This window comes from Lathyrus oleraceus, chromosome 4 (genome assembly GCF_024323335.1).
Source record: "Lathyrus oleraceus cultivar Zhongwan6 chromosome 4, CAAS_Psat_ZW6_1.0, whole genome shotgun sequence".
In the NCBI taxonomy this organism is placed as follows: domain Eukaryota; kingdom Viridiplantae; phylum Streptophyta; class Magnoliopsida; order Fabales; family Fabaceae; genus Lathyrus; species Lathyrus oleraceus.
This window is the reverse complement of record NC_066582.1, coordinates 114,475,593-114,547,681: the sequence shown is the minus strand read 5'-3', so window position 1 is coordinate 114,547,681 and position 72,089 is coordinate 114,475,593. Positions and strand designations below refer to the sequence as shown.

The 72,089-nt window shown below is 34.9% G+C and overlaps 2 protein-coding genes across 4 annotated transcripts; one reads left to right on the top strand and one right to left on the bottom strand.

Moving 5' to 3' along the window:
- The first annotated feature begins 31,771 nt into the window (after positions 1-31,771).
- Positions 31,772-35,016, top strand: LOC127073866 (serine/threonine-protein kinase AtPK2/AtPK19). Of its 2 annotated transcripts, XM_051015111.1 has the most exons (7): positions 31,772-32,527; positions 32,614-32,696; positions 32,795-32,915; positions 33,066-33,239; positions 33,699-33,806; positions 34,056-34,284; positions 34,771-35,016. In XM_051015111.1, the coding sequence occupies exons 1-7, from the start codon at positions 32,027-32,029 to the stop codon at positions 34,791-34,793; spliced, it is 1,239 nt and encodes a 412-aa protein (XP_050871068.1). In that variant the 5' UTR covers positions 31,772-32,026; the 3' UTR covers positions 34,794-35,016. The 2 variants fall into 2 exon arrangements, with proteins under 2 accessions (XP_050871068.1, XP_050871067.1); XM_051015110.1 differs by lacking the exon at positions 34,771-35,016 and having other exon boundaries at positions 34,056-34,769.
- Positions 35,017-48,992: 13,976 nt separating this feature from the next.
- LOC127073865 (transportin MOS14) lies at positions 48,993-65,767 on the bottom strand. Of its 2 annotated transcripts, XM_051015109.1 has the most exons (27): positions 65,375-65,767; positions 64,920-64,997; positions 64,130-64,192; positions 63,863-63,910; positions 63,606-63,752; positions 63,191-63,322; positions 63,032-63,072; positions 62,313-62,404; positions 60,768-60,895; positions 58,332-58,407; positions 58,079-58,199; positions 57,894-57,993; positions 57,411-57,492; positions 55,493-55,575; positions 55,081-55,200; positions 54,480-54,531; positions 54,161-54,316; positions 53,246-53,369; positions 53,070-53,151; positions 52,906-52,994; positions 52,727-52,801; positions 52,550-52,604; positions 51,769-51,888; positions 50,741-50,833; positions 50,511-50,656; positions 49,737-49,914; positions 48,993-49,632 (listed from the first exon to the last, which is right to left on the bottom strand). In XM_051015109.1, exons 1-27 carry the CDS (start codon positions 65,495-65,497, stop codon positions 49,354-49,356), a joined length of 2,883 nt encoding a protein of 960 aa, XP_050871066.1. In that variant the 5' UTR covers positions 65,498-65,767; the 3' UTR covers positions 48,993-49,353. The 2 variants fall into 2 exon arrangements, with proteins under 2 accessions (XP_050871066.1, XP_050871065.1); XM_051015108.1 differs by having other exon boundaries at positions 52,906-53,151.
- Between the last annotated feature and the right edge of the window lie 6,322 nt (positions 65,768-72,089).

The following is a 72,089-nucleotide window of genomic DNA, read 5'->3' as shown; positions in this document are numbered from 1 at the left end:
GCACATTAATATTAAGAAACCTAAGTCTTTCTTTTCTTTCTTTCTTTTTCTCGCCCGATAAGTAGAAGATAATAATTAACATTAGCTAACACTCTATCATAAATTTAACTAAGTGGTTCCCGTTGAGTACAACGGACGTGAGAGGTGCTAATATCTTCCCCTTACGTAACCGACTCCCGAACCCGAATTTGGTTGTGACGACCGTTTTCTTTTTATTGTTTTTCGTGGGTTGTATCGATATTTTCCCTTTCCTTTGTTGGAATAAATAAAGTTCGGTGGCGACTCTGTTCGAACATCTTTTCCGTGAGCGTGCGAGCGTCTCACGAAGGATCGCGTTTTTCGAGATGCGACACCAGCCCAATAATTTCACGTCTGCTTCAATAGAGTTCTCGACGATCTCCCTCAACCAGGGTCATAATCGTCGGATTGGCTCTTGCATCGTGCTTCCTTAGCCAAAATAAGAACATTTAGTTTTTGGGGGTAACATTCTGGTTTTTATTTGATTCTTTTTCTCGCACTGCAGTATACAAGGCGTTGTTATGTTTGTGTTGATGTTGAATATTGTGTATCAGTAGAATGCCCCAAAGTTTAGTCTTATTTTGTTATAGAACCAATAATCATTGTTCATGTTTTGAACCTGTTTTGGACTCTGACTAGTGCGTATTAGCAAAGTTCATTTGGATGGTATCCACTTAATTATTTTCAAATATAAGCCTTCCTCTTTTGTTTGTTTCTCTTTGATAAATTTTACTTGGATTCAGAGCGTTTTGTTCAGGCCTGCCTATAGCCTTTCGTTGAGGATCTTCTTATGCTGGGGCTTGTATTTTGATTTTCCTTTTTTCCATCTGTGCTTATGACCTGCTGTTACAAATTGAGGATGTGAAGTTTTTATTTCGAAAATTTTATGGTATTGTGATATGGTGAAGCTTTGAGAAAGTGGATGTAATCATTCGAGCTGATAGTTTTATATGCTGTTTATGATGTTGGGACATTTCCTTAAGGGTTGGAAAAGCTACTTTCTCATTTACCCATCTAAGCTATGTTAATTCATTTTGATGTGTTCTTTCAGAAGTAAATTTTGGGCTTTTAGAGTAAATAATTAGGCCCATTAATTTATGAAGATATTTTTGCACCTCTTGTATGGTAAATAATTTTCAAGCTATATTGATGTCTCTATTTGTTCAAATTCATCGCGTTTTTTAATTGAATTGAAAGATGTGGATTCGATAATCTCATGTCGATTTACCGCCAAACTTCCAATACATTAATGGATCAATTTCACCGCGTTATGACCTCGCGTATGACATCGACTATATTGTCATTTCGCCCTAACAGGTTCTCGAGCACATTTCGTGACTATGATTCAATTTTGCAAATCAATATTATCACACATTTCCATTTTCTTTAATTAATCAATTAATTTAAATGTTGTTTAATTAATTACCATTAATTAATTTTAATTAACATGATTATTTGGTTTAAATAAATAATTTTGATAATTAATTTTAATTAAGTTAATTAATCGATCCATTCAAGTCTTAATTAATTAATTTGGTTAATTAGAAATTTATTTATTCACCATCAATTAAAACCAATTTCAAAAAGCACATCATAACAATTCTCGATTCAATATCGAGCTCATTTTAAAACACCCTTGTAAGTCGATTGCTCTTAGCATCGCCATCAACCTCACATAGCTTACTCTTGGGCTTCCTTACAATGAAACCTACTTGGTTATTGATTAATCGAGTAGATGAAATAATACACTAAATAAATTCATTTATTCAACTTACAAATTCAAATCACTTTTCAAATCATTTAACTTCAAAAGGATTTTCTCTCTTAAACATAAATTTTGGGATGAAAAAGATATAGGAGGCGTTCGCCTCACTATTTCTCAATTACTCGAATAATTGGCGTACGCCATATTGCTCGAGTTCTTGTCACCCGATTAAATCTTAAATCACACAATTTCAAATCAATTTTTCAAATCAAACATAGGTTCTAAATTCAAATCATTTCTAAACTTCAACCATGACACTTCAAATCATAATATTTCAAATCATTTCTACAAATTCCAAATCCTTTAATCCCATATTTTAGATGAAAAGAAGATGGGAGGTGTTCGCCTCATTATCTTCCGATTATTCGAATAATTGGCGTACGCCACATTGCTCGAATCTTCATCATCAAATCAAAACCACAATCGAATAAATTCAAATTACCCCTTATGTCAAATCTAATTTTACAAAATAAACAACTTAAACCTCAATTAGAGAATGGGAGGCGTACGCCTCACCACTCCTTGATTATTTGAATAATTGGCGTACGCCATATTACTCAAATCATCGACAAATCCAAACCTACCAATTCAAAATTCAAACTATTTCACAAATCCTATACGACATCTAAAAACATATCTTTTACAATTTAAACTTCGGATGACAAGAGATGGGAGGCGTTCGCCTCGCCATCTCTCGATTATTTGAATAATTGGCGTACGCCATATTGCACAAATTATCGACTTCCGACTAAAACATTTTAATTAAACTTGGATAAGGGAATAGGTGGCGTACGCCTCATTATTCCTTGAATAAGCAAGTAGGGGGCGTACGCCTCACTACCATGCATATTCAACATCCGCAAACCAACTTTCAAAATAATCCGAACGAAAAGGGGGTAGAAGGCGGTCGCCTTATTATTCCTCGAAAGAATTGGACGATTGGTGTACACCATATTGCTCAATCTTTTGTCGTTCTTCAAAATATCTCAACAAATCAAACCTAATTTCTCGCCCCCGAGCGATCGAAACCAATCAAACACCCAAACACATCAACTCAACTCGTCACCCCCGCGTGACCAAAACCCTTTCAAAAAGAACACTGTCAATCCTTTCTAATGCGCACAACAAACCAGTGTTAGAGCCTCCACCGAGAGTAGACAACGCCAGCGTTTAGCCGTTAGAACGCCGACCTACACAGTCGTTCATCAAAACAAAACACACCAAATATTCGTAGTAGCCCGAACTACGAATGCTCTGATTTCCTTATTGCACCATAAGGATACGTAGGCAGGAGATTGTTATATCTTCGCGAGCACACTAGTAAAAAACCTCCCACTTCCCCCTTCTGAGGTCTTCATCCATATCTATCATCAATTCTAATCACTCGAAGCAAGCAGATAAACAGTCAATTAACAGTCAAATAGCAAAATCAGACTAAGAGGTTCCCGTTGAGTACAACGGACGTGAGGGGTGCTAATACCTTCCCCTTGCGTAATCGACTCCCGAACCCGAATATGGTTGCGACGACCATTATTCTTATCTATAAAGGTTTTCTCGATATTTTCCTATTCCTCCATTGGAATGAATAAAGTTCGGTGGCGACTCTGTTTCGAATATTTTTTCCGCGTCCTATCGTGAGGGATCGCATTATCATCATTTTTGAGGTGCGACACAAACAATATCACCATTAGTGATAGACATGAGTCTCTAAGACCACCGTAGACATTGTTTGTTCTCCATAAAAGCAGGCGTCTGAGGCAAGTGAGAAATAAACCACTTGTACAGAAGAGGAACACAACACACAATAGTCTCACCACCTTAAGAATTCCTCAAATGCAAAGAGAAATACATATCACCCAATAGAGTAGGCACAGGATTCCCAATCAAGAAGATTCTAATGGCGTTAACATCAACAAAACTGTCAATGTTAAGGAACAAAGTCAAACCATAGATGAGCAACACAAAGATGGCTTCAAAAGCGTCCACATTACCGGCTTGAGCAAAGACAATAGCTTTCCCTATGAGAAACTCAGAAGTCAATCCAAACATTCCTCCTTTCTTCACCCAATGAGCCTCAATCTCAGACTTCTTTAGATGAAGAGCTTTAGCTATGATATGAGATCTGGGGATCTCCTCCAATCCACTAAAAGGCACCTTGTCAGAAACATGTATTCCCAAGAAATGGGCATACTCCTCTAACGTAGGCATAAGCTGATAATCGGGAAAAGTGAAGCACCGGTAGAGAGGGTCATAAAACTGAACCAAAACACTCAAGAGTCCTTCAACCACATCAGTAGATAATACAGACAAAAGCTTCCCATGACGTTGCTTGAAGTACAAGGGATCTAATACAAAGGATGATAGCTTCCTTAACTCCTTCAAATCAGGACATCTGAAACTGTACTTCTTAGTGTTCCTTCGTTCACAATCCATGGTCTGAAAATATTTGCAAATAAGACCTCAGTTCCTTGGAGTTTGTCATACCCCAATTTTGACCCTGAATCGCTGATTCAATACACTCATCATAGCTATTGCATGTCTATGTAGTATACCATGCATTCCATACTGCATAATGCCTAGAATATCAGTCGAAATAATTTTTTTCGGATCTACAGACAAACCGGTTGAATTAATTATTAGATGTCTGTCAAAATAGCGGGTGAAAAAGTTTCAAAATCGAACTTGAAGACATCAGTTTTATTAATCTATGTTTCACGTAGTTTAACCTGCTGTGCTCGATTTATTTTTTTAGGCTAATTTTTCGGCCACTTTCTGATCAGCTCAAGCCTGTTTAACCGGTCAAATTTATTTCAAAATTAAAAGAAACATTGTATTTTTCCAATAAGTTTATTTTGCACTGATCATTTTGGTGCATTCACTTTATTTTTTCGGGCACTTTTTCGTCCAACTTTTTATTTTTGAATCCTGTTATTTTTATTCTGTTGTCAAAAAAAAATCAAAAAATTAAATAGGTATAATCATGCTCTCATTTTAATTTTATCATGTTTATATAAAAAAGGTGAAATTTATTTAATTTAATTGATTTAAATTGATTAAAACTTCTAAGCTAGGCAATTTAAATTAGTTAATAATTTGTGTTTCTTTAGTTTGATCTTAACCGTCGGTCTCAGTTAATCAAAAGCCTAGAATTTGTATCCATGTTTTCCTCTCTTAGCCAATAGAAATTAAGGAAGTAAAGAAAAATAAAAAATAAAATAAATAAAATGGGTGGGAAAACTCCCCCCATTTTTTGCTTGGACCGACAACCCACGTGAGTGGCTAAAACAACTTTTCCTCCCTCTCTCTCCTCCTCACACGCATCCCCCTATATCTTCCACAATACCCTCTCAACGTCTCTCTGAACCCAACCGTGACCCTCTCCCTATTCACTCCTCCTTCACCTCACACTCTCAGCATTCACTCACACCACTCCAACCCTAAATCACTTCACCTCACCACCGTCGAAACCACCACGACTCCGATCTTCCATCTCCACTACCATCAAAACCCCCAAATCCACCACAAAAACTCACCTTCTTCAACATTTTTACGCTACTTCAATTTTTCACCTAGCTAAATCTTTTACTACAAGTTCAACAATTCTTCAATTCATTCAAAAATCAATCTCAGAAGACTCAATTTCCAAGTAAGGTATTTATCATCCGAAAAGCCTCGATTGCACGCGACATGATGATGGAATTAGTAACCACCACTGATCTTCAACCGCCGTTTCTCCATCAAAATCCAATTGCCGCTGATGACAACCCCTTAACAACCGCGAAACTTCCTCTGTTTTCGTCTGTCAACCACCTTCATCGTCCTCACTCACGACCACAACAACGCCGGGAATTTGTTTTCGCAAAACCACATACCTACCGTCACTAACCCTTCATCATCCGCCACACCTCCGTTCGTGATCCGCCGCCGCTACTGTTGAAGCTAACCGTCAACAACAACATAACCTGCTGCTCGGATGTAAACAATGAGATACTTAAATTGGGAACAGGGTTGTCGACAGAAATGGTTGAGGTTGAAGCTCAAAGGTTGGAGGTTTGTTTTGTTAAGAGGAAGGAAGTGGTGTTTGGATGGTTGGTGTTTCTGTTGTTTCTTAGTCCTGTTGTTGGTCTCAGACCCTTGAGGGATAAAACTGGTTCTGGGGGCGATGAGGTTTGTTTATCAACTCTAATTTGATGGAGTTGTTTTATTTACTTTATTTTCATGGATGTGAGAAGAACACTGATTGCAAATCAAATCGAAAGAAGCAAAAGCCGATCTAAAAGATTAGCAGGAAGTTTTTGAACAAGCAGCTAACCGTCAACAACAACATAACCTGCTGCTCGGATGTAAACAATGGTAACCTCAACATTTTTAAACTTATATTCAATCCGATCCATTTTCGGTTCAAATTCCGTCACACCTCAAAAACAGTGGTTATCGTCATTTATGTTGGGTGTTTGTAAATGGTTTTTCATAGTTTTTTTTAGCAGGGTTCTGTGGAGTTGTTATTGCAGGTTCAACAGTTCTGCAACCAGTTCCTTGCTGCAGGTTCTGGTTTAGTAAGTTGATTTGGTTTTGATTTGTGGTGATGCCGTTAATTTGTACTTCTATCATGTTAATCCTATGTTAAGTTGTTGTACCAAGCATTGGTTAGTGAATGTTGGTTAGTTAGATGATGCAAATGTTAATTGGGATTGTTAGATTTATTGAATAGGACTGTTAGATTAACATGCTGATTGATATGCCTAATGGTGATTTTACTGAAAAATCCAACCTTTTAAACCATTCCAATTTATAAACAAATTTAATTAGGTTATTTAATTCATATAACTAATTATTAATCGCCTAGATGAGTAATTAAGATCATTGTTTCATTTTGATCATAAATTAAATTATTTTTTCAATTTTAATTTATTTTAAAATTCAATTCATTTTAAAACCACTTATCATAAATTAAATTATTTTTTCAATTTTAATTTATTTTAAAATTCAATTCATTTAAAAACCACTTATCATAAATTAAATTATTTTTTTCAATTTTAATTTATTTTAAAATTCAATTCATTTTAAAACCACTTATCATAAATTAAATTATTTTTTCAATTTTAATTTATTTTAAAATTCAATTCATTTTAAAACCACTTCAATTTCAATTTAAATCATGTCTAAATTCAATTCATTTTAAACCATTTCAATTTCAATTTAAATCTTGTCTCAATTTATTTGAATTAAAACCTTGACCAGGTATCAATTGACCTCTCTTAAACCAAGTGCAATATTAAATTGTCTTTTCTCCATTTGTTTTATTTTTTATAATTGCTGTTCTATTTATATCTTTTATAATTTCTTAACATAACTTACAAAAATATTTTCTTAAACAAACTCGAAAGAAAAGGACCGTTGGAATCTAGCATTCCAGTGTAACCCTTGAACAATTGAGTCCAAAAACACATGTCTTGTTCTTATTGAGTTTTCATTTTCCATTAAACCATTTCAATTTCGACTTCAAATAATTTTTGTAACCAAGTTAAACTGTCTCAAATCATTTATGTGATTCCATTCTCGATCACATATTGAGAGATATTTCTTAAAATCAAATACAATATTCAAACCTTTTTCTAAATAAACACGAAAGAAGAGGATCATTCGAATCTTGTATTCCGGTGGGAACCCTCGAATAATCCGTTCCGAGCCACGCATTTTGGGTTAACCATTCATTCTTTTCCTTCATTCTTAAAACACTCAATAATTAACTTTGACAAAATAAGGGCCGTTGGGATCAAGCATTCTGGCGTAACCCTTTGAACATTTGATTCTCACCAAGTGTTCGTTGTCCATTAATTAATTTTCTTAAATAATTCGAATGAAAAAGGACCCTTGGAATCTAGCATTCCAATGGAACCCTGAACTATCAATCTCAAGGCTTATGTCTTGTTCTTAAATATCCGTCTTCCAAACTCAAAAATACTTAACTCCTACCTTAACACTTTTTTAATAAAGATGGAAGTGGAACATGGTGTATACCGTGCACTCCTGAGATTAAGATTCAAGGTGGATGCGTTGCCTATCTTAGCTCTCGTCATCGACTAAAATTGTCAATGCGGTTTCTCCAAACCTTTTCTCAATCAAACCTAAAAAATACTTAATCTTTATTAAACACTTTTTCAATAAAGATGGAAATGGAACATGGTGTATACCGTGCACTCCTGAGACTAGGATTCGAGATGGATATCTCGTTCATCCAAGTTCTCGCCATTACTCAAAAATAAATCCAACCAATCAAACTCTTTCTCGCCGCCGTGCGACTAATCAAAAACCTTTTTCATAAACGAAAGATATATTGTCTTAAGGTGATGCAAAACAATGTTTCGGCCACGATTGTTGAGTCGAAATAAGTGACGCTTTTCCGAATGTAGATTTGTAAATCCATTCGATGTGTGGTATATGTCCACTCCTCATCTGTTTTGGGTAAAACAATGTTTTCGTCGATTAATACAGTATAGCTTTCGCTAAAATCAACCAACAAACAAACATTTTTCTACCCAGAACTACGTAAGCCTTGATTTCTCTGTTGAGATACGTAGGAGAAGGATTTATAAATCTTGTCAGGCCCACTAATAAAAAAAACTTGGGTTTAGTCCCCTTTATTGCAAAAAATCCAAAAAAACATCTTCTCTTTTCTTTTGAGTCTATTTATTCTCTCCCTTCTAATAACTTGAGAAAACTAACATAAGCTAACATTCAAAACGAAACTAACTAAATGGTTCACGTTGAATACAACGGACGTAAGGGGTGCTAATACCTTCCCCTTGCGTAACCGACTCTTGAACCCTGATATTGGTTGCGACGACCATAATCATTGTCGTTTTGTCTTGGGTTTTATCGATATTTCCCCTTTCCTTTTTAGGAATAAATAAAGTTCGGTGGCGACTCTGTTCAGTCCATCATTGCGAGCGTGCGATTGCGCTTCGCTTAAAGTCGTATCCCCATTTTTCGAGGTGCGACAGATGGCGACTCTGCTGGGGACAGGAACATCCCTAAGTGAGTCAACCCTAGTTTAGTTAGGTTTTTGTATGTGTGTTAGATTTGTTTGTTTCTTTTTTCCTTTGTTATATGCTTTCTTTATCTCTGTTTTATCGCATTTTTATATCTGTATATATATCTATGCGTGGGTGTTGGGATTTTGATATCATGAATAAAGCTCTACACCCGAGCTTTGGAAAAAGAAGAGAGAACACATAAGTTTAGAATTGGAAGTTGTGTAGTGTTAGTCCCCAAGGGCCACTCCTTGTGTGTCTAGCATGAAGACTCCCCTAGAGTAGACATGTTTGTAGATCTCGTTATAAGACAGCTAGCCTGTCGCATGACGTTGATTCATGAAGGGTCCATGACTCTAGGATCCCCTCTTAGAACCAGTTATTACTTTGGTGGTTGCGTAATGATGGACTCCAAGGGCCTCCCCTTTTTGCACCCAACATGAAAACCCCGCTCATAAGAGACCTTTCGTCACTCTTGTCGTAAAACGGTCAGCCTGTTGCATGATGTTGATACGATTATGGTTCATGACTCTGGGAACCTTATCAAAAATGTAGAAACTATCCCGTGAGTGGGTTTATGGGTAGAAATCCTAGAACTATCTGTTAAGGAGCCTACCTAGTAAGATGTTCTGAGTTACTCATATTATCCCAGATCCTAACTACCTGGATTGCATTTTATTTGCATACCAAAACATGAAAAAAAAAATACATTGCATCCATTCATATACCATTGCATCTGCATTCGCATATCATTTTCCAAAATTACCAAAAAAAACTCATCCATCCTTTGTCCATGATTTGCAAAGTGATTCCTGACACGCGTTTAGAACAAAGAACCATGTCTAAGGAAAATTCAAGAAGCATTGGAGGAGGAAGGCTCAAGTACATATATCTTGATTTCTGGGCCAAGTAATGTGAAAGGGAAAGGACCCCTGAAACTCCTCAAGGTTTTGTACCACAAGGAAGAGGTCAAGGATGTGGCTAGTGAGAGCATTGAGATATCACCTTGGATTTCCAATCCTCATGACATATAGCCAACTTCTACAACCTCTAATTCAAAACTCGTTGGTGGTTCCCAAGTCTCTCAAGCCGGTTCCATAACCTTACCCACCCGGGTATGACCCAAATGTGCAATGTGGATATCATACTGGATCAAGAGGGCATTCAACCGAAGACTGCAACGCTTTCAAAGCCAAAGTACAACAGTTGATTGACAACGGGTACATAGCCTTTCGAGAAGGAAGCTTGTTGGTAAACGTTAACCCATCGGTCGGATAAGTGCGAAGATCTCAAGGGGTGTCCCCCTAAGTTAATGGGTCAAGTTGAAGAAGTCAATTCCCTAAAACTGGCAATCATTTGGCTGTTTCAGCATCTCTTTTGGAGTTTCCTCGCATGTTGACTGTTATTTGCTTTTAAGCATTGTTGTTTTCTTTGAATTGGTAAGATTAATGAAATGTTTATGCATCTTTTGAATTAATCCATTCGTATTCACTCGTTTCTCATTTATGTTAAAAACAAAAATACTCCTCTCATTCACTTTTGTTTATCAAACCGTTGTGTTAACAAAGATTGGAAGGAAGGTGATGAAAACGAAACACCTGAAATTGTTGTGGTATGCTTTTGAGTAAAACCTTGTCGATGATGTAAGGCATTGTTTCAAATCCCCAAACACTGAAGAGATAAGGAGTTAATCCCTAGTCAACCACTTTTAGCCTAGAAATTGGTGTTTATTTAGGATCTAAAACCCTTAATCTTAACCTGGGGCAGGATAGTTATGTTCAGATAGTTTGATCTTGCATTCGATCTTTCAAAAAAAATCGTCCATATGTACGCCTTCCAATTAGGTTCAACCACATGTTATCCTTCGCGCACATGTTGAAGTGTCGAAGAAGTTGAGAAAAGCTAAAATTAGTGTTGGTTGATCCTCATCCACCAATAATGTGGCAGTCAACACATTAAAAAAAACAGAAAAGAACCCGCTAAGTCAAATACCACAAAATGACTTAGGCAAAAGTTAGGGCATCCCGATGGACCTAAAGCTTCAAAGAAGTGGTCCAGGAAAAATAAGGGATAAAGAAAAACAAAAAAAAAAGAGGTCCTCAAATCCTCAACAAAACAAAGAAAAATAAGGTGACTGCCATTTCAAGAAAATCTCACATTGAACCCTCATTTTCACTCTCGCACCTTCGAAGTCGAATGCGTGTGTCGAATTAACTGAACGTAGGAACTGGAGATCATCAAGAAGAAGGGGTGGGTAAAAATAAATTTTGAGCCTTATACCCTTTTGTTTCAAGAACCATGAACCAGACCACATTACAACCCTTAAAAGACCTAATTGAGGCAGGGTTTATTCTGAAAGCATACTACAACAAGGTTGTGTTAACCTGACTCTAAAATTTTTTGTTAATCATTTGATGGCACCAACTTGCATACTATGAATGACTTGATCACCATTGTGTTCTTATCAGCGACTCGTTCACTGTATTTCGCCCATTCATATCAATAAACTTTGATTTCAAATTTTTGCATAGGCATTGAATTAAAATTACCATTTTTGAATGAACAAACTTATTTGCGAGTCAACACTTAGCATCAAAGAAATTCCAAATACAGTTGAGGAACTTGATAAAGTGAAATAAGTCTAGTCAGGGGCAAATCACTGTGAGCATCAGTTAATTCGAGCTAATCACCCTAAGGATCATCTAGCCAAGAGTAATCTGCTTCAAGAATCAGACTGGGGCAAGCCACCTCAAAAGCTCATTGAGTCCAACTATCCAAAGACAGTCAATCAGAAGTCTACCATTCCAGGTTTTGGTGAATTAGGGTCAGGTCATTGCAAGTTTCAAACACTTGGGGGCAAGCCATCTCGAGGTAGTCTCATGGCAAGTTGTTTCAAAACCCACTTTCAAGGTGAACATTTTCAAAGACCCAACAGACTAGGGCAAGATGAGCCACAAAGGGGCAAAACCTCTTTCTTCATGCTTTCAAACTGCTCAAACAAATTCTACCATACGTCAACAATTGAGTTTAAGACGAGTGCCTGAAAGTTATGCTAGCACGATTCATTAATCCTCCGAAAGGATCCATTTGGCTAAGTTGTGGCCGTCAAGATTGATAGAACTCTCCTTTGACAATATCTATCACATAATATTTGGTTGAGTTCTCGGTGTTAAGGAATCATGAGCTTCCATAAAAAGCCTTTACAAACTCCCAGTCCACTCAGGTGTCAGCATTTTCATATCATGATCATTCATATATCATGCATAAAAGAAATTCAAATCATGCATAGCCAAAATGTACTTCGTGCTCATTTTGCATTGACCCAAGTCTTGTTGTTGATCCTATATCCTTCGACCTCTAACTCCAGTTTGTCTTTGGTGCCCTTAAACCATCATCCGGTTTTCGCAGTCATCTTCGAGTCCGACTCAGTTGGCAATTTTGTCCAGGAGGTTCATTTCCTTTTTGGATTATCCGATGAATTTCCGGATTACTCCTTGGTGTATTGATGTATTTCCATGTCTTGTCTGATGAATTTCCAGATGTTTCCTCACCTGTCGGATGTATTCTCAAATATGTTTGTTTTGAATTCTGATGTATTTCCAGAATTTCCTTGATGTATTACCGGATGTGTCTGTATTCTGATGTATTTCCAGAATATCACTTATAATTCTGATGCATTTCCAGAATTCGTTTCTTTTACTCTCTGATGAATTCCCAGACATGTCATTTTTGTTTTGACGCACTTCCAGAACCCCTATGCCACTCCCTAGAATTATCTCAAGACTCATTGGTGTCTCCTAAAACTCAGTTGTTACTGGCAAGCTGGTTGTAACCCATTGCTTTCGGTCAAAGTCCAGTTGTTGCTGGCAAGATGGTTGTAACCCATTGATTTTGCTCAAAGTCCAATTGTTGTTGGCAAAATCTGTTAAAAGCTAGTTGTAATCCATTGCTTACAATCAAAGTCCAATTGTTGTTGGCACGTACAGAGAGTTTAATTACCCTGTCTTTCCTGATGGTTCCGTGAAAGTCATGTATGACTTATCATCTTGAGGAATTTCCAGAAGCTTGGAGGTTTTTCCTGTTAGAAAACTCCAATGATGTTGGTTTTGTTTGATTTCTTTGTAAAGAATCATCATAGCCTTTTGCACGGATGATCTACTTATAAGAAGACTCCCGTTTTGCATAAATTCATTGTTAGGAATCTCCAAAATATGTGATTGGATGAATTTCTTGTGAGAAATCTCCAGAACTATCAGATGTATTCTAAAGTGTCAGGTCATGTATGAACCTGTTAATTGAGCACTCTTTGAATATTTCAGTGTCATCAGGTCATGTATGAACCTGCTGTTGAAAATTCTTTGAATAGTCAAGTGTTGTCAGGTCATGTATGAACCTGTTGTTGAAAATTCTCTGAATGTTCCTGTTTTGTCAGGTCATGTATGAACCTGCTGTTGAGCGTTAATTCCAGTATTATCGGGTCATGTCTGAACCTGTTTTGAAGAATCTTTCTCTTTGATTATTCCAGTGTCGTCAAGTCATGTATGAACTTGTCGTGGAAATTTTCTCAAAATGATCAAGTTTGTCATCAGGTCATGTATGAACTTGTTTGATACACTCTTTTTGATTTTTCTATTTGTTGTCAAGTCATGATTGAACTTGTTGTCAGAACTTCTTGATATCCCCCAGCATTGTCAGGTCATGTATGAACCTGCTGTCGAGCTTTCATTCCAGTATTACCAGGTCATGTATGAACCTGTTTTGAAGAATCTTTCTCTATGATTGTTTCAGTGTTATCAGGTCATGTATGAACCTGTTGTAGGAATTTTTCTTATTCAGATTTAGTAAGTCATGTGTGAACTTACTGCCGAAATCTCTTGTATTCTAAGTGTCGTTTATCAACTTTCACTTCGATTACTCCCTAGTGTGTGTCTGGTTCTCCAGCAGGATTGCTTGCCCCAATGAGTTGGTTTTTACCATTTGTCTGTCTCCCTGTGGACCATCAGCATCCCCCATGGATCTTTTTTTCATTTTATATCCATCATAAAGCATCATGCTAGGGTTTATCTTATGTCTGATCATATACCTAGCCAATCAAATAAAAAGAGTCATTCATTCCGGCATTCATCTCATATCATATCCTATCATTTGCATTTCAGGATCAAAATCCGGGTCTTCTTAGTATTTAACTATCTCCCACTATGATCATATGAAGAGTGTCCTGCTTCATATTCTCTAGTTGAAGATACTTAAATAGGGGCAACTGTCATACCCCAATTTTGACCCTGAATCGCTGATTCAATACATTCATCATAGCTATTGCATGTCTATGTAGTATACCATGCATTCCATACTGCATAATGCCTAGAATATCAGTCGAAATAATTTTTTTCGGATCTACAGACAAACCGGTTGAATTAATTATCAGATGTCTGTCAAAATAGCGGGTGAAAAAGTTTCAAAATCGAACTTGAAGACATCAGTTTTATTAATCTATGTTTCACGTAGTTTAACCTGGTGTGCTCGATTTTTTTTAGGCTAATTTTTCGACCACTTTTTGATCAGCTTAAGCCTGTTTAACCGGTCAAATTTATTTCAAAGTTAAAAGAAACGTTGTATTTTCCCAATAAGTTTATTTTGCACTAATCATTTTGGTGCATTCATTTTATTTTTTTGGGCACTTTTGCGTCCAACTTTTTATTTTTGAATCCTGTTATTTTTATTCTGTTGTCAAAAAAAATCAAAAAAATTAAATAGGTATATTCATGCTCTCATTTTAATTTTATCATGTTTATATAAAAAAGGTGAAATTTTTTTAATTTAATTGATTTAAATTGATTAAAACTTCTAAGCTAGGCAATTTAAATTAGTTAATAATTTGTGTTTCTTTAGTTTGATCTTGACCGTCGGTCTCAGTTAATCAAAAGCCTAGAATTTCTATCCATGTTTTCCTCTCTTATAGCGAATAGAAATTAAGGAAGTAAAGAAAAATAAAAAAGGAATTAAATAAAATGGGTGGGAAAACTCCCCACATTTTTTGCTTGGACCGACAGCCCACGTGAGTGGCTAAAACAACTTTTCCTCCCTCTCTCTCCTCCTCACATGCGTACCCCTATATCTTCCACGATACCCTCTCAACGTCTCTCTGAACCCAACCGCCACCCTCTCCCTATTCACTCCTTCTTCACCTCACACTCTCAGCATTCACTCACACCACTCCAACCCTAAATCACTTCACCTCACCACCGTCGAAACCACCACGACTCCGATCTTCCATCTCCACTACCATCAAAACCCCCAATTCCACCACCAAAACTCACCTTCTTCAACATTTTTTCGCTACTTCAATTTTTCACCTAGCTAAATCTTTTACTACAAGTTCAATGATTCTTCAATTCATTCAAAAAACAATCTCAGAAGAATCAATTTCCAAGTAAGGTATTTATCATCCGAAAAGCCTCGATTGCACGCGATATGATGATGGAAGTAGTAACCACCACCGATCTTCAACCGCCGTTTCTCCATCAAAATCCAATCGCCGCCGATGACAACCCCTCAACAACCGCGAAACCTCCTCTGTTTTCTTCCGTCGACCACCTTCATCGTCCTCACTCGCGACCACAACAACGTCGGGAATTTGTTTTCGCGAAACCACATACCTACCGTCACTAACCCTTCATCATCTGCCACACCTCCGTTCGCGATCCGCCGCCGCTACTGTTGAAGCTAACCGTCAACAACAACATAACCTGCTGCTCGGATGTAAACAATGAGATACTTGAATTGGGAACAGGGTTGTTGACAGAAATGGTTGAGGTTGAAGCTCAAAGGTTGGAGGTTTGTTTTGTTAAGAGGAAGGAAGTGGTGTTTGGATGGTTGGTGTTTCTGTTGTTTCTTAGTCCTGTTGTTGGTCTCAGACCCTTGAGGGATAAAACTGGTTCTGGGGGCTATGAGATTTGTTTATCAACTCTTATTTGATGAAGTTGTTTTATTTACTTTATTTTCATGGATGCGAGAAGAACACTGATTGCAAATCAAATCGAAAGAAGCAGAAGCCGATCTAAAAGATTAGCAGGAAGTTTTTGAACAAGCAGCTAACCGTCAACAACAACATAACCTGCTGTTCGGATGTAAACAATGGTAACCTCAACATATTTAAACTTATATTCAATCCGATCCATTTTCGGTTCAAATTCCGTCACACCTCAAAAACAGTGGTTATCGTCATTTATGTTGGGTGTTTGTAAATGGTTTTTCATAGTTTTTTTTAGCAGGGTTCTGTGGAGTTGTTATTGCAGGTTCATCAGTTCTGCAACCAGTTCCTTGTTGCAGGTTCTGGTTTAGTAAGTTGATTTGGTTTTGATTTGTGGTGATGCCGTTAATTTGTACTTCTATCATGTTAATCCTATGTTAAGTTGTTGTACCAAGCATTGGTTAGTGAATGTTGGTTAGTTAGATGACGCAAATGTTAATTGGGATTATTAGATTTATTGAATAGGACTGTTAGATTAACATGCTGATTGATATGCCTAATGGTGATTTTACTGAAAAATCCAACCTTTTAAACCATTCCAATTTATAAACAAATTTAATTAGGTTATTTAATTCATATAACTAATTATTAATCGCCGAGAAGAGTAATTAAGATCATTGTTTCATTTTGATCATAAATTAAAATATTTTTTCAATTTTAATTTATTTTAAAATTCAATTCATTTTAAAACCACTTATCATAAATTAAATTATTTTTTTCAATTTTAATTTATTTTAAAATTCAATTCATTTTAAAACCACTTATCATAAATTAAATTATTTTTTCAATTTTAATTTATTTTAAAATTCAATTCATTTTAAAACCACTTCAATTTCAATTTAAATCATGTCTAAATTCAATTCATTTTAAACCATTTCAATTTCAATTTAAATCTTGTCTCAATTTATTTGAATTAAAACCTTGACCAGGTATCAATTATCAATTGACCTCTCTTAAACCAAGTTCAATATTAAATTGTCTTTTCTCCATTTGTTTTATTTTTTATAATTGTTGTTCTATTTATATCTTTTATAATTTCTTAACATAACTTACAAAAATCTTTTCTTAAACAAACTCAAAAGAAAAGGACCGTTGGAATCTAGCATTTCAGTGTAACCCTTGAACAATTGAGTCCAAAAACACATGTCTTGTTCTTATTGAGTTTTCATTTTCCATTAAACCATTTCAATTTCGACTTCAAATAATTTTTGTAACCAAGTCAAACTGTCTCAAATCATTTATGTGAATCCATCCTCGATCACATATTTAGAGATATTTCTTAAAATCAAATACAATATCCAAACATTTTTCTAAATAAACACGAAAGAAAAGGACCATTCGAATCTTCCATTCCGGTGGGAACCCTCGAATAATCCGTTCCGAGCCACGCGTTTTGGGTTAACCATTCATTCTTTTCCTTCATTCTTAAAACACACAATAATTAACTTTGACAAAATAAGGGTCGTTGGGATCAAGCATTCTGGCGTAACCCTTTGAACATTTGATTCTCACCAAGTGTTCGTTGTCCATTAATTAATTTTCTTAAATAATTCGAATGAAAAAGGACCATTGGAATCTAGCATTCCAATGGAACCCTGAACTATCAATCTCAAGGCTTATGTCTTGTTCTTAAATATCCGTCTTCCAAACTCAAAAATACTTAACTTCTACCTTAACACTTTTTTAATAAAGATGGAAGTGGAACATGGTGTATACCGTGCACTCCTGAGATTAAGATTCAAGGTGGATGCCTTGCCTATCTTAGCTCTCGTCATCGACTAAAATTGTCAATGCGGTTTCTCCAAACCTTTTCTCAATCAAACCTAAAAAATACTTAGGGCCTGTTTGATATGGTTTTGAAAAACTGTTTTTTAGTTTTTAAAAATTAAAAATTATAAAATTTGTTTGGTAGTCTAATTTTATAAAACTATTTCTCAAAACTATTTTCTATTTGTGAGTTTTTAAAACTAAAAATCTAAAATAGGTTTTAGAGATTTTGATTTTTTGGTTTTTAGTTTTGGAAATTAAGAAGAAGACAAAACAAGAAAAAATGGTATTATATTCATCAATGGCAAATTTGTAACCATGTTCAACTTTAAAATAATTTTTGAAAATTAGATTACCAAACATGTTTTTTCCTCAAAACTTTTTTTAAAAACTTAATTTTCAAAATGGTTTTTAAAAACTAAAATCTAAAACTCATTCAAACGAGCCCTTAATCTTTATTAAACACTTTTTCAATAAAGATGGAAATGGAACATGGTGTATACCGTGCACTCCTGAGACTAGGATTCGAGATGGATATCTCGCTCATCCAAGTTCTCGCCATTACTCAAAAATAAATCCAGCCAATCAAACTCTTTCTCGCCGTCGTGCGACTAATCAAAAACCTTTTTCATAAACGAAAGATATATTGTCTTAAGGTGATGCAAAATAATGTTTCGGCCACGATTGTTGAGTCGAGATAAGTGACGTTTTTCCGAATGTAGATTTGTAAATCCATTCGATGTGTGGTATACGTCCACTCCTCATCTGTTTTGGGTAAAACAATGTTTTCGTCGATTAATACAGTATAGCTTTCGCTAAAATCGACCATCAAACAAACATTTTTCTACCCAGAACTACGTAAGCCTTGATTTCTCTATTGAGATACGTAGGAGCAGGATTTGTAAATCTTGTCAGGCCCACTAATAAAAAAAACTTAGGTTTAGTCCCCTTTATTGCAAAAAATCCAAAAAAACATCTTCTCTTTTCTTTTGATTCTATTTATTCTCTCCCTCCTAATAACTTGAGAAGACTAACATAAGCTAACATTCAAAACGAAACTAACTAAACGGTTCCCGTTGAATACAACGGACGTAAGGGGTGCTAATACCTTCCCCTTGCGTAACCGACTCCTGAACCCTGATATTGGTTGCGACGACCATAATCATTGTCGTTTTGTCTTGGGTTTTATCGATATTTCCCCTTTCTTTTTAGGAATAAAAAAAGTTCGGTGGCGACTCTGTTCAGTCCATCATTGCGAGCGTGTGATTGTGCTTCGCTTAAAGTCGTATCCCCATTTTTCGAGGTGCGACAGAGTTATTTTTGTATGATGAATGTCATGATGCGCATGGATGCATGAATGCAACAATCACAAATAAGGGATCACACACAAGGCAAACAAACAAAGGTCAAGGGATGAATCAAGTCATTGTCAAGATCAATCGTCCATTTTGGTGGATTATGGTTTTCACCTTATCAACACCCAAGTTCCATTGATATCGATAAGACTTGATTGGATCAACCAAGAGTCAAAGGGTTTGTTGTGAGTCACGAGCATGGAGCAAGGTTAAGAACCATCCCAAAGGAGTGTACTAAGGATAAGAACCTGTAGATTATGTTCTAAAAAGATCCTAGAGTCTTAATTCCATCTATGGGATATTATAGGTTAGGATGACTGACTCATCAACCCATAATATTCTCAAGAGAAACTCGTCTGAGTGTAGTATCGCGTAACAACTATTATCAGGTCTACACCTGAACAATCTCCGCAGTACGTCCTAAATAGGCCAAGTTGGGTTAAATGTTCTATGGTTCTAAGTTTCTCGGACCCCAAATCAGAGAAAGTAATGCCTGACCACAAATAACTTGTGTGACATCAATAACTCCAAAAGGGTCTCCACTTAGTAGATGAGTCTCAAGACAACTTGTTAAGGACTACTCCACAAAGTAGAACATGACTATACCATCCTCCTATATTAATTGCACTCAAGTTCAGGTTAGAACTTATCTCACCACTCAGAGATCACCAAGCACAACAAGCAAATTATACCACACAAACAAGCACAGAAACATCAAATATACAAATATATACACAGAAAAAAGTAGGCTAAACCCATTGAGGACTAATCCCTAGCAGAGTCGCCACTTAATTTCTGTAGCGGTAAATCCATGACCATTAAGCTATGGATAAACTTAACGTTAATAAAACCAGAGTCGTCACCGCGCCTCTATTGTTTCCAAAGGAAAAGGGAAAAGTACGAACAAAACCCAAAGATAAGAAGTTTTAAAATCAAAACTAATAAAATGCCAGAGATTACAGGTAAGGGGGTTGGTTACACAGAGGGAAGGTGTTAGCACCCAAAGTGTCCTAGGTACTCCTAGGGAGCCCTTTTTTTATGTGTGTATGTCTTTTTGGTATAAAAGATGTTTGCAAAAAATAGAGTGTGGGGATGAGAAAAGAATTCATTAATTATATTTTGTGTTTGACAAGACCTTCGAACTTGTGCCTACGTACCAACATGAAAATGAGGTATCAAAACCCCGTAGTTCGTGGTAACAATTTCAAAATGAGTGGATTGCTTTTAATCAAAAATTAAGTTTAAAAGAGGCACAAAAAGCCCAAAAGTTTGAATGAGTGTCAGTTCTTTTTGTCTTTTGAAATTTTAAGTCAATATGGTTATGTTCATTTACAAGTTTGATTTAAGAAGAGAGTTTTAAAAAAAGGCAATGGCATAAGGCCAAAGTTTCTAGTTTGCAATAAAGTCTAAGTTTTTAAATCACAAGCAAAGAAAGTTTTTTGAAAAGGGGGAGAGATTTTGAAATTTAAGAAGTGGGAGTAGAGGAAGAGACTAATCCTAAGCATAAAATTAAAAGTTAAGAGTTGAAAAGATCTGACCAATGAGATGCAATCCAACAGACAAGAATGTCATATAGAAAACCCACTTTCCCTTTGGATTTTGAATCAAGCAATAATCAGCAAGTAATTAGCAATATGAAGAACAAGGCATCAAATAAAGATGGGCGCATCCAAGCAGACAAATCCATAACTAACAGTCTTCTTGTCTTCTTATGTATCAGATGAAATACTTCTTGATTTTTGCTCAGAATAAGGTGTAGCATGAGATCAAAGTAACAGTTGCATCAAGACCATGTAGCAGATGAACTCAAATGGATCCCAATACTTGCATCAGATGAAAGCTCAAATCACAATAACTTGGTCTCAGAAATGTTGGCATTGGCCAAGTCCTTTTTGCATATGGAATGTTGCCTAATTCTAAGTCCAAAATCTTAGATCAAACCCAACAGTTCACACAAACATTTTTTAGGGTTTTTGTTGTTTATTAAGCATTTTAGGGTCCTAAGGCCAAAAACACAAACAAATATATACAATCACAATATATGGCTCAAATGAGCAAAGTGAAAATGACATAAACATAAACAAGTTAAATGATATGTAAATGACAAATGAATGATAAAGGACTTGAAATTAAATTGCATAAAGTAAATAACTTGAAAGTAAAGCAAAGTTAATAATAGTTAGTGTTAGTCAAAGTTAATTAGATGTTAGTGGAGTTTTGCTTTTCAATTGATTAAGTCATTCTTTAGAGAATACTCAATCATCTATTTACAAGCATGGATCCTTGAACCAAGACATCTTCCAAAGGAAGGAAAAAAGTCCAAGTTTCCATACAATACCATGAAAGATGGGAGACTTACAATCTCACTTACTAGAATGATATGCCTTTAGGGTCAAATTTAGCTCTATGTTAAGCAATCGTAATTGGACTTATGTAGAAGTCACAATTATCTGAGGTCGGACAATAAAAATTTAGGTGCTAATGCATGTTAGAGATTTGGTAAGATGAACCAAACTCCTAAAACACACCACACTAACAGAAAAAGATCAAAGGGATGGACTTATCTCATCCATACTTATATTGGTTCATCTAACACAAGGTTATTGATGAACCAATTAGCCTTAGGATTTTGATATTTCATTGGTCAATGAAAGGGATGGGATAGAATGGGATTGAAGAGGAAGAGGGAGGGGAGATGAGAGAAACACAAATTGGTCATGGGAGGAATGTTATCAAATTAAAATCATTCGTTCATTTTGGGAGATGAAATGTATATTTCATCAATCCCCTAAATCCAATGATTTTAACTTAACAAAAGTCAAATCCACCTTGGCCAAGGCCCAAACACATAGTCACACATCATAAGTCAATAAAAATGGCTCAACATAATTTCAATACAATTACTCAATTAAAAATCAAATTAAAAATGCATTTAAATTAAATTTAGTTTGGTCAAAATCTAAAACCTCTTCAAAACACCAAATAAATGGTCAAGAGATTTATTCTAGGTTAAACAAATTCAAAGGACCTTAGACAAAAAATTTCATGATTTTTAAAAAGTCAGAAGTATTTTTAAACAATTTAAAATATGCACAAAAACAATTAATTCATGAAAATACCAAAATTAATCCAAAAAATAATTTTAATTCAAAAAATGAAAGAGGAAAATATTTAAAGATTTTTGGTGGAAGTCCCATATTTTTTGGATTAATAATTAAATTAATATGAATTAATCAAAATAACACAATTAAATGAAAAATCAGAAAATATGGAAAATCAGGGGCCATCAGATCTCCCTCATTAATTGAGGTGGTAGATCTGATGGCCGCACGCGTGTGCTCCACCATGCACCAAGTCAAATGTGTTGTATGCATGGTAATCATAATCAAGGGCTAAGATTAAAACATTTTGAATGGATCCTGTGGTTGAGATGTGTGACAACACATCACCGGAGCTAGGGCTCCGATCTTCTTCTCCGGTGGACCTCACCAGACTGGCCCACCATCAACCATCACCAAAATGAAAAACAAAGACATGGATTTAAAGAAAAAATGCTCAGGAGCTCGAATATGGCCTCAATTTTCTCCAATTCCAAGTATATAAAATGATACAGGGATTTGAATTTTGAGGATCATGAACTGAGTTGCTTCGATTTGACCTTAAAGAAACTCAATCTTGTTACCTACATTGGTAGGAATTTAGCCAACCAAAAATCACAAAGAATGATGAAGAATTGAAAGAGAATCAAAGAGATGAAGTTTCTTAAAAATCACCTTCGAGTTGGTCCAATTTCACTTGATCTTGATCTGGATTTGCTTGCTTTCTCTTCCTCTTGCTTGCAGAAACCAATTGAGATGAAAAGGGAAGTGAATTTTTGGAGTTTGAACTTCCAAATAGAAGATGAAGTTCATGCTCGATTTCAAGAGAAATCTTCAGAAATTCTATGGAAATGAGGGTTTGGATCAGTCTAGCAGAGTTTGGGCAGGGTGTTGATGAAGTTCTGATCTCATTGCTCTTGTATTTATAGCCAGTGCCATTGCTTTCTACACATTTCCATTTTAATGTTCAAAAATAGAAGCCTTCATCATGAGCTTGCATGGGCATATACAAATCCCAAAGAATGATTGGAAAAGGTCCAAAAGTCTGCACATGTCATGGTGAAGGTGTTGCATTAAACCATGCATTGTTGAATTGAATTGGATCATGAAATTCTTCCAAATGATAGTTCATATTTCACCCATGCGCAAGTTCTTCAATCTTTGGCCAAATGAGATGATCTTAGAACTTTTGGAAAGGCGAGATCAAGGGGAACAACTTTCATGTTGCACACTTTTTCATTTGAAGCTTGGATCATGATGAATTTTGAGGTGGATAGTTCATATTTCACCCATGCCCAAGTCAAATGTTCACTTCTTCCACCTTGAATAACTTTTGCTATGGACTTCAAATGAAAAAAGTTCCTTCACCAAAGTTGTGGATCTTTCAAACATATTCAATTTGGTAACCAATTTGACCTTATTTGGATTTGTAATGAAGGAGTTATGCATTTTAGAAGTTGAGGAAAATCACTTGTTCAATGGTAGTGGCCCAAAATGACCTATAATGTTTCCTCTTGGCACATGCATTTGCAAGTTGAATTTGAACTTTCTCCAAACATAAAATTTTAATTGTACATATTTAATTTTATCATGGAATTTTAATGGATTTCATCTCATAAAAAATGAGCAAGTTATGGTCTTGGGAAGTTAACCTCCAAACTAGGGTTCAGACAAAATGACCTATAATATTTCATCATAAAAAATGACTTTCCAATCAAAACTAGCTCTTAACTTCAACATGAAAGTTTTTTGGAATGTCATCATGAGTAACTTTTATCTTGTAATAATTTTCATATGACAAATATTATAGAAGATAGGGTCTAGGGAACCCCAGTTTTGACCAATTCAATTTTCTGGTCAACCACCATGAACTATCTTGCTAGCTTGACATTCTCTTGACGTTTAGGACTAATCGAGGATTATATAGGCATAAGATTATGTAATATGAAGTATCCCTTTTAATATTTGATCAAATATTGAAGAAATTTATTGAGGAAGTCACACAAGATACCCAGATGAATTAGGGCTTCCAAGGAAAACAAGCTTCAAACTCTTGGTGATTTGTTGATCAAAATGACATGTGAAGATCATGGGGATCCAAATATGATGCTTAGAGCCAAAGTGAACCATTTATTGATTGAACTCCTTGCATTGAGGGTCTCAAACCCTATATATGAGCTTGATGGAGCATGGGTGAGCATACACATTACCTACAAAAGCAACAAACTATACATTGACATATTTTTGGTATTTTGATTAGTAAATAATGAAAAACAAAGTATGATACAATAAAAAGTGCTTGGTGATCTCTCCCAATGCAAACCCAATGGATGAGAGGTAAGGAGAATGCCAAGGTGTGATCCTAAAGCTAATGCATATGATGAGATAGCATGAGGGATCTTAGGGTCAAAATTGGGGTCTTATAGAAGGGTCATAAGAAATTATTACCGGGTGATACATTATGGCATGGAGTTATAATTAGTGAAGAGATGGACGTTACATGGCAATTATAAGGGCGACGGACGTTAGTAATAGATGAATTGATGAAGGATATCGAGAGTCAAGTAAAATGGGAGAGAAGGAGATGGAGACCTATAAATTGAATAATGTTTTGAGGGTAAAGGAGAAGCAAAAATGAGACAAATACACATAACATACACCTCAACCATTCATTGTATGCTCTCCTTGACTTAAAGCTTTTAATGTTTTTTAGAAAGAACATATGGCATCCACCGTGGGGCATCAGTAAAACTTTCCTAGGACGCACAAAATCATCATCAAAAACATTTATACTTCAGCTAGACGATGTCGGGATCATCTCTCAGTCGAAGCAATCCATCCCTGCCACCAGATATGGCTCAGTTGCTCACGGTGGTGGAAGCACTTCGCCAGCAAAATGAAGCTTTGCAAGACAGTGTCCAAGCCTTACAGACACAAAGTCTTCAGGAAAAGGATACAGAGGAGGAGCCTCTAGACTCTCAACCTTTATCCAAAGTTATCTGGGATGATCAAGCCCCTAAGAACTTCAAGCCATCATCGCTAGGCTTAAGGTAAAATTCAACTAAAGCCCCTTAGTGCAAGGCTCAAGAAAAGTTGATGTGACTTGTCTAGTTCTCCCTCCCCGCCTGGTTTATTACTAGTATGCATTGGACTATGTTATTACATTTTGGTTGAATATATTAACATGGTTTTTCTTCTAACGACTCTCTCTTGGAGCTGCTGCATTTCAAATGTTTCACTATGTAAAACAACTTTCCAACGACTCTTTTATCTGCCTCTATAAAAGAGAGCCGAAGACTTGAAGGAAGATTACACAACTACTACACAGTCTAACAAAACACGTTGATTATAAACTTTAAGCTAAAGTTTCATATGCTCATTGGCACAAACTCTTAAGATTTCTTATCTTTGTATATCTTAGAAACCTTAAGTGTTTAGAAACATTGTAGTTGTTGCAATACTTCTATAATTATGATTGTGTATCAAAGTATAGTTGTAATTCTTTATACTAAACTGTTTGTTTAAACTAGCGGAAGTCTCTTGCAAGGTTTATTGAGCAGTGAAGTCTCTTGCCCGTGTGCTTGAGAAGTGAAGTCTCTTTCTGGTGTGATTGAGCATAAGTCTCTTGCAAGATAGCTTGAACGGAGTTCTCTTTCAGGATCGATTGAGAATTGAAGTCACTTTCTACATTGATTGAGAAAAAATTGTAATCAGGATTGATTATAGTGAAAATATCTTATTGGACAAGGGGACTAGATTAATCTCAGTTTAGGAGAGGAACCAGGATAAACTTTGTGTGTTGATTTACTTTTGCTTCTGATTATTTATCATTCCGCTGCAACCTAACTCTGTGTTCAGACTCTGAACTTGTTCAGATTCTGAAGGTGGTTTTTTAGAAGTTGAAAAAGAATTAGCATACACAATTCAACCCCTCACCCTTGTTGTGTATTTTCCTCACCTTCGACCTAACTCTAAACCTCAAGGAAACCTTATTCAATTGTAACAAGAACTTGAAGATCAAACTAAACCCCAAGTTGAACAAGAAATCTCTGACCCTCGAACCCCCCCCCCCCCCCCCAACCAGAAGACCAACCCCAACCAGAAGACCAACCCTAACCAGAAGCTACACTAGACCAAGTTGTATCAGAAACACAAATTGTCCCTCAACCTCAACTAAATAAGATAATGTGTCAGGTTCTGGCACAATACTTATTTCTTTCTCATAAGAAATAACCTCACCTATCCCTTCACCCTTTTCACAAACTTTCAATCTAAACCCTCAACCTCACATCATAGCCCAAATGGAAGAATATATAACTATTTTCTAAGAATAGGATACAGGAACTGGTTATTGAGAGACTCGTTGCATCTGACTCAACTGATTATGCTGCAAAGTGGGATACCCTCAAAACCTATGTGGACTTAGTTTTACAAAACCCGAAGTCTTTCACTTCTGAGACTGTTGCTTCTACCTGTCAGAAGCAGGAGCAATTATAGGAGAAGCTGGCTTTAGTAGCTGCTAGCAAGACCAAATGGATACTCAACTACAGTTTGTGGTTGCCAAGCAAGATGGCATAGGGTCTGACATCAAAGCCATCTTTGAGGTTTTGAAGAAAATATCCTAGAATTTAGGCTTAGTACCCTTTGTTGTCCTTTATTGCTAACTTTTTGAAATTTTTATGTGCAATGTGACAACTCTTTTGTTTGGTTTAAAATTATTTGTCTTCAGTGTCTTTTTCTGCTTCCTTTTTATTCTTTTTTGTTGATGAAAAAAGGGGAGTAAATATATAAGTATGTAAGCGTCTAACTCTGATAGTTAAGAACTACATTTGCTTAAATCTGAAGGTTATTTTACTGTGCTTTTAAGATCAATTTAATTAAACTAGATAGAACTTATGGGGAGCTTACAAACCTCACCTTTGGGACTATTAGACTCGGGGGGAGCTTACAAACATCAGACCCAGAAGTTAACTTGTTAATTAAATTAATAACCATTGTTCTTAAATTTTTGTATTTGTCATCATAAAAAAGGGGGAAATTGTTGGGGGAAATTGGTTTGTACCATGTCTATAAGGTTTTAATGATAACAAAGTATTTAAAGAACAATCGGGTATACTAACAAATGTTCAAGTGTGCATGATAGTAGACTAAAATTTCTGAAGAGAACCTAGTACTGGTAGTGAGAATGGATATTTAAAGAGAAGCTAAAGATCCAGATTCTAAAAGACCAGAAGCTGAAAACCTGACTCTGACTCTGAATGAAGTCAGTCTCTATAGATCCAGACTCTGAAGAGTAAACCTCTCAAGATCTAGATGTTGGAGATTCAGACTCTGAAGATCTAGTTAATGCAAGGATCGAGGAGATTATGATAGGTCATTATCAGAGTCTGAGTACATTTTCTCTTCTTCTAATCAGGTGAAGAATTAAGCAAAAAATTGCAGAAGACTGCTAGGATGCAACATATAATTCTTTTTGTGGCAAAGGGATTTCAAATGAGCTTTCAACGGTGTTAACCATATTAAGAAACATCTCAACGTCTCTGAGTCAAGCTTCTCAAAGACTCTCTTGTGAAAACTCTTCAATGACTCTTTTTCTTCTCTATATAAGGAGTTGGAGACTTGAAGAAAAATAATTATCATTTAACAATAAAAGAGTTATTACTCTATCAAACAAAAAGCACAAGTTAAACTTTGAATTTCTTAACACTTCTATATTCTTGGATTGTATGCTCACATGCTAGAGCATCTGGAATCACATATGGGCCTTGTGTGAGCTGATTTGTTTATTAGTATTAGCTTATGAATCTTGACTACTGAGTACTAACTATGTGTGCATGCATGACTAACTGATCATGAATGATTGCATGCGTTAACTGTTTTTGGGAGCATCATTGTGTGATTGATTGTGTAGCAACCATATATCTTTTAACTTTTATTGATGTTGGTTTTCTACTTATGTGTTTTTTGCTACTATTAATGTATTCTCTGAATGATTTGTACTTCTGTTGCTGATGATATTTGTTATGAGTATGACTGCTTATGATACTCAGTTGTGTTATGTCTTGAAGAGTTGTTTTTCCAAAATTTGCCAAATGGGGAGATTTTTGTTTCTTTTTTATTAACTGCACTATGCAAAATAACCTAGCGTGTTCAAGTTGTTTTTGTGCATAAGAGACACGTGTGGGACACATGTTCCAGCATGTGTGCAACATCACGCCCTTATTCAGCAGACCAATGTTGGTGCATTTTTTTAGAGAAGTTCTGGTTGAGATTCAATCAGATTTTTTGCTATATTTTAGCAATGCATTTGTGAGATTTGTTTGACAGTTGTTGAATATCAAATCAATTTAAATGGAGATTTAAATTTGAATTTGAATGTTTAAAAAATCATATCTTTTGTTGGGGAATTTTATGGAGCAAATTAGATCCAACTGTATCATCTATAATTATGGACGAAATCAAATCAAATGCCTATTGGAAAAATCCCAAAAGAAGCATTGCTATTTAAGGAGACTCAAACATCACGTTTGAGGGTGTGCATGTATTTAAGATTCTTTGTGTTAGGGTTTATCTTTTGAGTCTTTGTTTGAGTTATTTTATGCACCACTCTAGCGTTTTCATTCAGATCTTAAAGCATGGAGTTTAGTTTGTTTAGTTGAGTTGTAAATTTAACATCAATATGTTGTTTTTTAAGTTGATCACTTATGATTAGTGGTTAAGAGAAAATTATTTATTGAGTGTGTTAGTTGGAATTAGTGATGAAAAGAAAGTGATAAAGGTTCTCTTATTTAAGGGGAAACCTAAATAAAAAGTCACTAGGATTAGGAAGAAGCATTGAACAATATGAGGTTGTTGTTCCTATAAGACTAATTGTACTAATTCAAAATAGTGAATTTCCTTTCTTGGGTAGAGTTCCCTCTAGACAATTCTCTTATGTTATTTATTGCTTTAATTGTTATTTGTTATCTATCTTGCAAAAATATTTTTTCTGGTATACAATGTCCCAGACGTCATGTCTGACATATGTCCCTAGAATCTGTCATCTATCATAAACCATTTGTACATGTTATCCCAGGCATCTGGTCGAACATATGTCCCCTTAAGAATAAAATTTCAAGAAGTGTTGTAGGTTCCATGCCTGAAAATGGTACATATGAAAATTATTAGAAATGATGTAGCACAAATGATATGAAAATTGTGCAAAAATAGTAAAGGATGCAAATATATTACCATCAACAGTGTGTAGCTAGTTGTCATCTATTTGGTCTTCCACATACAACTTTCAGCTAACTTGGAGTACAGGTAGGCCAAACAAGCAACCCCCTAGTTATACTCATGAATCCTCTCCAAGTCAGCGAAGTATCTGAGATAGGCCACATCCATGTAATAAGCACTATTGTCCACCAAAATGGACATGTCCACCAAGTACAACAGGTATGCTCTCAATGCATATACTTTATGTTGCATAACCTTATCATTATCACCAGCAGTTTGTTATGCCGCTAAAAGTTGTTGCGCATACATTGTCTCTAGGAATCGAAACCTAACATCACACTCTCGGATGTATTCTATCTCATTTAGGTCAAGTATTGGGTCAACTCCCAATAATGTCACCATCATATTCATGGTCTCATATCTAATAATCCAGTTATGGTGTAATAGTATTCCCCTTATCGGAAGATGCAACAACTATGAGACATCGTCCAAAGTGATGAACATCTCACCATGTGGAAGATGAAACGATGACGTCTTGGAATTCCATATCTCAATGAACACGGGCAGCATACCATAGTTAATAGTAGAATACATGCTATGCATAAGTCTCGTAGCCCAGATAGTTGCATCACATCCTAAAACCATTTTTCAGCGGGTTGCGGCAGACTCACAATCTTCCACCCATGGTTGATGCATTTTAAAGGATCACGATCTTGTGGAAAAGTAAAAGCATCATCAAAAACATCGAATATTATAACACATGTGTTTCAAATAATAAATACAAATAAATTTTACCTCTCTAACCCGCATATGTCTGAAAGCATGGTCCTGATGTAGAGGCAGCTGCGATAATTTGGACAGGCCTCATCCAAACCCCTCGAGTACCTAGGGTGTTTGGGGTGCCTGAACCTGGACCGGTGAAGCTTTCATGGCATCAAGGGGTGACATCTTCCTCTAGTCGATGTAAGACTTAACCACTCACACTTGAATCCTAAAAATCTCCCCCACGAGTGTGAGTCACCCATGTCACTAGCCATTTTTGCTCCCCCACTGAGTCTAACTAGACTCTGATACCACTTGCTGGGAAGTCCAGGGAGAGAAGCGTCAGAAGTGTCAATGGACTACATATTCAGGATCCAAGAGACCTTTATACCGCATATCCATCAAAAACCTTAAGGCATTAGGTGTATGGATCATTTCTCTTATATATCTAGTATTTTCTCCATTTTTAGTCGATGTGGGACTTAACCACTCACACTTGAATAAGAGAAATCTTGGCTTCAGCATTAACTGCTCATCAAAAATAACATCTTTGTTGATTACCATCGTCCTTTTAATCGGATCCCATAACTTGAAACCTTTCACACCTTTTTGTATAACCGATAAAGACACACTTCTTCAACTTTGGATCAAGCTTAGATGGATCTTCATTAGATATATGCACATAAGTTGGACACCCAAAAATCCTTAAATTATCAAGATTAATAGGATTACCTAGCCATACTTCCTCTTTAACTTTCCCATTAATGAAGCATTTGATGGAATGTTGATAAGATACCATGCCATGTTAATTGCCTTTGCCAAGAAACCTTTTGATAGTCCAACATTTTAAAAAATACATCTTGGCTTTTTAGTTAAAGACTTATTCATTCTTTCTATCATACCACTTTGTTGTGGTGTCTTGGGAACTAAAAAAATATCTGAATACTGTGTTCTTCACATAACCTTTTGAATTTCAAATTAATGAACTTTGTCCCATTATCTAACCACAAATACTTAATTTTTCTGCCTGTTTGATTCTCGGGCTCTGCCTTCCATAACTTGAATTCGGTAAGTCCCCGCACGTCAGAATTCACATAGTCTAAAATTATCTTTGTTTTGTGTTTCCCGATCTTGAACCTGGCACAACATTGTTTCCCAAGTGTACAATACTTGCGCAACTCTAACTTGCAACTATGAACACCTTTCAATAGATTTCTCTTATGAAGTTTCATCATCTCACGCTCAATGAGATGACTCATATGCATATTCCAGAGTTTGGTTGCATCATTATCAGACTCAATTGATGAAATATCACCTACAATAATGTTTATCAATAATTTGTAGATGTTACATGCATTCCTACTTGCTCTTAATACAGTAAATGCACCCTTTCTAACCTTCATAATGTCCTTATCTCCATCAAAAATATATGAGAAATCATTTGTCTTTAGAGTACCTAGTGAAATCAAGCTCTTCCTCAATTCTAGAATATATATCTAACTTCGTTCAATATTCGCACACCCCATCGTCCATGGAAATTTTAATTTATCTAATTCTAGTGATGGTACAGGCTTTATCATCACGTAGATAAACAAATTTGAAATTAGTTTACATGAATGTAGTGAATCATTATCGGTGCGGCATCATATGATAAGAATAACCATAGTCAAGAATCTATGCATCTATGTATTTGTTGGATGAAACACACAATATATCTACTTCATTGTCAGAATCATCGGTTTGAACCACAATTGTAGAAATGGATAAACCATGCTTTCAGTTTTGACAATGCCTCTTCCGATGCCCAATCAATTTGCACTTCAAGTTGCAGTCATAATGTTGAATATAATTCAACCGCATTAACTAGTGTCCAATAAGTACACATAACATAACCAACTAACCGAAAAATGGTGTCAATGTCCAAATGACCACATCACATTCACATCTAAGAAGAAGCCATTTCTGAAACTCGGTATCCTCTAATGGCCTCCAATCTCACCAACCTCACCATTCCTCCTCCTCCTCCTCCTTCTTCTTCTTACCGTCCCCCAATCGATCCCAACCCATCTCCACAAATCATCTACAGTAGGTCCCACTCCTTCGTAGGTCCCTCCCCTCTCATCCCCCCTCCCTCCGACGACACCAACACCAACAACAACTCCCTTTTCTTCCTCGACGAACTCGCTTCCAACTCCGACGAAGAAAACGACGACCAAATCCAACCACCCTTCCAACACAAATTCGGACCCTCCGATTTCCAAATTCTCAAAGTCATAGGACAAGGTGCCTTCGGCAAGGTCTTCATGGTCAGAAGAAAAGGCGATTCAGATTCTTCCGACGACGCTAACGGAATCTTCGCAATGAAGGTCATGAGGAAAGATAACATCATTAAGAAAAATCACGTCGATTACATGAAAGCCGAGAGAGATATTCTCACTAAAGTTCTTCATCCTTTCATCGTTCCTCTTCGCTACTCTTTCCAAGTCTCTTTCTTTCTCTTGTTATTTACTTTATTATTATTAATACGTTCTTATTAAGTAACTCACTATTTATTTATGTTAATTTGTAGACTAAATCTAAATTGTATTTGATTTTGGACTTCATTAATGGAGGACATCTCTTCTTTCAATTATGTCGACAAGGAATTTTTAGGTATGTTGTTATTGTTCATCATCGTATTCATGAAGCTGAATAGTTTAAGATAGGTATTTAAGTTTGAAATATTGATGTATGGATTGTGTGTTGGGTAGTGAGGATGAGGCAAGGATTTATACTGCTGAGATTGTATCTGCTGTTTCACATCTTCACAGCAAAGGCATCGTGCATCGGGATCTTAAACCTGAAAACATACTCATGGATTCTCATGGCCATGTAAACAATTCTTTGATTTATGTTGTCCTATTTTGATTGTGAAAATTTTGTATCTGCCAATGTGTTGTTGTTGTTGACTTAGTGTTGGCAATCAGCTCGGTAATCTTCATTGTGACTGATGTTATGTTTGTTTGTTTGTTAAATTTGTAGGTGATGTTAACTGATTTTGGAATGTCGAAAGAGATTGAGGAATCTGAGAGATCTAACTCTATGTGTGGGACTACAGAATATATGGCTCCGGAAATCCTTTTGGGTAAAGGCCATAACAAGGATGCGGATTGGTGGAGTGTTGGTGTTCTTTTGTATGAAATGATAACCGGGAAGGTAATGAATGAATGCAAATCGCAAATATCGTCTCTTGAATTGTGAGTTGCGTGTGTATATGTATGTGAATGAGTTATCCTTATTGAACACCTTGAATTGTATGTGGGAATACAATGATAAAATGAAATGCAGTTAGAATCTATTATGTGTCTATAATCAAGTCTTGAACAGAGAAAATTAGGTGTCTTGTCCTAGACATAGTTGATTTTGCAATAGGGAAAAGGTAGTTAATTTTATGGTAATGGAAAGTTTGGATATGGACCTTATTGAGAATCAATCTTTTAATTCATTTATTCTTTTGGAAATTATTGTCTCGATGAATCTGCTTATTTCGCAATTGGGAAGCTTTGTGTTTTGTAAGTGCACCAGGTGGATCTCTGATATACAAAGGGGCTTCTGCTATGTGCTAAGGGTGTACAAGCTTATTCTTTTCCCTGATTTATAAGTGTCATTTTGCAGGCACCATTTACACATAACAACAGAAAGAAACTACAGGAGAAAATTATCAAAGAGAAAATCAAACTTCCACCATACCTTACTGGTGAAGCTCATTCTTTGCTCAAAGGAGTAAGTAGACCATACTATTCTGGTCTTGTTTCCTACTGTTGCGTTGATGTTTCTGAAATCACAGCTTAACGTTTTTTAGTTGGTATTGTTCTCTTGTGCCGATGTTCCTTTTTATGAATTTATTATTTTCTTTTTGGGGTAACCATATACTGTGCTCTTCTTTACTCCAACAAGGGACCTTATACACGTTCTATTCGGATAGTTTAACTCATTTGAGACTGCAAACTGATTTCTGTTTACTTACTACAGTTGCTGCAAAAGGATCCATCTACAAGGTTAGGCAGCGGGCCAAATGGAGATGAACAAATCAAAAATCATAAGTGGTTCAGGACAATCAATTGGAACAAATTGGAGGCGAGAGAACTGCAACCTAAGTTTAAACCATCTGATGTGTCTGGAAAAGATTGCACAGCTAATTTTGATCGATGCTGGACAACAATGCCGCTTGAGGACTCTCCTGCATCAACTCCTACAGCAGGTGACCATTTTCAGGGCTATACTTATGTTGCACCAAATCCGTGGCTTTCTTCTAGATAAAACTGAAAGCATTCAAATCCAAATGAAAATGTTTATATGGATTGATAAAAAAGAATAACCCGAAGAAGGCAAGCCCTACTGATTTTAAATTCTTTTTCTTGGTAAGTAACACAACACAAATCTTTTCTCACTAAAATGTCACCCTCTCTATTTTAACAGTTGTTTCTATTCGAAACGAGCATTGTAATGGTTTATCTTACGAATGAATATATAGATAAATAGAGTTTTTAGTGACTCTGATGTAGCTTTCATATTTGTAAAGGTTGGTTTAGTTCTTGTTTTGAACTAATACTACGTGAAAACCTTTGTTCATATCAGCATAAACATATTTGACTAGCGATTGCTCAGTAGGGTTGTATATTACTATATTGACTTCGTGTTAGTCAAAAGCATTCAAATTGCTGACAGTGTCCTGTTTTTTTGACAGCTTACTTCTTCTTGTGTATTTAGCTATAAGCTACTGAAGATGTTATTCCTTCTTGTGGTTAAAATCTGTAATGGCACTAATGTCTTCGGTTTTGTTTACGTGCCTCTAAATCTCGCACTTTGTTTTTTTCTTTCATTTTGTAGAAATTGTGTTAGGAAATTACGCAAAAAGATTTCCATATTATCAAATTTGTGAAAGAATAAATTAACGCAGAAGTAATGAAAATAAAATATATAAATTGATTAACCTCTCCTTATAAGAAAAAAATTACAACTCAATTACACTTAAATAATTATTGAAATTTTATTCTGATGCATTACAAATGAAAGACACGTGGCTTTTATAGCCAATAAAACAAGAAAGATGAATTGTTATTATTTAACATCTCCTTAAAGTTTTCATAATCATTCTTATTTATTTTTACTATTTATTTTTTCTTGTTTCTCCTTCATACTTTCTTTATTTCTCTTTTATTTTGACCAATAATCACCCATTTAAAGAGTGATTATAATTTGTCTTCATACCTCGGTCAAACAATATTTATCAGTTTATTATTCTAGCAGGCCAATTGAAGATGAGCACAACTTCAGTTTGTCATTCGTCACCACATTTGTTAACATATCTGCTGGATTCTCACTTTCTTGTATCTTTCTTAATGTTAGTACCTCATTCTCAAGAAGAGATCTAATGAAGTGATAACGAAGACCAATGTGTTTTGTTCTTAAATGAAATATAGAATCTTTGCTAGATGTATTGCATTTTGATTATCACTATACAAAACACTTTTCTCCTGCATGAAATCCAACTCTGTTAACAATCCTTGAAGCCATATTAATCCCTTGCTAGCTTATGTGACTGCTACATACCCAACCTCAGTAGTGGATAAAGCAACAATCTTTTGTATCTGGGATATCCAACTAACTGCTCCAGTACCAACATTAAATATATAGCCAGTTGTACTTCTTCGATGATCAACTTCGTCAGCAAAGTCTGCATCAACGTATCCTTGTACTTTTATTTCTCCTTTGTCAAAATACATACACTTCTCTGTAGTGCCTCGTAGATACCATAAAATTCACATGACTGCTTCCTAATAAGCTTTCCCTAGATTTGTCATAAACCTGCTTACAACTCCCACTGCATGGTCAATGTCTGGCCTAATACAAACCATTGCGTACATCAAACTTCTTATGGCTAAAGCATATGGAATCTTAGCCATGAATTCTCTTTCTTCCTCTGTCTGAGGGAGCTGGTCCTTGGGTAGGTGAAAATGACTAGCCAATGGTGTGCTAATTGTCTTGGCCTTTTCCATGTTGAATCTTTTCAAAACACGGTTGATGTACTCTGCCTGAGATAACAGCAAAATTCCTCTTTGCTTATCTCTCATGATTTGCATTCCAAGAATCTTCTTTGGAACCAAACCCTTCATGTCAAACTCCTTTGGTAACTGCATCTTCAAGTTTCTAATTTCATCCATATTTGGACCTACTACTAACATATCATTGACATAGAGTAGCAAAATGATGTAACTTGACTTATATCTCTTGAAGAAACAATAGTGGTCGGCATTGCACACATGGAAACCTTCCATGTGCATGAAGCTTTCAAACTTCATATACGATGTCTTGAAGCTTGTTTCAGGCCATAAAAGATCTTCTTTAATCTACACACCATATTTTTTTGCCCTTCCTCTAAGAAACCTTCAGGTTGCTGCATGTAGAGCTCCTCATCTAAGTCTTCATGAAGAAACACAGTTTTCACATCCAATTGCTCAAGGTATAGCTCTTTGGTGGCCACAATACTTAAAACTGACCTGATAGTATTGAGCTTCACAACTGGAGCAAAGATTTCAGTGGAGTCAACTCCTTCTTTTTACTGAAATCTGTTGACAACCAGTCGGGCTTTGTATCGCTTAGAACCATTGTCATCCTCTTTTACCCGATACACCCACTTATTGTGAAGTGCCTTCTTTCCACTAGATAACTCGGCCAGTTCCCATGTCTGGTTGGAGATTAATGTTAGACGATATGCTTCGATCTATAGGGGATAAATAGATCACTAGTAAAAAACTTTAACAAAAAAATGATTTGAAAAATTTATGGCGAGCGAAAGTAATCCGGATCGAGTCGTCTAACCAAACCGCTATCGAAAAACTCTGATATACGTATATTGATTCAAAGTGATGGTAGTGACAACAAATTAATCCCAACACTTTTAATCACAATCAATTGAGTGCAATGTTAAAAGTAGAAACTATTTCCAATGATAAAAACACATAAAAATACAATTGAATCAAATTATTGAACCCCTTGTGTGCAATCGATTTCGTTTTGGATTATGTATGATTTTGTTGACTTGCAAATTCAATCACAATCTAATTGATTGTGATCTACTCAATAAAACTTATTTCATAGGTTTATCAACAACTTATGCAAACATATTGATCGTATAAAAAATCGATGAATTCAACAATTTGAAAACTAAAACTAAAAGAGAGAGAGAGAGAGAGAGAGAGAGAGAGAGAGAGTACATAAGGATTTGTTTAGGCAGTTCACCAATCAATCTCGATATGGGTACGTCTGCCCTTATTTCAAACTCGAATTGAGATAATAAAATTAACCTTACTTTGAAAAAGTATGTATACAAGAGAAATGTAGCAATGCAACCCTACAAGCCCTAAGTTTGATATTGATTCTAACAATTTCTCTTCCCTTAATCAAAGCTTAATCAAGTAATCCAACAATGCCAATTTGATTCACTGTCTCGTGATACTTCTTTGAAAGAAACCCCTTGTTCTTCAAAGTTTTCACTCGATCAAATCCAAATTGTCAATTATTATAACCCAAGATTTACCAATATGATCCACCGTCTCACGCTACTCCTTTGCAAAAAACTTTTGTTCTTCAAAGTCTTCACTTGATCGGATCCAAATTGTGTAACCTTGTCCAAAACCTTCAAATACCTAATTGATCTTGAAGGAAAACCCCAGCTCAGTTTTCTTGTTTGAAACCCTAAAAGATCTCAACCCAATTTACAATTCAATCAACCTAAATTGGACGTTATTAACCCTAATTCTAGATGACACCCAAACAAAGAATGATTATGTGTAGGTTGTTTGTGTGTATGCATAGAATGAGGTTGAAGATGATGAGAATACATTGAAATCCTGGTTTCATGTAGGTTTACTCTAGAACCTTTCCAGAAATGATGCATGTATGAAGTATATATATGCATGCATGTTTGAAGGCAAAAGGAATGCAAAAGATTTGAAAAGGTTATGAACTTTTGGAAAAATATATTGCATGTGTCAACATATGTAAGTCATGTGCCGACCTATTCGGTACATGTGTCGACCTATAAAGGTCATGTATCGACTTGTAGAGGAGGCACATCAAACAGAGGCTATAGACTTTAAAAATGGAGTGCATAAACCGACCTAAAAACGAATATGTCGACCTGTAGAGAAACTTTCCTTCTATGTGTCGACCTACAGTGTGTATGTGTCGACACGTAGTTGTTTTTCAAATAAAAATTAATTTTTGATGCATGAAACTTTTTCCAACTTATTTCCAAAAGTTTTTAAGCTTCCTAATATTAAGATGCACATTAAGAATCAGAGGATATCGTCCAATATACATAAGCGCTAAAGTATCCTAGTTTTGATATCATACAAAACACATCTAACAGAAAGTTGCACTCACATACTCCCCTTTTTTTATAATGGAAAAACTTGAGACGGTGTGTTTCGTGTCTTCGTGAAGGTTCCCCCTGAATGTATGCATCCCAACTTCATCTTACAGATGCTTCTCCCCATTTGACAACATCAAAAAAAGACAAAGCAATCTATGATAAGTATCTTATATTACACATATATCAATATAACATACAAAGGCATTTGCAAAGATGGGACCATCAATAACACAACACTCATAAAATAATGTACATATTGAAAAAGAATTTCTAAACAGAAATAGAAGCATTTAAAGCAACAATACAACATGGTTACCATAATTTATGCCAAATAACATATACATGAATGATGAAGGATACAATGCAATAAAAAACTCTTGAGTTTCTATAAAAGTGACACAATTACGTGACATATACGTTTTGGTGCTCCCGAAATGTTACACATGCATGTACTCTAGCAAGGCGATATAAAGATTTACAACCACTCAAACCAAAAAACAGAGATGTTAACATAATAATGACACACTACAAGAATTTTGCTAATATTATAATTATTCAAACATATTTCATGTTGGAATATATAATATGCTTAAACACCAGGAACATATTTCAAGTATGAAAGAAGAATAGCATAAAGTCACTATAAGCATATAAATTGATAAACATAAATAGAAATTTTTGAAAATCAACATTCATGAAATATTTCATACATCAAGCATATCAAGTATTTGGAATATAGACAACATGCAAAAGTAAAAGGCTTACTTTCACAGAGAGAAAATGGAACGATATTACATCGCATATGAATTAATGAAGGATGCACTCATATGCGATTAAAATTTATACTTCTTGACATCAATAACCTTACCATGTTCATTCTTTTCCAAGTTTCCATTTGTGGGTATTGGAGTGTCAATTAATTTTGCATCTTCCATACCAAATCTCTTTAGCAAGTTGTTGCAATATTTTGTTTGGCAGACGAATGTACCTTTGTTGAGTTGCTTGATTTAATGACCAAGGAAGTAATCCAACTCCCCCATGAGACTCGTCTCAAACTCACCCTACATAAGCTTAGAAAACTCCTTGACAAATTGCATTTTAGTGGAACCAAGAATGATATCATCGACATAAACTTGAACTCTTTGGAACAAGCATTAAATGTTAAAAATATAGAACACATGTAAAGATATTAAAATGAGGTCATTAAAGACATGTAAATTGAAACACACCCTGGTTATCAATTAAAATCTTTGGAAATGAACACTCATAACATGTATCATACACTAAGTATATCATATACCTTCAAAAAATAAACAGTTAAAGAAAGGACTTACTTACAAAGCAAAAATTGAAACGATATCACCTCACCGTACGAATGACGGAGGATGCACAATGCATTAGAAAAGAAACTCTCGAACGAAAGTTGGAATAAATTTAAAACGTGTCATAAACGCTTTTGACATCAACGTTCTTAACACTTCCATATTTGTTTAGGTACCTGATAGTGTGATTTGTAATGTCCTCAAGAATGTTGTTAATTGGAGGTTCTCCAAGCCAAAGGAGGATCGTCCATTTCAACTGGACTTTCAACCTTCTCCTTTTCACAATCGTTATCTTCTTCTTTCTTGTGTTCCACCGTTATAGGTTGATCAATTCCTATTTTTGGTTTCTTTGAGAATATCTTGTGAAGATATACCTACATCATGAAAATAAACATTTATCCTAACATTTCTCGGATAAAACATTAATAGTAATCAACACAATTTTACAATTAAAGAACACTAGTTGTTGATCTTCTTTGGTCAAACAATCATTCTTCCTTGCCATAAAGTCAATTAAATAAGGAGATGTCACTTGTATCATGTCTTGAGCATCCATAAACAAGATCTCATACTCTCTTCATAGATCTAAGACATTTATCCTGCAAGATCAACAAAAAGTGTTAGGTACCCAATCTTCATTGGGTCCTTGAGGATTAGTGAAACCTTGGTTGCATTTGGACAACCATTGAAAAGCACCTTTAGGAACAAATAGTCTCCTAAACTTGCATTTTTCAATAGTATGACATTTCTTGCAATAATAGTGACAAGATAAGTTGCGATGAGATATACTTTTTCTATTTGATTCCTTTTGAACATATTTATGCTTTTTATATGAAGGGATCAAAGACCCTTCAAACTTTGATGGATCAATAGCAAATGCAATCTTTGGTTATAATGCTTTGTTCAATTTAGCTTGAAGAGTATTTACCTCATTTTTCCAATTGTGACAAGATTCACAACCAAACCATGAAGTTTTTTCATCCTCATTCTTGTCCTTTTGAATATCTACCATAGATTGCTTAAGACCTTCCATCTTCTTTTCAGTTTCTAACACTTTAGCTTCTAAGTGTAATATTCTTTGGTGTGAAGCTAACTTTTTAAAAGCATCTACGACTTCTCTATGTATATTATCAAAAAAAATTGTAATTGAGAATAAGATAATTCGTTAATAGATTCAAGCTTAGAAAGACTTGCATTTTCTTCTTCTTTTTATTTGTCATGTCGCAAATCTTGGCCAATTTGAAACTTGAACTTGAGATGTCATCGCTTGAAGAATCACTTTCACTCTTCTAAGCATCATATGCTCTTCTAGACTTGTTGAATTTTTTGTGATGGCCTTTCTCTTTGTCTTTCTTGATCATAGGGCAATTTGATCCATAATGACCAACTTCTCCATAATTATAGCATGAACTTATAAGTTTTCTTTTCTTATTCTCATATTTATTTGAGGAGTTAGATAGCCTTCCGAATTTGATTAGGTTTTTGTCGGAGTGCTTGACTCCATTTTTTCTTATATACCTTTGGTACCTTTTGACAAACAACCTCATATCTTCATCATCGGAATTCTTGACATCTCTTGTTTCACAACCCGTTTGCTCATTGTTTGAGGACCTTAAACTTGAAGTTTGTAGAGGAATATACTTCTTTTATACATCATTGCTCTTAACTTTATCCTTCTTCATCTTCTTCTCAATTTTTTATATCATATTTTTCCAAGCAAGTGAATTCTTGCCCATGTTCTTCTAACTTGCCAAATAAACTTGTTAGATTAAGTGTTTTAAGATCATTCGCTTCTTTGATTACGGTGACCTTGGGTTGCCATTCCCTATTAAGACACCTCAAATCTTTATTAGTAGAAATATCATCGGAAATAAGCTTACCTACAGCATTCAACTTATTTATAAGATGTGTGAACCTCTTTTGCATGTCGGCAATGGTTTCACCATGCTTCATGCGAAATAGTTCAAACTCTTGATTCAAGGTATTGATCCTAGCTTGTTTGATCTCATTAGTTCCCACATGGGCAACCTCTAATGCGTTCCACGTAGCTTTGATGGTTTCAAATAGGAAACACGGTAATGTTCATCAACACAAAGTGCGAATATGAGAATATTTTGTGTCTTCCAATCATGTGACCACAACTTCTTATCATTATCACTCCCTTGTGCTTCCGGTTTTGGAATGACAACACATTCACCATTGATCATTGTAATTTGATTAGGACCATTGGTGATGGCGTCCTAAACACCTTTATCAACCGAGTTGATATGTATACACATACAAGCTTTCCAATAGCCATAGTTTTGTCGGTAAAAATTGGTGCTCTATTATACGTTCCCTTAGGTTCGATAGCCATCTTCTAATAAGCAAATATTGAAGCACGGAATTAACCAAAGCCTTGATACCACTTTTTAGATGATAGGATTCAATATAGAGGAGAGTGAGTAGATCACTAGTAAAAAACTTTAACAAAAAACTGATTCGAAAATTTATGGCGAGCGGAAGTAACCCGAATCGAGTCGTGTAACCGAACTTCTATCGAAAACTCATATATGCGTATATTGAATCAAAGTGATGATAATGAGAACAAATTAATACAAATACCTTTAATCAAAATCAATTGAGTGCAATGTTACAATTATAAACTATTTCGAATGATTAAAACATACAAAAATACAATTGAGTCAAATTATCGAACACCTTGTAGGCAATACATTTAGTTTCAGATTATGTATGTTTTTGTGGATTCGCAAATCCAATCAAAATCTAATTGATTTTGATCTACTCAAAAAAACAATTTCAAAGGTTTATCAAAAATTTATCCAAACGTATTGATCGCACAATTGATGAATTTACAATTTGCAACCTAAAAGAGAGAGAGAGAGAGAGAGAGAGAGAGAGAGAGAGAGAGAGAGAGACATAAGGATTTGCTTAGGCATATTCCCAATCGACCTCGCTATGGGTACGTCTTCCCTCAATTCGAATTCGAATTGAGATGATGAAATTAACCTTATTTTGCAAAATTATGTATACAAGAGAAATGTAGCAATCAACACTACAAATCCTAAGTTTGATGTTGATTCTAACAATTTATTTTCACTTGATCAAAGCTTGATCAAGTAACCCAACAATTTCAATTTCATTCACTGTCACACTACTTCTTTACAAGAAACCCATTGTGTTGGTGTAAGCCCTAGAGGCCAATACTTTTGGTACTTGTATCGAATTAATTATTAATAAGAAAAGACTTTTTCTTTATTATGTTTGTTTAATAAAGTCCCTAGAATAGCTAGTTCGTTTAATGTATCAAGTGTGACTTAATCATGAGATCACATTAAACATAAGGACACTATTCTTAAAGTATCCGTAGTCGAGATTTATTATGAAGTGGGATAACATTAAAGCATTAAGACTATTATGTATATAGACTGATGATCACATCTCATGGATCATGGATAAGGAGTTATCAAGTCTTAAACATAGGTATGAATATTAAGAGTAATATTTATACTGGATTGACCCGCTATGAGAATACTATATAGAATGTTATGCAAAGTGTCATAAGTTATTCTCATGGTGATAATGGTGTATACCACCCTTCGACCTGAAACCACTATGGACCCTAGATGTAGAGTCGAGTGCCTTATTGTTGATCAAACGTTGTCCATAACTGGATGACCATAAGGACAGTTGATGGGTACTCCATGAAGCATGCTAAGGGATATGAGTGACCTATATGGAATTTTCCCATCCTGCGTAACATGATAAATGCCTATGGGCCCAATATTGAATTGGACAAGGATGACACGGTTTATGCCTTGTGTTCAATATAGACATAAGGGCAAAAGGATAATTATACACATAAGTATTATCACAGAAGGATTTGTCAGATCACATGAAACTTTCGTGTCTTGGGTAGCAGTGATGTGTTGCTAGATACCGTTCACTGTTTATTATGTTAAATACGTGATTTAATATAATTGCCAATGCCGCGAAAACCTACAGGGTCACACACAAAAGAACGGATTGATGAGAGATAGAGTAACTAAGGAATACCTTAATGTACGGTGCACTTAAGTGAATTCTAGAATATCGTAAGGTACGGTGTACTTAAGTAGAATATGAAATATTGTAAGGTATCACGCGCCTAAGTGATTTTGGTATATTATAAGATATGGGCCACATACACTTGAGTGGGCTTTTTAGCTTGCAGCCCACACAAGTGGTTCTATAAATAGAACCCTTGTGTAGAAGCATTTGTGCAGTTGCAATTTCGTTTCTCTCTCTCTCTCACTCAAAGCCTTCATTCGTAGCAGCTAGCACTGAGATTGAAGGAATCCATCCGTGTTGACTGAGTAGAGGCGTTGTCATCATTCAATGTTCGTGATCGCTCCGTAGATCTACATCAAAGGTTATAATCGCCACAAGAGGTAACGATTCTATCACTGATCATGCTCATTCGTAAGGATCACTAAAGGAGAAATTTTAAATTCCGTTGCGTTTTGGATCGCTCTTCTCCTACACATTGTTCTTCAAAGCTTTCACTCGATTGAATCCAAATTGCAAATTGTTGTAACTCAAGATTTACCAATATGATCCATCGTCCCACGCTACTCCTTTGTAAGAACCTTTTGTTCTTCAAAGTCTTCATTCGATCGGATCCAAATTGTGTAACCTTATCCAAAACCTTCAAATCCTTAATTGATCTTGAAGGAAAACTCCAGCTCGATTTTCTTATTTGAAACCCTAAAAGATCTCAACCCAATTTACAATTCAATCAACATAAATTGGTTGTTATCAACCCTAATTATAGATGGCACCCAAACAAATAATGATTATATGTAGTTTGTTTATGTGTATGCATAGAATGAGGTTGAAGATGATGAGAATACTTTGAAATCCTGGTTTCATGTAGGTTTACTCTTGAACCTTGCTAGAAATTATGCATGTAGTAAGTATTTATATGCGTGCATGTTTTAAGTCAAAGGGAATGCAAACGATTTGAAAAAGTTATTAATTTTTGGAAAAGTGTGTTGCATGTGTCGACCTAAGTAAGTCATGTGCCGATCTAATTGATGCATGTGTTAACATGTATAGTTCATGCGTCAATCTGTAAAGGTCATGTGTCGACTTGTAAATGTGACACATCAAATAGAGGCTACAGGCTTTAAAAATTGAGTACATGAGCTGACCTGAAAACGGATGTGTCGATTTGTAGAGAAAATTTACTTCTATGAGTCGACCTATAATGCGTCTGTGTCGATACATAGTTGTTATACACATAAAATACAATTTTTAATGCATGAAACCTTTTCCAACTTATTTCCAAATGTTTTTATGTTTCCTAATGCTAAGATGCAAATTGAGAATCAGAGGATACCATCCAATATACATAAACGCTAAAGTGTCCTAGTTTTGACATCATACAAAGCATATCTAATGGAAAGTTGCACTCATAATTAAAGACTTCAATTCATCTTTCATTGCAAGCTCCCACTTACCAGCATATATGGTCTGACATGATTCTGCATAGTCTTCAGGCCCACCTCCATCAGTTAGCAACATGTAGTCCGTGCATCTCCTATTGGAAACATGAGGTCGATAAGACCTTCTCATTTTAGGAGTTGGAGTATGAGTCTGTGATGCATCATATTGTTGCTCACTGCATTGTTCAGTTGATTCCTCTAACTGAGGATTCTCAATTATAGGACTTTCTGGGATATCATCCACTCTGCATAAACTGGATCATTTAATTTTGGGTCAGTGGTGGTTGTGTTATGCATGTCTTTGTACATAACTCTTTCATTGAAGATCACGTCTCTATTATGGATCATTTTCTGTTATCGTCATCCCATAGGTGGTAGCCAAACTCATCCTCACCATAGCCGATGAAAGTGCTCTTCTTTAATTTTGATCAAGCTTATTCCTTCCTTGATCACTTATATGCACGTATGTTACACACCTGAAAACTCTAAGATGTGAGAGTTTTACCTCTTTTCTGCATCATACCTCTTTTGATATTCTAAGCTCCAATGGTACCGATGGACCTCGATTAATTAAGTAAGCGGCTGTGTTGACTTCCTCTGCTCAAAATTGCTTTGGTAAGCTTGATTGTACATGCAAGCTTCTAGTTCTTTCAGACAATGTTTGATTCATACGTTTAGCCACACCATTATGTTGAGGTGTACTTGGAACGGTCCTCTCCATTCTAACTTTGTGCTCATAGTATAACTTCTTAAATCTGGTGTCTTCACATTCTCCACCATTATCGATTATGAGTTTTTCAATCTTCAATCATGTATGATTTTCTACCCTGGATTTCCACATCTTGAAAGCCTCAAATACTTCAGACTTATATTTCAGAAAATATACCCATACCTTTCTAGAGTGATCATCAATAAAGTCACAAAGTATTTCTTCCCACCAATAGATGAGACGGTAGTTAGACCCCAAACATAAGAGTGAACAAGCTCAAGTCTTTCCTTCTTTGGGGTTCCCCCACTTGTTTGAAAGATGACTCGCTTCTGCTTTCCAAGTATACAGTCTTCACCCATGTCAATTTCTATTAACCTAAGACCTGGTATTTTTTTGTTTGAGTGCATGACTTTCATTCCTTTCTCACTTATATGGCCTAATCTTGGTGCCATAGATTGGGACTTTCATTTGCCGCAACTGCAATCAAATGACATGATCCTGCTGTCTTGTAAATAGTACCATTTTTCTTACCACGAGCAACTGTCATTGCACCCTTTGAAATATTCAATTGATCACCATGGAAGGTTGTTGTGTAGCCTTCACTAGCCAAGTGGTCTATTAAGATTAAGTTCTTTGTTAGATCGGGAATATGTCTTATGTTTTTCAATTCTCATTCAACTTAACCCTCACTATACCATTACCTGAAATCTCACACCATTGCTTATTATCGAGGTTTCCATAGACATAATTCTTAAAGAATTTTTTCTGGGAAGTGGCATGGAAGGAGGTTCTAGAGTCTAATACCCAAGATTTTTCCTTATTCTCCAAAGAACATATCAACGTGTGTTCTCCTTTTGAGGTAGAAACAAATTTGCTTCATCTTTTACCTCTTGATTTTATGTGGGATACTATATTTGATTTTTGTATTGTCCGTTCTTTCCATAATTCCAATATTCGATAGTCTTCGAATTGTGAAAACTACGATGATTTTTGGATTTGGATATTCGGTCCTTTGATTTACCACGTCCATATCCCTTGGTTGAATTTCTTCCTCTTGCCTATGTTTGTAATAATGAAGAGGATGATGATTCACCAAACTCTCTCTGTCAGATCTCTTCACTGAGAACTAGATCACGAACATCATCAAATTTCATCTTTGTACTTCCTGACCAGTTACTTACTATTGTGACAGTAGCACTCCAACTATCTGATAAGAAAGACAAAAGTATCAATGCTCGTACTTCATCGCCAAATTCAAGTCCAACTGAACTCAATTAGGTTGTTACAATATTGAGTTCATTAATATGTTATGCAATTGATGTGTCTTCTGTTATCTGAAGCGTAAATGATTGTCTCATCAAATGAACTTTATTTGATGTTGAAGACTTTTCATACATGCTGGAAAGATCCTTCAAAAGACCAAGAGTTGTCTTCTTCTTCGCAATGTTAAAAGCAACATTCTAAAATAACGACAATCGGATAACGCCAAGTGTTTGCCTATTAAGAAGGTTCCACTTATCTTCCTTCATCGATTCTGGCTTCTTTTTCATTAGAGGTTGATGTAGCTTTCTCTGATATAGATAATCCTCAATCTACATCTTCCAAAAACTAAAATCCACACCATCAAACTTTTCATTTTTCACTTTTCATTCGTCTGCATCCATCACTCCCACTTAAATTTGACTTCCTAGGGATCGTCTTTGAAAATTTATTTATAGGAAAATTAGAAAATCAATCAACTGACTCTGATAGCAATTGTTAGGACACTACACAAAATTTTATGTATTATCATATTTGTGAAAGAACAAATTAACGTGAAAACACACAAAATTAATGAAAATGAAATATATAAATTGATTAACCTTTCCTTCCAAGAAAAAATTCACAATCCAACTACACTAAAATATTTATTGAAATTTTGTTCTAATGCATTACAAATGAAAGACACTCTTTTATAATCAATAAATAATAAAGATGAATGATTATTATTTAACATCTTTTTAAAATTCTCATTTTTGACTATATGCTGCCCATACGAATGCTATAGCACCAAAGTATAGAAGAATTTGGACAAATTGTTTTTTTTTAATTAGAAAACATTAGTTTATTTTTGACAAGGACTTTATATTGTTATACATTATATATAGTCCCAAACCCTTGTAACACCTAACATCGGGTAAATTTTTGGTGGCCATATATTATTTACTTCAGAAGCATTACTCAATTCCCTATATTGATAAAGCTGAAAGAGTTAATAAGTAATTCTTTTCCAGATTATTCTAATTTGAAGGATGGAATTTTTTGTCCCAATCAAAATTGCATCTGAGAATTTCATCTATGTTTGATAGCATGAGTTTGTGCTGTTGTTAATAAACAAGGCCGTAGACCTCTTGAGGGACTAACCAAGCTTCATGGAGTTTTGTCATGTATTCAAGGACATTAGAAAAAGTATTTAAAAACATCTGAAAAGAAACCGAGGGAGTACATACTTAGTAGTGAAAACTTTCTTTTTACCTAAGAATTGAAAATACCATTTCATATAGAAATTTCTAGAAATGAAATTGGGAAAATAATAGTTTACACTTTATTATTAAAAGTTGATGCTATCTGTTAAGGGACATCTAGCGATACCATCATTAAAACACTAATTCCATATATAGAGCTCCCACATACCGCTAATTTGATCCTTTTGAAAAGCATATTTACCTCAACAGATGAGAAAAATGGCCTTCAAAAAACACTAGCAACCCAATTATTACAGTAGAGTAATTGACATCATATCATATACACCGCACCTAATTAACCCTCGTGTTATTCTAATTTATTAGAGATGATGAAGAGGGATGGTTAATCTCTTTTTCAAGTTGAGGTCGGTGCCACCACAAGCCTCAAACAAGTGCTCAAGACCATAGTTTCACAACATCAATCACAAACCAGTACAAATGGAACCCAAACACATCAACTCAATCATTTTATGATTCAAAGAGACTACTCGGATAACAGAACACAGTGACATATTCTCAAATCGGGATTCATTTCAAACTAAACTCTGCGGCAAATTTATGATTGTACTCTATTTTACCCCACTTTTTCCGTTTCATTAAATTACAATTTTATACCATGTAACCTTCGCCCCTAAAAATGAAAGCCAGGACAACAACATCACTCCAAACCCACATCTCAAGAATAAAAGATACAACACCCTCACTTGATTTTTCCTGGCCAATACAACACGCAGGGGGAAACTCTCCAGAAAAATCGGAGAATGGTAGATAAAAAAACAAATATAACAAATAATGCACAACCAACTAGCCTAACCGATAGACAGGACCTAAACAAAATGGCCCTCCCAATCATAGGCGTTTACTGACCCCCTCTATGATACACACACCAAATTCAACTCAAGCGGTCTCAAAGCTTCTTGAACTATTTCCTGAACTGCTCTATTGCGTCGGCAAACATCAGAGAGCTCTTCAATAGGAACAGTTAGGCCATTGGTATCACCTCCAGACGCCACATCTGAAAGTGCTTTTAAGAATCTTGTTCGTTCCAAGTCTGTGGCAGCTGTTGATGGAATTAACATAATACTTTTTTTTGCCCACTCCAATGCTTGCATCCCATATGAGCGAGTTAACGCCAGTAGTGTGTAAGACACCTGAGAGATGTGCAAATGCATAGAAATCGAGATGGTTAAACTTCATCCTATTTTATATTACTATATTTGAAAATGAGACAGTCAACATTGATTTGAGAAACTACCACATCTACTCGAGATTTTGGAAGTGCTCCGGTTAATGAAGCAACCAAAATTCTGGTAATGCTGGCACCTCTAGGAATAATTATACTATCTCTGATTGGTATAAATTGCTCTCCCATTGTGGAGTTTGCCAAATCAAAAATATCAGAACAGAAATGCAATATGGAATTGGAAGCCTCCCTGCACGAGAGAAGGCGGTAACAGCAAAAGGGTAAACAAGCATGCCACAAAGTACTGAAAATTTTTAAGGAGAGAAATTCATTTGATTCTCATAGCATAGTTTTGTCTAGTGTTATAAGTACTCACAAATACAGAACATGCAGCAACCATACCAAAACATGAAACAAATAGGTTTTAAAAAAGAATTTCAATCTACATTAGTAAAATAAAATAAGTAATAACTGCTATTTCAGGAGGAAAATAATTCACTTGTAAATTTCAATCAGTACCTAGCACCTTTTCCTGAAGTAATTCTACATTTTCTAAGGTACAAGAAATTTCATATATGCCTTCTTTCCATGCAGATGATGCCTTAACTTAATGACAGTGTGCAAAATATAGGCAAAATGCAGACACTTATGCAGGCAAGAAAGTCAGACATGATGGAGCTGCATGAAAATTCATTATGGGATTCATAATATCTCGAGCATAAACAAGAACAAAAAAACAGTGTGAGAATAGATGCAATACCATTATAGAACAAAGGAGGGTGCTTTCAGGGTTGTGTGAGTGAGTGTGTGTGTGACCGTGGGGGTTGGGGGCGAGAGAGACCATACCTATGCTGTACTGTGATCCCAATCATAGAGCAATCAACTAAAGAAGGAAAAACTGGTGAAGGGATAAACAACTGAGGACAGTAGCGAATACATCTTGAAGCCAACAAAAAACAATCATCTGCTATATCAGGCCGGGCTGTGAATTCCTGGAGTTAAAAGTATGGTAACACATTCAAATACTATCCATGGATCCAGAAGTAAGTGCTAAAGCAAAGTTACTTCAATTACACCTGAATATTTGTGAGAAGGCGTGTTGTGTGCTGGAAAAGCGACTCAATTAAATTCTTCAAGTAGTCAGCACAAGATGGATCAGATCCAAATATCTGAAATGTAAGAACATTGGACATTCCTATAGTCAATAACAGGATAATAAGTGCATAATCTATCAAAGTTTTCATATATACGATAAGAAAAGTTATCAGGAAAAGCAAATAGTTGAGTAAAATTAATAGGGGATGTGAAATCCTAAAGAACCAAAAACATGAAAGTCTAATGAAAAGGAAAGACTGGTCAAGATATGTAATTAATTTATAATGTTTGCAGAAAGGGCTGTCTGAAACCAGCACAAGGTGAGGAGGGGAGATGAAGTTGTTTGGAGAAGAAATGACCATAGGGCCCTATTTTGTTGTCATACAAAATTTTAGGAGCCATCATAAAAGTCAAGACAACATGTTCCGAGGAACATCTTAGTCAAGCCTGTATATACTCTTAACAACCTAATGCTAACTCTTATAACACCAGCAGCAACTCATCCTCCCACCATGAAACAATTGCATGAGTGTAAGGTATTGGAAGGCAGTATGAAACTTATAGGGTATCATCCAATCATACGAGTAAAAATGCAATGACAAAATCACATTTACTTTTCACTCATTCATCAAAAAAAATTTATAGGATAAAAGAAGATAATTCATTAAAGAGACAGTTTAAGACTTTTAAAAGGCAGAGAGATAACAGCATGAGTTCAATGGCATAACACTATCCAAGTCTTCTGCATGTCTGAAAAGGATCCCATAACAGATCAAGAGGTAGTACACTATTTCGGAAAGCACAAACTGGCCAAAATATATAACAAGGCGGAGGATATTCCAAAATAATCATTAACTGGACAACAAAAAAGCTTTGAAATTAAGATCTCAAATTCTCCCAAGGTAAAAAAGAAGGGGGGAAATCCTTCAAAGTCAAAAGGTGTATTTAACCACACTTTTGTATGCAAACAAAACAATTACTTACATGATCAATAGTAAGATATGAATACCTTTATAACTTCACTAGAGAGATAAAGAAAGCATGGCTGGTGGTGCTGCCTATACAAACTCTGAATCTCTTCCAGCATGGCACCAATTGTAAGCCCCATGAACCTTCCAGAAGTTCTCACCTAGAAACATGTGATAGAATATTGCTACACAGCATTGAATTGAATAAATACAAAACTAATTATTTTTAACATAGAAAACCCATACAACTAACTTGAGCCTGTACAAACTCTTCACTCAACACCCAAGGGAAAAAAGACCATAAACATAGTATTCAACCTCACGAAAATTTATTTGTGAACATTGTAACATTAAAAGATTAAAAGATATGATATAAAAGGGTTGAAACCACAACAGTTGGATTAGTTTCCAAATCAATTGCATGACTAAATATATATTATATTTTGAGCCTTAACTCAGTCCCACAAAATTGGCTTGTAAGGTGAAAGATTGTCTAGGCTTTAGAATCACTATTTTATGCCTTATCTCTAGCCAATATGGGAAGTGAACATTTGTTAATAGTAATACCCATCCTCACACCCAGATGGCTTGTTAAAAGATCTAAGACAGGCTTTGATATTATATTATGTTTTGGGTATAACTCAACCCAACAAAATAAGCTAGTAAGGTCGGGATTTTCTAGGCTTTAAAGCTCTATTTAGGCCTTATCTCTAGCCAATATAGGAGTTGAAATTTTTCCAACGCATCAAACACCATGTTATTACTATTTACTTTCTTCAAAATGCAAAAAAAGCAACAGAAATAATGGTCCAGCTTACTCACTGCATATTTACATGCTCGGCAAAGAGATTCCATTGTTCTCATGTCCCAAGCACGGCTAGCATCAACAATGACAAAAAATTACTATCAGATAAACAAGCTTCAAAAAATAATAGAACATAACAAAGCAAAGAAAACCATAGAAATGTTAGACATGAGAAGTAATATGAGACTGCTTACACATCAAAAATAGCTTTAAAAATTGGCCAGAGTCGTTGGATAGCATCTGCCACAACTTGAGGATGTTTTACATATCTAGAAACAGATACAGTTGCATGTTCAGTATTGTGGTAAAAATAATTTTAATTTAAAAAAGAACAATGGTCGGGGCGTGCAGAAATAAAAGTATTGGAACCCACCTAAAAATGTAAGCAAATCGATCGATATGAACCGTTAACTGACGAGAAGGTCTTTTACTTAAGATTTCAGGACCTTGATTGATAGCTTCCTGGAGGAACAAAATGTATGAAAAAACAATCATCAAAAGAATAAGTTTAATGAATCTCAGCACACAGACACTAACCTGCAAAGGAGATATAACTGGTATGCATAATGCCTCAAGAGCTCTCTTGGCATCATCCAAAGGAAGTTCAGTAACAACCATACTACATTGAAATTTGAGATGACCAAATCAACTTCATTTAAAAATAGAATCAGTAGCATACAATGATTTCCCAAATATTTCATGAACCAAATTACCTTAAGGCTTCAACCAGATGCAATGAGTCTTCAGCAGGAACTTTGAAACTATCTTCACCACTAACTGTCCGATTGTAGATGTGGAACAAACCATCTAAGCATCCGCACAGCTTTTTCCGGCAGTCTGAAATCAGAAATAAGCAACACGTCAAATACGTGAAACATTGTCAACTTTCAGCTTTCCCCCCTCATGCAAGAGCCTTTTAGGTTTGAAACATGAACAGTGCACAAACACAACTACCTATTGCTGAAATTCATTTTTTAGTTAGAGATAAGATGACGGCATTGACCACTTGGTCATAGAGGCTTTAATATCAAGTCATGTACCAACCATCCCAAAATATGTAAGGTGTTGGGCTCATTAATTACTTTATAGCACCAAACTTTATATAAAATATTCTGCCGAATCAGGCCAGTAAAAAATGTAACAGAAATAATTTAAAGCAACATATTCCCCATTCTCTTCATCCAACGTATTCTTTCTTAATTCGTCTTCTGAAAAAATGAAAGAATCATTACCGATGTTATTTAGTAAATCATTTGATATAAAACTAAAATTAGCTTCAGCTACTTTTGTTTCTTTTACTTTCTAGTTTATATTTAGATTCCTGCAATACTTTTTTGAGAACTTACTTAAACAAGTTGCATCCTCACATAAAAGCACGAGATTTTTAGCCGTTGTTTATGAAAATGACCAAACCAAATTCTTCAGGTAAAACTTTATTGCAAAGCCTCAATCAGAACCACAGTTCAGAAAATTGATTTGTAATCATTGAATGTAGTCAGTCACTCATCTTCACCTTGTATGCACTGAATACTATTGTAGCTCACCTAGGCAACTTGTCAACATTCTAAGGGGTAAACACTGAAGATAAAGTTCACAAATACACTCAAATACTAGTTCACTATATATACCATCACAGATGTGTCTAAACGCCAAGGCAGCAACAGCTGCGCAATCTTCAGATGTACCCATTCCATTCATTAGGATGTCTAAAACTGAAGGAAGTATGGTCACTCCACATGATGCTGAATCAAGCCATTTTGAATAAGCTCCGATTGTTAGGCAGACTGAAAATATGGCAACAATACAATGCAAGCATTACAATTAGTGGTACCAAACAAATTGGAACAGTAAAGCTACAAACCTAATTAGGCAAAAAATTACAATGAGAGAATATCCAAGTCCATAAGTCGAGTGGGATGGGGATTACATAATTTTTCATTACATTACCTGTCTGAAGTAACTGGGGCTGATGAGGAAGTTTAGGAAGCAGGGCCATGATCTGTATGAGCCAAACACCAAAAACGCAAAATATAAAACAATAGCGGTCTATGAGCTTGCAAAAAGATACATTCAGATAGGGATGTCGCACAACTACAAAGGTATACACACATAATCCTCCCACATGTGAAATATCAGGGAGACCCTAAGTCATGTAAAACAAATAAATGTACAAGCCACTGAAATAATTAATGTAATACAACTTCAAGTGCAAAATAAATACTTCTCTCTCAGAATTTAAAATTTGTTGAAAATCAACGGACAAATTATTAATGTATGAAAATATTAAAAAGGGAGGTTACAATATATTCCATGGGGCATGGCCAAATATCAAGAACTACCCTCACAATAATTCAATATAACAATTGGGCGAGTACTGCCTTATTAAAAAACTCCTTCATTGATGCCATCAATGTCAAATACTGTGCCACGTGTACAACATCCTACAGGGCGTGTTTTGAAGGAATGTTTTTTCATATTTTTAGTAAAAGCATTTAGATTTAGAGAGAATTTAAAGGAGATACTTAAGAGATGTTCGATAAAATCTTACCTGAGGCATTACTTCTGCTTCAACAACTGACACGTAGTTTGATATAGCCCGAATACAAAACAAAGCAGCTTCTGCTGGACGCCATTCCTTTTGTTCATTATTACCATTGCCAGATACAGCCTAAAAGGGGGAAAGATGGTTCGGAAAAAAATAAGAGGTTTAGGAAATAACATTCACATTGTTTTTGTAGGCTGAAACAACATTCATGTTACTTAGGCAGAAGAACATACAAGAAGAAAAAATACATCTACATACTAATATTAAACTTAATGAAAAGGAAGATGAAACACTAAAGGCCGGGAGGTTTAGAATGAAATTGAAGACGAGCACTCCCTCCATCCCCTCAATGCAAGAGTCTCATCTTAATAAGGAAGGCATATTTAAATTAAACTCATCCAGATGCAATACACACCTCAAGAAGTTTCGTGTACAGAATTTTAAGTGTGGCATCACCACCAAGAACCGATGCTGCATCTGTTAATACATCCGCAACAGCTGAAACAAGAAATGACCGTTAACCAATTAGAATAGAAATACAATGATGGGAATATGTTCGAAATGAAACTGATAGAGATTTTGGAATATGTTCGAAAAACTAGCTACATGCAAATGATAAAACGAGGTCTAGGAGATAGAAATTCAAGGATGGGAATGCCAGAATATCCTGGCCCATTCTCACACAAATAAGATCATTTGTATCTCAAATATTTTAACCGTTAAACTTCAAAGCTCAATGGTAAGTTTCTTAACAACAGATTGTGAAAAAAAACATGTAGTTAGTGAGCCTCTGCTACTTATCTTTCATGCCAACGAAAAACACTAAATTTACATTACTTTCAAGGTCAAACCTACTTCCTAACTTCCCGTGAATTAACCTGCGAAATCATCTCAAAGCTAATTTCTTGTTTCAGACTTTAGTCACTCAACTAATTTCTCTTATCAGCATGGGTGCACAAATTTTTCAGTGGATGAGAAAGCATGTGTCACAGACACATGACAATCACACTTCAAGATAGTTCTACTTCTATCTACCAGTGCCACCTAATATTCCACAACTCTTCTGTTTTTTGGGAAATTGGTCAATAACGGGATATAAGATGTACTACCAATTTCCCGGTTATTGCATGTCTTATTTTATTAGTTTTAATAGTACATCTTACATTTGTACTTCTTTCTCTTTTTTAAGTACAAAAAGAAGTACGGATATAAGATGTACTACCAAAACTAAAAAAATAATACATGCAATAGCCGGGAAATTGGTCATCCAACAACAGACAAGGATATCAAGTTGGCCCATTTGGACATCAATCTGGCCGTTCATAGTGTACCATAACTATCAGCATAGAGACCAAATTGAAGTCCAGGGATAGTTTGTGGAGTAAATTTGTGCTTATTTAACTTTGATGGACCAAATCATATCTAAAATCTGAGGGACCAACTTGATGTGTCCTATATTTTGGAGGATCAGTTTCAGGGCTTAGGGGGGAGCAATATCACAACACCTATGCAAAGCTCGCTGATTTCTCAGCATATGAAGCAGAAAATTCCTTCTAGATTAACAATTTTGCGGAGAGCCATAACAGAGCTAACACTAACACCAATTATATGCCGGGCATCAGTTTCTAAACTTCACATTAAACATCAAGATTGCTATATTATTACTCTATAATGATTGGAAAACTCGTTATCAAGTTTCAATTCAACGCCAAAGTATGGTTGATGTTAAAACAGTAGTAATTTAAAAGCCCCAGGAACTGCTACGAAAAATGTCATATCTGAAGATAAAATATTTGGAGCAAAACCAAAAGTTCTGAGCCAGAGCCTACAAGAACCACAAAGGTCCAGAAAGTGCAATTTAAGAATTCTGGTCTCTGACTCGATTGACAAGAACAAGCAGGTCCATAACTTATCTCTAGAGAGCATTGAATAATAATAATAATAATAGTAATAATAATAATAATAATAATAAAAATAATAATAAAAATAATAATAATAATAATAATAATAATAATATTAATAGTAATAATATTAAGGGTCTTGTGAACATGCGCCCTGAGGGGAAATGTTAAGGAATTCAAAAGTAGAAGTTGTATATTAAGAAAACAATTTATTAACTTTTAACAAATTGAATTCATAACTTTAAAGACAATAATTTTAGAGTTCCTTAACATGTGCTCTTAGACATGTTAGCACTTTCCTAAAAATAATGATATAGTAATATTTGTATTATAATAATAAAATAATGAGTATAATACTAGTACCCCTGTGTAGAATCAATCAGTGTACAACAGTGAGAAAAAATGTATCATAACATGAGCAAACCCATTTACCATATTTAGTTTGCTTAAATTCCCTAAGGTCTTCATACGAAAGATCTTGATAATCTTCAGGATACTGAACCCGATAGCTAACCTGCAAAACATCCATGACAAGATCTAACAGCATAAATATAACAAGTAATAACTACACAATTCAGTCATGACTGGGGGAAAAAAGTAAAGAGCAAGATGTGAAGGCTTAATCTTGAGAATATTATAAATATCTAAAAGAAGAATGGTGTTTTTTAATTGTATACAAAGAATGTAGATAATATTTAATTATATATATATATATATATATATATATATATATATATATATATATATATATAGAGAGAGAGAGAGAGAGAGAGAGAGAGAGAATGTAGATAATAACAAAATTGATTTTATTGAAGCACACATGATAGGCTTGAAACCATTAACTACTAAATGTGTTCAAAGGTTGCAGGGGAGAATTTTAATTACAACTTCCAGTCTCCAACCAGGAAGACTCACCAGTGATACAAGTGATTCATAAGCAGGACGAAAAACCTGTAGCCTCTTATTTCTCTCAGCTTCAATGCATGCTTCATTACCATATGATATATAGGACTCCCTGTCAGATTATGCAATAATTATATTTACAATCTGGTAAAAGTGGTATCCAGCAAGAACCATACTTTCAAGAGTAAAATAATTACCTTCTAGTTAAGGTCAACTGAAGACTATGCCAAAAGTTAAATGTCATAGAAGCAATATCATATTCTGGATGTGAAGCAACTTCCAACAATGCATGCACTATTAACATTGATTCATCAGAACCTGGAATATTAGTTTATCACGATTTAGATTCTCAATTAGTTTAACACCAGAGAGACCATAAGCAACTTCTGAGAGCTTCAAAATTATTCAGTCAGGCTGTCTACAAGAAAGAATACAGTAATGTACGCATACCAGTTGCGATTAGTTCCACATACGAATCACCCATGTCCGCAAACAACCTAGCAATTGCCTTCACATCTTCCTCATCCTAAAGGGATATAAAAGGATAATGTCTATCATAGGCCTTTGAATAAGAAGCATAGCATGCAAATGTGTATAAACTAAGAATGAGAATATCATTATACAATAGATGAAATATCATTAAGGCCTTCACACACAAATTATAACTAAATTCCTCAAGAATTTTTCATAAAAAGTTGGCTTTATATGACGTCATTTTCCTCAAAGCTCCCGATCTTTGAGAAATACTTGAAATATATTTAAATACTTAAAATATATTATTCAATTTACACATGGTATCAGAGCTCCCGATCTTTGAGAATCTTGTTTCCGCTTAAACTCTAGTTGTTGCAATTGCATATTCTTATTCTTGTCCGCCTTCATTGTGGTTTCTTATTATTGTTTGCCTTCATTGCAGATTTTTAATATCCATAATACATTGTTCATCTGAGATATTGTTCAAGTACATGTTCGTCCCTGACACTATTCATCCGCAAAACTTGTTCATCGCATAAGCATTGTTTATTAAAAAGAAAGAAAAAGACACGATTGAAGTTGGCAACCTCTTTACTACTGTTTGTTGGTCCTTTTTTGTTCTATTTGCATGACACATCAATATGTCGGAAGGAAGATTGGTTCGACTCAACCAAGATGAAGTAGAAAGGTGGAGATCCTCCCGTAGAAAATTAGAGAAATCATATGTACTTTGGCACATTTAATACGTTCTCGTTTTACTTCCTCTTGGTAAGTCAACTTTCTTTTGGATTTAATGCCTTAGAGAAAGCATCATGTACATGTGTACATGTGATGATGAGAAAGAACAATTGTTTGGTGAACACTAAGCCAAGGAGTTTGAGCTAACCAATTGTTTGGTGAACACTAAGCCAAGGAGTTTGAGCTAAAGACCTTGGGCAAATTGAAGTGCTTTATAGGAATTAAAGTTACCCACTCTAAGAAATGAATCTCTAAATCTCAATAGAAACACATTATTGATCTTCTACAAGAGACGGGTAAAACAGCATGCAAGTCTGCAAGTACATCAATGTATCCAAGTGTAAAGTTGGGGAACGCATATGAAAATATTTTGGTTGATAAGGAAATGTATCGAAGATTAGTCGGAAAACTTATATACCTATCACATACTAGACCTGATGTTGCTTTTGCTATATGCATAGTCGCACATTCATGCACCAACCCAAGGAGATTCATTTACAAGTTGCAGTCCAAATTGTGAAATATCTAAAAGGAAATCCAATTAGAGGACTTTTGTTTTAACGAATAGGAAGTGTGGGTGTTAACAATGTAGGGTCGATTGTGGATAGAAAATCAACTACAGGACATTGTACTTTCCTAGGTGGGAATCTTGTGGCTTGGAAGAGTAAAAAAAACAAAGTGTTGTATCCAAAACTAGTGTTGAAGCAAAGTTCAGAGCAATGGCACAAGGGATATGCAAACTACCATGGCCGAAAATGATCTTAGACTTGAAGATAAAGAGTGATGAACCATCGAGACTTTATTGTGATAATAAATCTACTATTAGCATAGCCCATAGTCAAGTGCAACGTGATAGAACCAAACATGTTAAAGGTGACGGACACTTCATCAAAGAAAAATTAAATAGTAGTCTTATTTGCATTCCATATGTTTCTTCTCAAAACAACATTGCATGTCTTCTAACTAAAAGGTTGAACAGCAATAACTTTGAAAAGATTTCCAAGCTTGGAATGATAGATATTCATTCACCAGTGTTGTAGCTAATTTTACTCTTGGAAGTAGTAATTTATATTCGAACTTTTAGACCATTAGTTAGGCCTGATAGATTAGAATAGTCTATATAAAGAGATTAGTACTTGTACATTGAAATATACTATTCTTTTTTCACAGAGTAATTATTATTTTGAACCTTTGTATATAGTATTATGTAGTATAATACTATAAATTTATGTGCATTTTATGTATTTTCTTGTATCACAATTTACAGTAGTCCCACTATCGGCTATCCATCCACAGCATTTATGGGGTCTTCCACCCTGCATTGCTATTCAGGATTGCCATATACATGAGAACAGCCAAACATTTGATGAGGCTTTTTATTGGCTGTCGACGAAATTATCCAAGACTTGACATTCATTCCCTAGATATTAGGTATTCACATTGTGGCCAAAAAATATAGCTATTACACTAATAAATCAAACTAACACCATCAAAAGGGAAACCTAGTGCTACAAATCAAATCAACGCTATCACAAAAAATCATACTACAAATTCCACACTATGAAATAAATGCCAACATAGTGAATTAAATTGCGCTATCAAAAAGAAAAATTGCTATATTTTGGAATAGACAACCCTTCAAGCCTCAGAGAATTTAGACTGGGAAATGCTTACCTTCGTAGAATCACTAAGCTGTGATTTAAGATTCATAACATGAGGAACAATGACTTGAATTAAGGGCACGTTTGTGGAAACACCATCAATGCTCCCTGCTGCAGTGTAGTGTATCAACTCAGAAATCACTGCAAGGAGGGTGCAAAAGACAAAAGGAATACCACATTGTCAAATTAAGTACATGGGAAAAGCAACACCATTATTAAGTAACTTAGATATTCATTTTTAAGAGATTTAAACATAATAAAAATCACATATTTTTTCAAAAAGATACCACTTAAAAATGACTTTTATGAGAAGCTACTCAAACCAATTTCTCATTTAAATCTTTTTAAAAAAATCTTTTAAATTTTGACAAAAATATGTAATCCTAAAAAACTCTTTTAGTTAAATTGTAATAAGGGCCTTTGGAGGCATAGCTCAGTACATTCCCCTTAGACGCATAGCTCAGTACTGCAACAATAAACTGATCCATTACATATTTAGATTATATGACTGTAGAGTGCAGCATTTGCAACCCTATGCCTCATATGTTGATTAACCTGAATAATATGTGCTTATGAAAAATCATGGTTCAAACCCAATGAAACATCCAAAAAACAGGGTTTTAGGATCCACAACTCCCATGATCAATCAACCCTTAAAGTTTAAGAAAATGCCTAGATTTTTTTTATCTAATGAAGCCTCTACTTATATATCACACTCAAATTACCAGCTGACTAACATTCTTCTCATTCTATAACAACAAATTGCTCTTTCTTTTCAAGTTGTCTTCACAAATGCTCGAATTATTTCTTGAGCAATGAAAGATTAAGAGTGGAATGAAACAACACTGCTCAAAAGTGGGTAAGATATCATAATCTTCCTAAGAGTAGTGATAGCAACACTCACTCTAACACTCTCTTAGTAACACCTTTCTTATAGGGTGAAATTCATGTAGGTCTCACTATTTTGGAATGGGCCACATAAAGTGGTGGGACCTACATGAATTTCACTCAATAAGAGAGTTGGAAAGAGAGTATTAAAGAGAATGTTGCTAGCACCTTTAATCCCTCCTAACCTTTAAAAAAGGTGATAAATGCCATAAAGAAAACAGAAAATGTAAAACTAAAGACAATAGTAATCTTAAAAAATACTACTGCAAACCTTTCCTTCATTGAGTTTTGCTGGCTTCAGTGTTAATAACGCTTAAATTGATAGTAGTGGGTGAATAAATTACTTAGAGTTCCACTCTCAGCAAAATGATGGTAATGTGAATAATAGACGAAATGTTTTAAGCCAAGTGCTAGTACAAAACAACTAGACACTAGTACAAGCATTGCCCAATAAGATTAATAAGGCTGCATTTGCCATATCACACATGGAAGATCTAATGGCAGGCGTGAACACTATCAAGCCTTAAAAGGTGTTTCATACACCTACCAAAAATTAAAATTCATGGAGCCCAGCTTTTTATCCCGTTATAATATCTTGAGGTAATATCCAGTTCAATTCCAACAGCATATATTTGAAAGAAGAAAATGAAAATTTTCCCAGCTTTCGTACCATTTACAGATGCCTCTGAAAGTAGCTCGGAACTCAAGCTCGACAGTGCTGTGAGAACTAATGGATGAGAACTGAGAACAGATCCAGGAATCCTGAAAAGAAAAAGAAAAATCATTAAAACAGAAGTTAGAACGAAATGCAATTATTCCTCGTCTTTTCCCTTAAAGAAGATTGAGATAATAGAAACCCTCGATATCAATTTCACAAGAAACAATACTTAAATTGATAATTCATTTAAATGTCATTAAATTGTGATAAAAATATACATAATACCAATGGCTCTTCAATTAATTATACAGATGTCACACTGAAACCAACCACCCAGCATTTTTATATATGTCGCCCGCTCTTTCTACCACTTCTAGTTAACAAAACTTCTACATATGTAAAACTCAGAAAAACTCACTATAATAACAATCTTTATGTGAAAACCAACAATAATGTTCATAACAAAAATCCAATAATGAGAGAATACCTGGCTAAAATATATCTATTAATTGTTCATACAAATAAAAGAAATGTGAAGCTTCAGTCTGTGACATCAGGTACAGATGTGGCATTAATAAAATGTTTCTCCCAAACATAACACAATTACAGATGCTCGACCACTTGTCAAAAAATAACATGAAGAATAATCTAATAATCTATCACCATTATCAGTAATGCACAGTTATGTAAACAAAATTTAGTTACATGCAAAGAACAAAGAAAATACGTACCCATGCTTTAAGCGAAGCCATGAAGCAAATGCCTCAAGAACCTGAAACAAAAGTTACCATTAAAGCACCACCATAAGACCATAAAAACAGACTAACATTCTAAATAATTGACACTGACAACATAATGGACAGTAAATAGAAAAGCAATTGACCGGTCACCTGCTCCTTTAGCTCAGAAATACTCAAACAAGCTGTCAGTGTATTAAGAGCAACCTCCATTTGAGAAGTAAGCTCTTTTTCAAATTGACGGCGCCTTTCAGGACGAGCTGCTATCTTATAGTTTAACACTTCCTGCTTACAACGACAAAATAAGTAATAAGACATAATATGTAACGACAAAACGCAATCAAACAAATAGCTAATAAACTTACTTCAATAAAAGATTTTGTTTGCAACCATTTATAGAAGGATATATGAATTTTATGATGTTAGGGGCTACATACAACACTATCCGACAATACAGCAATTTTCTAAAGAATAACTACTTGATATTTAGTGGCTTAAAATTCAGACATTTGTGTCATTAATAAAGATCAAAAGACAGTCTAAGTTCCTGAAACGCCAGTGTACATACCTCTGGTAAAACTGTAAGTAACTCCAAGAATCCTGGTATATATTCTGGATTGGAATCCATCTCATCCCTGAGCCATTTCACTATTCCACCATCTCCCCAGTCTTCCGCAGGCACGTGCACAGCCAATGCAGCCACTGCAATGCTAATCTACAAGTATGGACAATTTGCACCATGCATCTCAGTAAATTAAACTTAGATATTACCCAAAAACAAACTGCAAAGAAGACAGAAGGTCACAAGGAGCTTCTTTATGATACCTGAGTTCTGACTTTTGGATGACCCTTGTGGAACTTTTTTAGTAAGTTCTGCATTTAAAACAAACATGAACTGATGAAAGTAAAGCCTATTTACAAAAACATATGAGGAATTGTATTTTTTTAACATTTGAATATCCATGGTGGGTACTAGTCCATGACCTTAAAATATTTTATTAGAACTTAGATGTAATGACGGCCATATATCAGAAGGAAAAGAAATGCATGTCCCAAAGTTAAAATGAATAAACACTGAGAATAGTCACTCACGTTTAATGAGTCACGCAGCGGCCGGAATGCAGTGGAAGGAAGTTCCTCAAAGTCTCGTTGAACCTAGGTCATAATCAGGCACTTAATAATTAAGAAGAAAGCATTTCTGGCAAGAGATTTTCAGTCAGAAACCAGCATGCATGTAACATTCTTAAACATGCATAAGCACTTTTGGCAAGAGATTTTCAGTCAGAAACCAGCATGCATGTAACATTCTTAAACATGCATAAGAACTTCTGGCAAGAGATTTTCAGACAGAAACCAGCATGCATGTAACATTCTTAAACATGCATAAGCACTTCTGGCAAAAGATTTTCAGTCAGAAACCAGCATGCAATGTAACATTCTTAAACATGCATAAGCACTTCTGGCAAGAGATTCAGTCAGAAACCAGCATGCATGTAACATTCTTAAACATGCATTAGCACTTCTGGCAAGAGATTTTCAGTCAGAAACCAGCATGCAATGTAACATTCTTAAACATACATAAGCACTTCTGGCAAGAGATTCAGTCAGAAACCAGCATGCATGTAACATTCTTAAACATGCATTAGCACTTCTGGCAAGAGATTTTCAGTCAGAAACCAGCATGCAATGTAACATTCTTAAACATGCATAAGCACTTCTGGCAAGAGATTTTCAGTCAGAAACCAGCATGCAATGTAACATTCTTAAACATGCATAAGCACTTCTGGCAAGAGATTCAGTCAGAAACCAGCATGCATGTAACATTCTTAAACATGCATTAGCACTAACTACACTAATATGAAGGATAAAAACAACAAATCACCTTGCTTCTCAAGGTCTGAGAACAAAATATTAAAGTCTCTAGATTGCTACTCGGATCATGAAGCAAATTATCAGCCACCTGCAGTGATTAAAAACAAAAACAAAATAATTAACATATATAAAGAAGAACGAGCATGTTCATATATCTGCATGTTCATATATATGCCTTTCTGCACTGAATTACTGAGTTCCCAATCCTTAACAATTAAAAAAGCCACAAGAGTCCTTGAAATTAAAAAATCACAGAAATAGAAACGCTCCTTGAAACACACCACTAATGGAGCTAAGCTCGCAGCTCAAGAATCAACAACAACAATCAAAATCAGATAAACATAAAAGCAAGCATCGAGAAACGGAAAAAGAGCTAAAATTTCATCAAACAAAATTCGGTGAAAAGAGAAATCAGGAAGCCAATGAAACAAATCGAGAAAGCGGAGAAAGGATTGAAGAGAGAACCTGCCACGCATCCAAAGTCCGCTGAAAATCCTGAAGATAGCGATCGGCTTGCATGCGAACGGTATCATCGGGGTGATGGTAGAGCGCATTTAGGGCTTCCTTCACAGTATTCTGAAGGTCCATGCTGAAATCGAATCGAATCGATTCGATGCAGATTCACGAAAACGAAGCTCAATCGAAGTGTGAGTTTGGATTTTTGTGTGTTTAGATTAACACTGTTGCGTTTGAAATAAGTGTCAGGTTTGTTGATAAAAGCGAAGAAAGGGGTTTTTGGCGCCCGGTGAGGAATGGGTTGGAGGGGTTTGATAAAGCGATGTTGATGAGAGAGAGCGAGAAGGAGAGAGAGATTCGCAGCCGTTGGATTGATTGACGCTGTGTCAATGTGGATTGTACTTTTTAGCGAAACACCAACTTGTATAGAGACGGTGAAGTGAAAGCAATGCAATGCGTTTGATCTGGGACACGTGGCGTTTATTTTTTATTTAACAGGTTGGAGAAATGGACCCCACCTTCAGACCGGCAATATGCACTTGTTTTTTTCTTCTTTGATTCTTCCTTTTCTTTTTTTTTTCTTGGTTGGAGTAGGATATGGTTGAATTTTTAAGAAGAATTGTGTAGATTTTCATATTTTTCATTCTAATTGTAAGATTTATTTTTATATATTTAAATAATATTTCTCTCATATTTTTATTTATATTAATTATTATTTTATTTAAAATATTTATAAAAAATTAATTAAATAAATAATATATTAAACCAAATTAAAATAAGACAATAAGTATTGAACTTCAGGTCTAAGACATGTCTCAATCTAATACTACAAAACAGATAAGAATGATAATAACATCAAAATAAGGGATTTGAATTCTCTGTTCTTACCAATTACTGTCTGATGCTACATTCAGTGTAATTAATAATTGAGAATGGTTTAGAATGAGATAAAATTGAAAGATGTAATGACAAAAATAAAAGATTTGGATTCCCAGGTGTCATCCAGGAAGACTGTAATGACAAAAATAAGATTCAACCTTCAATAAAAAAATGGTTTAGAGAGATGTAAAGACAAAAATAAAGATATTCAGGTCTAAGACATAGATATTCAAGTCTAAGACATGTCTCAATCTAATACTACAAAGCAGATAAGAATGATAATAACATCAAAATAAGGGATTTGAATTCTCTGTTCTTAGCATTTACTGTCTGATGCTACATTCAGTGTAATTAATAATTGAGAATGGTTTAGAAAGATATAAAATTGAAAGATGTAATGACAAAAATAAAAGATTTGGATTCCCAGGTGTCATCCAGTAAGACTGTAATGACAAAAATAAGATTCAACCTTCAATAAAAAAATGGTTTAGAGAGATGTAAAGACAAAAATAAAGATATTCAAATGACTGTAGTCAATGACAGACTTCACTAGAAGATAAAATTAAAAGATGTAATGACAAAAATAAGAGATTTAGATTCTCTGTTGTCAATGACAGTAAGATCATGTCTTCAGTGAAAATGTTTTAGAGAGAGAGTAAAATTGAAAGACGTAATGACAAAAAAAAATATGAATTATCTGAGGTTCATCAATGATTGTACCATCCTACTTCCAACTTTATGATTTCTAACGGTTAATATTCAAATTCAAAAATAAAGCATTACACCCTAAATAAATACTCTTATATTCTATATAGATCTAAATATATTGAATTATATCTTGTATTTTATTTTGAAAAAAATAAGTTAAGTTATTAGAAAATGGGACAAATAAAAGCAAATATATATGATTAAAAATATGAGAAAAAAGTATATAAATTTATGTTTTCATTTTTAAGAAAAATATATTTATATCCATAATTAATTAGTCAGATGTCATTCAATATTTTTTTTAAAATAATTTATTGCACTTGCAGTTTTTTTTGTTTATGTAGACCTTATCTTATATTTTGAACAAATTAATTAAAGTTATTAGAAGATGCGACAAAGAAAAACAAATATGTAAGTTATATGTATGGTTAAAAATATGATAAGAAAAAGTTAACAAGTATTTGCCATTGATAAAAAAAATTGTGGGCTCTCACTATTAATGATCATCAATGAAGAAATAAAATTAATTTATTTTTCATTAAAGTCTATTTATAAGAATTTATGTTGTATTTTTTTACGGGAATTTATACTGTATTATACTCAATAAAAACCATGAATTTGCACGTGATATAAATCTTTAATGTCAAATCTTTTATTAATTTATTTATGATCAAAATACTATTTACAAACAAAGTAACATTTTTTTTGCATGTTTAAATAAAATTCTCAAATTTTTATTTATATGAATTATTATTTTATTAAATTGTGTTCTTTTTTTTAAGTTAAATAAACATATTAATAAAAGATCTATGTTAATTAGATGATCTTATTTTAAGGGAAAAGTTAAGATGACTCTTTTTCAGTAAAGTATTACTTTAAAAAATATGTAGTGGATAAATATTTATTTTTTAATTGTTTTCCCGTGCCTATTGGTATGCAGGGTGTTCGTTTGGACACTTGTATCTGTTACTCTATTTAATTTAGGATGTTGGGTTAGAAACTTAAGTTGTTGTTTTTTATTTTTTCTTCTTCTATTTTAAAATAATTGTTATGATAACATTTTTGTATTCTTTAATCTGTGTGCAAAAACTTTAAGCGGGTGCATTTTGAAAGAGAGTGAGTATTCTCTAAAAAATTTAGATGTTTGAAAAAAAATATGTTAGTATTAGTGTTAGTGTCGATGTCTGAAACTGACACAGACATTTATACACACTCAAGTTATTATTATAAATAAATTTGAACTTTTTTTTTACGTTTGATAGTTAATGTATATAGTCCATATATCAATTATATACATTAATTGTCAAAGGTAAAAAAAATCAAATTTGCTTATAATAGTAATTTGAGGGTGTAATTATTAATTAAGTTTAATTTATTTATTTTTTAAAATTATAATTAGTATCATTCTATCAATGTCGATGTTACGTTTTCGATGTTTGTGTTTCATAACTTTTATCTTTTTTATTTGTGTGATTTTGTTGTGAGCTTAATTAAGAGTTAGGTTTTTCCATTCATGATGTTTGGAGGGATTTGTTTTTTTTTTTTTACAGTTGATTTTTGCTAATGAAATTGGTAACAATATTTTAATCAACAATGTAAGCTAATGAAATTGGTAACAATATTTAAATCAACAAATTGTAACATTCTAGAAAAGTTAAGAATGTTTTAGGGATTTTGTATAAGGAGAAGGGCAAAAGAGTCTTTTTCATTACCCATATAAGAACCCAAAACAAGGAGAAACTCTCTCATTTTTCTCCCTTGCAAAATCAAAATCAGAGAGTTCAAGGTAGAGAGAGGGAGAGAGAGAGAAAAGAATAAGAGAGGAAGAGAAAAGCTCAAAAGCCATCAGATGTTGGAAGAAAGTTATCCAACTTAAGAATAGGAAAAAGCAATGAACCATCAGCCATTTTCATATCAACCATCAAGCTTTTTGAACTCAAAAGTTTACTCTTAAGTTGGGGTTCTTTTAGGTTATGATTTTTGGTAGCTTTGTTTAGTTTGTTGTGAGTGCACTATTCTCTTTTAGGCTTTTGATTAATGTTAAAACTAGGAAAATAGTATTTGAGTATTTGTATATTGGATTTCATCTCTCTATGTCTCGGTTGCATTTTCATCTTAGGACATTTTTAGATTGAGTCATAAGCATTTGAACATGTTAAAAAGGTCAAAAATATGCATTTTTATAAAAAAAAATCATGTTTGGAGTTGACACACTCGTGTTAGGGGTCGACTCCCTCTGAAGCATATTAAAAACAGAATTCTTTGTCCAATTGGAGTCGGTACATATAGGTTTTGAAGTCGACACATAATACTAAGGAGTTGACTCCATCGAGTTATGGGTCGACTCCCTCTAAAAGCTAATTTTTAAATTTAAATCTTTGTCCATGATGGGTCGACTCTCAGGCAATATGGGTTGACTCCTTTGCCCTTATGGGTCGACTCCCTCCTTGAATGGGTTGACTCTCACTGTTCAAAATGCTTAATTTTTTAATTTTGCAACCTATTCATGTTCAGTTTTCTACTTCATACACATTTACCTATATATAGTCATTCATGCGTCATTTTTAGATATGTGATAATAAACCTGGAAATTCATAGAGCTTTTAACCATCTTCATCCTCTCTCACTGCATTCATACAATAACTACACATAATAATTTTTGTTGTGTAATCAATAGATAGTTTGATAAGGTCCAATTCGGATTAGGTTGTAACCAATTGAGTTGAAAGTGTAAGACCCCAATTTTGATCCTAAGATCCCCGATGTTATCTCACCATATGCATTGGCTTTGGGATCATACATTGGCAACCTCCTTACCCATCATTCATTGAGTTTGCATTAGGAGAGATCACCAAGCACATTTGATTGTATTATACCTTTATTTTTCTTTTCTTACTAACCAAAATATCAAAAATATGTATATGTATAACTTTGTTTCTTTTGTAGGTAGTGTGTGCATGCACCAATGCCTCATCAAGCTCACAACTAGGGTTTAAGACCCTCAATGCAATGAGGTCAATCAAGAAATGGTCCACAATGGTTCTAGACATCATATATGGATCCTCATGTTCTTCATTTATCATTTGGATCAAGAAATCATCAAGAGTTTGAAGCTTGTTTGCCTTGGAAACCCTAACTCATATGGGTATCTTGTGTGACTTCCTCAGCAAGCTTCTTCAATAATTGGTCCAATACATCAAGGTATACTTCGTTTCACATCATATTATACATATATGATCCTCCATGAGTCCAAAATATCAAGAAAACTTCAAGTTTGCAAGATTGGTTCAAAGAGGTTGACTAGAGAAAGTCAACTGGTCAAAACTGGGGTTCACTAGACCTTATCTCCTATAGTTTTTATCATATGAAAATGATTAGAAAAGCAAAGTTACTTCTTATGACATTCCAAACAACTTTCATGTTGAAACCAAGAGCTAATTCATAAGATTAAAAGGAACGAAGTTACCTCGTTTGATGAACGGTGGAGATGCATATTCATAAGATTAAAGAGATCTCAAATAGAGTGGTGAGATATACATATAAATAACGAAAATGCATGCTTATGACATCAAACTTGAGATATCGAGAATTCCTAACTCCCGACGAATGTTAAAAAGCGATTCAGTTGCGAGTGGTTTTGTAAAAATATCAGCAAGTTGATTTTTAGTATCAACATATTCAAACACAACATCTTATTTTTCAACATGATCACGGAGAAAATGATGTCTAATCTTAATGTGTTTAGTGCGAGAATGTAAAACTAGATTTTTAGTAAGGTTTATGGCACTCATGTTGTCACATTTGATGTGAATACATTTGAGTTGTATATCTAAATCAAGTAATTATTGTTTTAGCCACAAAATATGGGCACAACAACTATCAGTTGCTACGTATTTAGCCTCGGCGGTTGACAAAGCAACAAAAACTTGTTTTTTGCTATGCCAACTCACTAAGGAGTTTTAAAATAAATTACATGTGCCACTAGTACTTTTCCTATCCGATTTGCAATCGGCAAAGTCAGAATCGAAGTAACCTACTAAACTACAATCGCTTCCCTTGGAATACCACAGTTCATACTTGGATGTCCCGTGAAGGTATCTAATTATATGTTTTACAGCTTTTAAGTGAGATTCTTTAGGATCCGATTGATACCAAGCGCATATACACACATTAAACATAATGTCGGGTCTAGATGCAGTAAGATATAAAAGAGATCTAATCATACCTCTATACTTTCTTGACATCTACACTCTTATCGTGTTCATCTTTGTCTAAGTTCCTGTTGGTAGGCATGGGGGTGTTGATGGACTTTGAGTCTTCCATTCCAAAGCGCTTTAGAAACTCTCTACAGTATTTTGTTTGACACACGGCCGTGCCTTCGTCGAGTTGCTCAATTTGAAGACCGAGGAAGTAGTTTAGCTCCCCCATTAAACTCAACTCAAACTCACCCTGCATAACCTTAGAAAATTCTATGACCAAGTGCATTTTAGTTGAACCAAAAATAATATCATCTACATATACTTGAACTAAAAGAATATGCTTTCCTTGGCATTTAATGAAAAGAATGGTATCCACTTTACCTCTTGAGTATCCATGATCAACTAAAAATTTACTAAGTCTTTCATACCAAGCCCGAGGGGCCTGTTTAAGACCATATAAAGCATGCTTTAATTTGAAAACGTGATTCAGATATTAATCATTCTCAAAACCCGGAGGTTGTGAGACGTATACCTCTTCATTTATGAAACCGTTAAGGAAGGCACTCTTTACGTCCATTTGATAAAGCTTAAAATTCTTAGCACATGCATAAGCAAGCAAAAGGCGTATAGCCTCAAGGCGAGCGACCGGAGCATAAGTCTCCTCATAGTTTATGCCCTCCTCTTAGTTATACCTCTGGGCTACTAATCGGGCTTTATTCCGGGTTATCATTCCGTTTTCATCAAGTTTGTTCTTGAAAATCCACTTAGTACCAATGATACAAAGGTCTCGTGGACGAGGGACAAGTTCCCAAATGTCATTTCTTTTAAATTGATTAAGCTCATCTTGCATGGCCATTAGCCAAAATTCATCAATCAAGGCCTCTTTGGTATTTTTAGGTTCTACTTGAGAAATAAAAGCGAAATGATAACAAAAATTA

What these genes read in the sequence shown, in the direction of transcription:
- LOC127073866 (XM_051015110.1), top strand. Translation starts at nt 32,027, where the DNA reads ATGGCCTCCAATCTCACCAACCTCACCATTCCTCCTCCTCCTCCTCCT. An exon ending in CTCTTCGCTACTCTTTCCAA is followed by an intron (nt 32,528 to 32,613) that starts GTCTCTTTCTTT and finishes GTTAATTTGTAG; the next exon opens with ACTAAATCTAAATTGTATTT. An exon ending in TGTCGACAAGGAATTTTTAG is followed by an intron (nt 32,697 to 32,794) that starts GTATGTTGTTAT and finishes TGTGTTGGGTAG; the next exon opens with TGAGGATGAGGCAAGGATTT.
- LOC127073865 (XM_051015108.1), bottom strand. Translation starts at nt 65,497, where the DNA reads ATGGACCTTCAGAATACTGTGAAGGAAGCCCTAAATGCGCTCTACCAT. An exon ending in ATCCAAAAGTCAGAACTCAG is followed by an intron (nt 63,753 to 63,862) that starts GTATCATAAAGA and finishes CCATACTTGTAG; the next exon opens with ATTAGCATTGCAGTGGCTGC. An exon ending in TTTCTGAGCTAAAGGAGCAG is followed by an intron (nt 63,073 to 63,190) that starts GTGACCGGTCAA and finishes CTTTTGTTTCAG; the next exon opens with GTTCTTGAGGCATTTGCTTC.